The sequence below is a fragment of the Drosophila guanche genome, unplaced genomic scaffold, assembly GCF_900245975.1.
Source record: "Drosophila guanche unplaced genomic scaffold, DGUA_6, whole genome shotgun sequence".
Taxonomy (NCBI): Eukaryota; Metazoa; Arthropoda; class Insecta; order Diptera; family Drosophilidae; genus Drosophila; species Drosophila guanche.
In genome coordinates, this window is record NW_022995743.1 from 15,740,814 (window position 1) to 15,812,211 (window position 71,398).

The 71,398-nt window shown below is 46.9% G+C and overlaps 2 protein-coding genes and 3 long non-coding RNA genes across 7 annotated transcripts in view; 3 read left to right on the forward strand and 2 right to left on the reverse strand.

Moving 5' to 3' along the window:
* Positions 1 to 1,036: 1,036 nt before the first annotated feature.
* Positions 1,037 to 2,881, reverse strand: LOC117583272. Of its 2 annotated transcripts, XR_004573787.1 has the most exons (3): positions 1,682 to 2,881; positions 1,353 to 1,567; positions 1,037 to 1,283 (listed from the first exon to the last, which is right to left on the reverse strand). It is a non-coding gene; the product is annotated as an uncharacterized LOC117583272 (long non-coding RNA). The 2 variants fall into 2 exon arrangements; XR_004573786.1 differs by having other exon boundaries at positions 1,353 to 2,881.
* A 19,291-nt stretch (positions 2,882 to 22,172) lies between these two features.
* LOC117587203 lies at positions 22,173 to 43,209 on the forward strand. The gene is made up of 3 exons (XR_004574046.1): positions 22,173 to 22,185; positions 31,307 to 31,311; positions 42,841 to 43,209. It is a non-coding gene; the product is annotated as an uncharacterized LOC117587203 (long non-coding RNA).
* Positions 43,210 to 43,647: 438 nt separating this feature from the next.
* On the reverse strand, positions 43,648 to 44,277 carry LOC117587196. The gene is made up of 3 exons (XR_004574043.1): positions 44,137 to 44,277; positions 43,852 to 44,076; positions 43,648 to 43,777 (listed from the first exon to the last, which is right to left on the reverse strand). It is a non-coding gene; the product is annotated as an uncharacterized LOC117587196 (long non-coding RNA).
* A 5,861-nt stretch (positions 44,278 to 50,138) lies between these two features.
* On the forward strand, positions 50,139 to 50,790 carry LOC117587192. The gene is made up of 4 exons (XM_034277730.1): positions 50,139 to 50,258; positions 50,325 to 50,416; positions 50,472 to 50,625; positions 50,682 to 50,790. Exons 1-4 carry the CDS (start codon positions 50,174 to 50,176, stop codon positions 50,786 to 50,788), a joined length of 438 nt encoding a protein of 145 aa, XP_034133621.1. The 5' UTR covers positions 50,139 to 50,173; the 3' UTR covers positions 50,789 to 50,790.
* Positions 50,791 to 69,202: 18,412 nt separating this feature from the next.
* The window catches only part of LOC117587183 (organic cation transporter protein), a 4,573-nt gene continuing 2,377 nt past the window's right edge, over positions 69,203 to 71,398 (forward strand). Inside the window, exon 1 of one of the 2 annotated variants that reach the window (XM_034277715.1) lies at positions 69,203 to 69,247. The gene's annotated coding sequence lies outside the window, so the exon portion shown is untranslated. Of the gene's footprint in view, positions 69,248 to 70,798; positions 70,900 to 71,398 lie in introns of those variants that run through there. The other variant, XM_034277706.1, reaches the window with a different exon arrangement.

Here is a 71,398-nt window from a genome sequence, read left to right on the forward strand (position 1 = left end):
GTCGTGCCTGTCGTGGAGCGGCGTCAGTTTTAGTTTTTCATCATCCACGGAGAGAGAGAGAGAGAGACAGAGAGAGGGGCAAAGAGGCAGAGGGATAGTGGGACAAGGGGACTAGGAGACTGAGCGGTAGAGGGAAAGGGAGACTGAGGGACTGAGTCAATGGAGAACAGAGAGACGGCCATGGAATGAATGAAGCCACTTGAAGCTATAACAGTGCAATGCTATGATGGGAAAAAAACAACGAGAACGACGACGACGAGGATGACGATGACGCTGACGACGACGTCTAACGGAGCCCGACGGCATCCCAGCTAACTGGAGGTCATTTTGCAGTCACACTGCTATGAAGATGTATAGCTACACGGCCTCTGATATGATGATGAACTAGCGGCATGGGGGCACAGCAACAGAAACAGCAGCAGCAACAGAGAGGAACGAGCCGCACAGAGTGGCTGCCATTGCCACTGCCTCTACCATTCCCTTTCGTGCTTAGCCTTTTGAAGTAATTTGCAGTTTGCTATTTCTGTTTTATAATTGCTTATTAATGTCATTGTGCCGCCAGTCGAAGGCAGAGATAGATAGAGAGAGAGCCGCCCAGCTAGAGTTGAGTGCAGAGGGCCTGCGCAATAATTTCACTTGAAATGTTTTTAACAAATTTATGCTAATGTGATTTTGCAATTAAAGAGTCAAAGCAGAAATGATTGAACGGGCTGGGCTAATGCACAAGTGCCAGGCGATTTATACGATGTACTCGCACTGCCAATGATCAGCATCCGCATTATGATCGGCCGAGCAGACGCTCCTAAATCATCTCTCCATATGGCACTGTTCGAGTGCTCTGCCGCCGACAAATGATGATGAAGATGTCGGGCTGCCCTGTGGCTGTTCTAATGCCCACATTCGTGCACATTCCCACTCCATTCCCATCAACATTTGGCATCAAAACGAGCTGCCTGATGACTAAGTATATGCGGGAAACTCTTACAGTGGTCCTGGTTGGGAAATAATTATATCAAAGTAACTATTCAGCGACAAGTAAAATTACTGATTCATTTATTATTTTTCTGTTTCCAAGATCTCATCTTATTTAACTAGAAATTCCAAACTATCCTTCATACAATAACAGAAGTGCGTTGTAACCCACCCACTGTAGGGCAGCGCACCTGCATTTTCCGTCCTTCTATTTGATGTCTCTGCCTGCGCTTTTGATCTTGGCATAAGTACACATCTGTCTGTAGATTTTCCTCGATTTTTAGACAGTCTGCAAGATGGATTTTCCAGCCCTGATGCAAATACGTTAAACCAGAATAAAAATTAACGCGCTGCTGTTTGCATATGCTACCGAACTTTACCTTATTTATGGGTCTGTGTGCCATGAACACAAATTACTTTAAATATTTAAATGCATATTTCAGCAGTCAGCAGTCAGGAGTCAGGAGTCGTGGGTTCAGCAGGCCGACAGGCATACGCCCCATGTGGCACATCAAGTGCCAGCCATCACATGCAATGTGAGAAATCATGCATAAAAATGTATTATGTTCGAGCGCATGTTGCAACATCGTGTTGCCTGCAGCCATCATAATAATATCAGCAGAGCAGCGGCAGCAGAGCAGCGCCAACAAAGAGATGCACAAAAATAATGCATAAAAAATGAGAGACAGGAATTTTTTCTTTCAATTACCAGACACATTGGATGCCCTTTCCTGATTTATCGGTGAGCAAAAAAGAGGAATATAAAATCAAAGTTGACATGCCAAAAAGGGAGGGGTTATGACGCAAGTAGATCGATTATTCCAGGACCTATTCCGACCATCTGCAGGGTACACATATACCCCAAGTCCCTTCTGTGCATCGCCAACGAGTGTGTCCCATTGTAACCTGCCCCACCAGAGGTGCTCTGAAAGTGTAACAACGTGCAATTGTTTGCTGCCACATCGGAAAGTGCAGCAATGCAGCAAAAGCAACAGCAACAGCAACAGCAACAGCAACAGTAACAGCAGCAGCGATGCTGCATGCAGGGGGCGCAGCTGGCACAGCGGCGGCAACATCATTTGAACTGTCATTAAACTTTGACTATCATCCTTTTATTATTTGTAGCTACCGGGCCACGGCGCTCACAAGTATCCATTGAGGGGTAGCAGGTGGGGAGAACGCGCACTCCTACGAGTCAGCCAAGGGGCGCTTCCTGCTGGATACCAGGCCGTCGAGTCGCTGTTTGGTTGCCACTGCTGCTGCCAATTGTTGCTGCATACAATACAATTTCTTGTTGTTTTGTTGCTGCCTCTCGTTTGCCTGCATTGCGCTGGTGCTGCTTTGTTTTTGTGTGGTGCCCCAACACGTGAGCGCACCGCAGCGCACGTTGTTGGCTGCCACGGCCTTTGCGGGGCGAGCTTGACACTCAGAGCAGCAAAAACTGATGAACATGTTTACAGCATGTGTGCTATAAATTTCTATGTGTTCGGCCCCGCCCCCCGCCCACCACTTTGCTGCTGGACGCTTTGTCTCCAGCTTACCGCTGGCCACTTGCTCCAGTTGCCGTTGCCCTGCCACCTCGGTCGGGATATGATGTCCACAGGAGACAACAGAATTGCCAGGAGTTTCACTAAAATGTTGGACATCTTTTCTATCGCGATCCTCATTGCTCCTCCTCCGCCATTTCCATCCTTCACACTTTTGCTTCTAAACTCGATCTTCGCCAGATTTTGACCAAAAGGCCTTTGGACCGAAGGGCGTGTCTAGGGTGCTGCTGTTGAGGCTGCCTCGTCTTGCTTCGGTTCCTTGGAGCCAGCAGTCACAAGCAGAGGCAGGACAACGGCCAGGAGGAATCCAAGATAGAGCTTCATTGTGTTTTGTGTGATCGCTGGAAAACGAATATAAAGTTCCCGTTCATTGCTCCACTTTTATACAGAGAATTTTCCGCATGAAACAAATTGCAATTGCATGCCATTCAAAACATCTTAAAAAGCATTTCTAAACGAGGACAAGGTCAAATGTTGCAATTGATAAACCGTGCCAGTAAAAAACAAAGGAAATTTTCAAAGAATTTATTCTAAAGTGGATATGGTTTAAATGATTTTAATTTTAATTGTGTTTAAAATTTCCAATACTTTACTTACAAATTGCAAATTACTCTCTAAATCTCGCTTGTTCGCCCGATTTTAGAATACGGCTCATGTGTATGGTGCCCTCAGTACAACATACATCAGGACCGTACTGAATCAGTACAGAATAACTTTTTATTATTTGCCCTACGGCGCCTCAACTGGGATGCAACTGTGAGACTGCCATCCTACCATAGTAGACTTCTTTTAATATATCTTCCTTCCTTAGTTAGTCGTAGAAAAATGCTTGGGGGATGTAGACAGCCCTGACTTGTTGAGCCGCGTAAACTTTACGATTCCCATTAGACCCACTAGAAACTATATTCCTTTGTTCCTTCCACTGTGCGTATCGAATTATGCCTTGCACGAACTCTTTAGGGTCTAATTCCCTCTATCACATTATATCCTCGACTAACTCCCTACCTCTCCCGTAGCTAGTTTCATTTTAGCTTTGTATTGTTTCTGACTTTGATAGGTTTGCTTGCTTAGCTATACTTTCTTTAGTTTAGTTGTGTTTAGTTCTAATTTTCCTCGAATATTAGCCTAACATCTATCTTTCCTGCACGCTCGCGACCGGTTCGGTTAATCGCGCCGCGCGTCATGCGGCAGCGCCCCTCGGTCGGTTGGGCGGGAGGAGGGTTCTGCAGGCTTTGGCTTGGCGTCGCATGGGCCACTTGATGGTGCAGTCGTTGCATATCAACGTCCAAAAGAATTCATAGTCCTACTTATGATATTTAAAGCGTCCCCAATTTGGTTTTGTTTCTATTTATATTTGTCTTTATTTATATTGGTTTAATTTATTTAATAGTAAGTTAAATTTCTTTCCTACTGGCATTGAATTTGCTTGCTCTATCGGATGCTCTATGGCTTCCCATGACAATATGTGTCCATAACTTTTTTTTATACCCGGTACTCGAAGAGTAAAGGTTGTACAACTCGAAGGTTGTATCTAAGGCACAGAAGGAAGCATTTCCGAACCCATAATCCCCATAATAATATGTTCTTGGTTAGCATCAATAGCCGAGTCGATAGAGCAATGTCTGTCTGCCGGTCTGTCCGCCTGTCCGCCTGTCCGTCCGTCTTGTCTTATTTACAAAGGGAATTTTCAAATATTTCTTTCTTCCATTGATATGATTTGACATGCATGGTTGTAATGTAGCGTTAATTGATTTTAAATAGTTTAATACTATACTTTATTCAATACAAAAATACAGTTTGTTTGTGTGTGGAAAGGCTGCTGTTACCAAAGGCAAACATTCTTTAAATTCTTTATTTCTTTATTTATTTATCAATTTCTGTTTTTAAACTACTTTAACGCCTAAGATATTCCATGCCATAGACATGACAAGTAAGGGAACGGGAACAGTCAATTAGCGATCCAATAAAATAATTCTGAAAGATCTGATTTGTTGTTTTTTACATTGCTGCAAGAATCAACAGCCCATCGGGGGGGTCCAGTCGGTGACTGAATCCACAAGCAGTGACAGGGCAACGGCCATCAGGAGTCCAAGATAGAGCTTTATTAGGTGCTGTGAAATCACTGAAATACGAATGTAAAACTGCTATTATACGTTTTACCTGCAGATTTAACTAATCGTATAATTTTTCACATTACATTTAATTCAGCAACTAAGACAACTAAGACAAGGTCAGACATTCTATTACCTATTACCTTACACCTATTTATTTTGCTGCTGTTTCATATATTTTCGTTCTTAAATGATAAGAAATGGTTCAAGTTTGATTTCGATTTATCGAAGCCACTTTTATGTTCTTTAATCTCTTTTCTGTTTAATAGCTTCAGGCTGATTAGCCGCTCGATTTCCTCGATTCAATTTGCATTGACTACTTCTCTCTCTCTTTTTATCAACATCCATTTCCTTCCTCTTCTCTTCTCCCAATGCAAAATATCTGCGTTTTTTCCGCTCAATTCGGATATTGTGACGTTGCCGGGAGAGCTGTTAATTTGCCACGCCCCGGTGAAGGTGCCGCAAAGCGCGTTTTAATTACGGGACGGAAAAAGTGCAAAAAAAAAGAGGGAAAATCAATCGAATTATGGAAAACGGAAATTAAAGAAATTATCTACTTGTTTTGCTGTAAAGCTGAGCAACATTCTGGCGCATTTTGCATCTCGTTTTTCTACTCATTGTTGCAAGGAGCAGGGGGGTCAGGGCCAGACCTCTATCGCATATGTTTGGCAATATTTAAGCTGGCTACGTGCGCCGCATGGGAAGGAGAGCGCTTTCCAATTAAACCCCGCAATTGAGCCACTTGCACTTTAAGAATTGCATTAAAAGAGTATTCCGCTTCGATTTTCATTGTTATTTTTTCGTGTGTTCGGTTCGGATGTGTTCCGTTCGCTTCGCCTTGGCCGAACTTCCGTGTCTCGGGCAAAGTACGTGCCTTGGTTACGGTCTACGGTCCATGGAGCAAGGCACACGGTCCCAGTGCTGAGCTGTGCAACTGGGAATCCACGAGTACGTTATGCATTTCACGTGCAACAAGTTGAAATCATAACAAGCTCCAAATGCAGCGAACAAAGCAAACAAAAAACACTCAAGACAAAATACTTGTATAACAGAAATGCAATGAAAATATTGAAAGAGAAAAACATTCTTACAAAATGTCTCTGGGGTAATGGCAAGAGCATTTTACTCAGTTGCCGATTCAACATGTATGTGTGTGTGTGTGTGTTTGTCTATGTTGACATGGTAGAAAAACATTTCCTGCTTCGATTTCATTTCCGACTTGAAGTTCTTTACGTTGCAGTTGCAGTGCAAGTTGTTCAAATTTAAATTCAAATTCATCTCGAAGCAGCAGCAACAGCTGCTCGTAGATGATAGTGGAGCAGACACTCGCATGTTTTAGTGCGTTTGTATGCACAGACAACAGAGACGAAGTCTAAAACGTTTTTTGATTCTCTGCCGCTGCGCGCTGCCGAGAAAGCTCTTTCTCTGCCGCTGCGGCGGTTCAGAAAGAACAGGCCGAAGCCACACAAAGCTTTTGCGCTGTGCGTTTGCCGACTGCGCCGCCCGAGATCGTTTCATATGCACAGCGCCATGTGACGCTGACGGCCTCTGAGCAGAGGTAAGGCAACGATCGATATTCATGCATTTATTGAGAAAGAAAATATATGTATTGTGCAGGCGTTCATTGAAAGCGCCATGCATTAACGCTCTATGGATGAATAAAGCCAACATTTAAAGGTGTACGAAACTGGTGGTGAAGTCCTGTGTTACGTGAGGCAGTTCTGTTACTGATGTCTGGCCCTCAACACGCTGCAAGAGGCACTTCACTTTGCAGGAAATATTTAAATTTTTGCCTCGTGCGTTTCCTTAGACTTTAAGACTCAACTGCGAATCACGACTCGGCAAACAAACTACTGGGTTTATACATATTTATGCCGGCAGCCCAGCAACCGTCGCTGCAGCAGACAGGCAACAAAAGAGGTGGCAGCAGCAGGAGAGGAGCTCCAAGCTGGAGCTACGGGCATGGAGCGCTGGCTGGAGTGCCCAGATCCCGTTCCCACAAACACAACACACAAGTACAAACAGCAATAGCAACAGAAACAGAAACAGAAACTAAACGAAACGTGTGCAACAAACTAAGCCATTTTTGTCGCCGCCCGGCTAAATACCAAACTTGGCTTATACTCGTAGCAGGCAAGGCAAGCAGGCATGAGGCAGACCAGCAGAAGAGCCACAGAGAAGCAGAGCAGCAGAGCAGAGCCAGGCCAAGAGACAATTGCAAAAACAACTGCTAAAAGCGAAAATACGAGTATCCTGCGCAGCACCAGCAGCCCCAGCACCAGCCGCGGAGTAACAAAAAAATCAAATAAATCATGATTCATGACCAAAAGCCACAGAAATGCCAAAAATAAAAGCAAAGATTGCATAAAACTTTGTCAAAACAAAAACAAAAGCAAACAAAACGAAGGCAAAACAAAACCGAAATACTACAAAAAATACGAAAAATTACAGAGGCGACGACACAAAATGTTCGTGATTCGGCGGCGGCGACTCCGGAGAAAAACCTGCGACTCGAAAAATCAAAAAGGCAAAAAGGCAAAAGGCAGGAGGACTCGGAAAATAATGCGGAATATTTTTGAAACACACAAAAAAATGTTTGCAGCCAACCAAATAAACAGGGGGAGCGGAGTCCGGTCCGGGCATTGGTAGCAAGTAATGTTGCCCCTTTTTTGCTGTTGCTGTTGCTGTTGCCGCAGTCATGTTGGCCATGTTAACAAAATGTGCCGTGTGCTAAGCATTTTTATCACGCAGACTTCTGTTCCAGCCGCCGCCGCCAAAACGACCATTCCAGGACAGCCATCGGCTCCAGCTCCAGTTAACATTTGTGCAGCTTTTTTGAGAGTTCCTCATAAACATCATGCCACTGAAGCTGGAGCTAAAGTTTAAGCTGCCTCCTGACCGAGCTCTAAACGATCGTTTTGTCATAATGCGACATTTAAGGAATTTTTATATGAATTCACTTAACGACTTGGCATTGGGACGCGACGATCCTGGCGCGTTGTTGTCGCTGTCGTTGATGGTCGAAGTTTCCCCTTTGTCTTTGCTCTCTCTCGCGCTCTCTGTGGCACATTAAGGTGTGGAATTGTAATTATCCCAAGTTGTCTCTCACCACAGTGGACGCAATTAGGCTGAAATAACATTGATTTTGTTTATGGTTATACACAAAAGTTGCCCAACCAGAAGTAATGGCTTTCGGCTGCTAAGATCAAAGGAATCAAAGGTTGTACCTTTTTATCATAGTTGCTGCTTTATTAATCAAAAATATTACCTGGAATTTATAACTATGACTATCATAATCTCACAACTATACGCGTAGTTGCCTTCGTTTAATCGCTCTATCGACCCACTGTGCCCGTCGGTGGGATGTCAGCACATTCCCATTCCCGTTCTCATTCCGAATGCAATGCTCCGAACCGAGCAGCGGCACAGCCACCGCAATAACAGGAGAAACAACATCAACTTACAACTTTGTCAGAGGACCCATCATCATGACGATGATGATGATGATGCCTACGGCTCTCAGTCCCTGTCCCCAGCTCGGCACTCAGCTCTCCTCCGGGACAAGTTGTTCCCGCTGGCAATTTCTCGTTGTGGCTGCGGCCCTGGCTCCGGCTACGGCTACGGCTACCTTGGGCCACACAATTAACTTGCTCGCTGACTTTTAAAAAGGCATTGGCTGACATTTTTACGCGTGTACATGATTTTATTCGCCGCGCTGTCCGCGTAGGTAATTATGGCACGTTAAAGTGTTAATGGGCCACGTTAAGACCTGTGGCTGGACAGGGCCATGGGCAGCATGGCCATTCTGTGCTCCTGCTGTGAACTTTGAGCTAAGCCCACGGACTAAATCTGCACCTCGATGAAGCCATTTAGGGGCACAAAATACGAGCTCTAGTCGTGACGCTCAATCGGGCCCATATCTTAGTGGCTTTAGTGGGATGACCAATTAGCTGACCGTTGTCAACAGGCTGGTCTGGGTCCCAGGACTGGGACTGGATTGGCCTGCTGATGAAACTGGTTTCCCATCTAGCTAATCCGACTCTAACTGTTCGCAGTGCCCCTGGCATTGGCACTGAGACTGCGACTGGGACTGGCTTTACCACTGTGGCAGTGGCGCTCTAAGACGAGCTGTCACCTGCTGCTGCATCAATAGACGTTATTGATTCCACCAGCAGGCAATTTTGTGCCTCCCAATCGCCATAAGTTATTATGTCTCGCTGGCTGCCACGGCGCAGGTTCTGGTTCTGGTTCTGGCTCTTCCCATCCACGTTGGACATGTATAGATTGCCTTTCGTTTCGTCTATTGCCTAATGCCCGAGCCATGTGTGCTTGGTCCTCCCATGATCCAACCCATCCAAGGCGTTCTGCGAAATTGCATGACAAATAAGTTTTGTGTGTCGCAGACAGTTGACATTTTTTATGCTGCTGAGTTATATGATGACGCTGTCTGGCCGGAGATACCCATCCCGGTCCGGCTGCAGACCCCATCCCCATGGGCTGTGCGAAATATTGATTTTTTATAAATGTTGCCCATATGCAAAGTTGGCAGTTTGTTAAAGCGACCAAAGCCAAGTGGTGCTCGTTTCCTTTACAATCGTGAGACTGTGCTTCCTTGCGTCAATCATTGATAAATCATTCCTAGGATGTGTCTGCCTTAGATACTTTGGAATATTTGTGGCAATTATTCATTGGCCCATATGATAGTTATAATTCCTGCAGATACTATCAAAATGTTTTCATTGGGCAAGCTTCATTTGACTTCCAGCTAAATTACTAGACAGCCGTAAATCAATTAAAAGCTCCATGCGAATTTCTGCCTGCCTTCCACCCCGACTGATTGACACTCTAGGCATTTTAATTGAAATTAATTAGGCGGGTTAGCGAAATGGAACCCAAAGAACGCGACTCTGGAGTGAAGTTAACGACAGCAATAAGCCTCAACTACTTCACGCCAATTGTTGAGAGTCAGTCAGTCAGTCTGTCAGCCTGTCGGGGAATGCCTCGTTGCAAATATGAGTCGTTGTTGTGCCCGGCTGAGGCGGGATTTTGTCAGCGGCAACAGTCGTTGTGTGTCAATCAACTGGGACCGAACATGTGAATCTTTTCCACATGAGCATTAAAGGCGCTCGGCTGGAACGGCAGCAAGGAACGGCGTCGGGCTGTTGCTGCGACTGCGACGGCGACTATGGCTGGGGCACTGCATTTGCCATTTATGACAGTTGAAATGTCAAAAGAACAAGAATCGGATGGAAGACAGCGGCATTTGCAAGTGCAATGCGGAGCGCTGCTCCTTCTGGAGCCATGCCATCCCCATGGTGTTGTCATGTGCGCAGCTGTTTTCAATCTGCCACGGACACGCTTGCCCCACCGAAAGGGGTACGCACACACGTTCGCTCTCGTAAATCATGTTTACGGCCAACTTGAGAGCATCATGATTTGACAATTGAGTTGGTTGTGTGCGTCAAATGTTTGTTTCCTTAATGTATCCACTTCCTGTGGGAGTTACGCGTCGTGGCATTGATTTGTAAGCCAACAGAATTATTTTAGGGTATCCACGCTTCGGCCTTCCCCCTGCTGTGTGTGTGTTCACTTGGCACTTGCTCGTGCACATAAATACAGATATTCGGTGGAAGCTTTTTAGCATTTTAATTGTGTGCAGTGTGGAGAGATTTGTTGAAATGCTTGTTAAAGGGGAATTTTTATGTCAAAGGGAAATAGTCGCAGTTGCCGTCGCCGTCGCCGTCGCCATCGCTATCGCAGCTGCCCCTTGCCCAATTTCGAATGTGTTACTTGAGCTATGGGCCGAGGCGTAAAAATCTGCGTAATTAAATTTTATTTTTGGGTGGCGGCACCCGGCAGCTGTTCCCTGGCCAAGTGTTGAGGGATGGCCAGGCACAGGGTACGGTCCGCTGGCTAATTAGCTCCGCTCGAGTCTTACGGCTCAGACATCAAAGCCAGGGCACGCGACCCAACCCAGAGCAGCCCAGCCTGTCACACACCTTTGCATCTCTCTCTCTCCCGTCTCACCGCCATCGATCTGAACACGGGCCCAGTATAAATTCATTGACGGCAGTCAAATTAGCAACGCGAACGGCAAATGTATCTCTGCGGCTGCATAGCTCGTGGAAAAAATACAAGAGTCATATTTATGATCTCCTTATCCATCCACTTATTTAGGCTTGTTCTCTGTTTTTCTGCTGCTCTTTCCTGCTGCTGTCTCCGGCCCACTCGAGTGCCACTTGTTTCTGTTTCCCTTTCTGCTGCTCATTCATTTCGATTCGCCCAGACTTTGGCGGCACTGCGCTTTCATCTCTCAGCGCTCCCACCCTCCAGTTTCGCATATGTATATGAGGTATATGGTGCCATATGGTGGCAGCCCCATCATTCTCATCCTCACTCCCATCCTGCACACCATCATCGTCTTGCACTCAATAATAACAAGCAGAGCCAGTCATGATGTGCGATATTAAAATTAAGTGTTACATTTGTCAGCGATGATGCGCGTCAAAGAGCAAACGAGATCTGATATAGAGCCGATGAGCATACAGTGGAGGAGAGTGGAGTGGGGCCGGCACAAGGGGTGAATGAATAATCAAAGCGAAACACTTGTCATCAAAATGGTGTTGCGGAAGGTCGCTGCAATTGATGAACAGATTGAAAGATGGATGGAATGTCAGCTTGGACATGTAAGTAATACTTAAAGAATCATTTTAAGCTTGAGCATTGAGCTGTTTCAATTGCAGCTGAGTGTTTAAAAAAAAACAGTTAGGTTAGATTTTGTAAACGAAGGCGAGAGACAATTGAAAGCTGTGACGCAGGGTCGACGAAGCGAGCGAGCGAAAGAGAGCTTTGGAGCAGGTAGAAAATAAGCACGCTGTTTGCGAAGAGGGCGGCATAGATAGACGAAAGAACGGCGCATAAGCATATGCCGGGGCCCTGCTTATGTACAGTGCACTATGGATAAAAAGCACAAATTGTTGCATTAATGTAATTGTGTGGGTATTAAATATTTAAATGCGACTTTAATTTCTGTTTCTTGAATATCAGGATAGAATAAAAATAGTTTTAAAAGACTTTTACGGAGTACCCTTATTTTTGTGCGCACTTTCACAGTCTGCTGATTCAGAGGAGATGTTTACCCATAGTGCAGAGGTGCAAAAAAGAATGTGCAGTAAATAATAAAATATAATAAATATAAATCTATATAATCCACAGAAGTTTAAAGGCTTCCAAATACCCAAATATTATGGAGAAAACAAATTCATTCTTTGACTACGTCTCCATTTCGGATGAAAAACAATTAGAAAATCTAATTTGTTGTTCATGTGATGGTGATTGTGATTGTGTGTGTAGTTTTAATTCTCTAAAAAGCCTCACGACCGCTTTGTCGTTCACTTTTTATCTGGCTATAAACAATCTCCAACTGCAATGGCACTTTAAAAGGGGTCAGGCCGGGTCGCGGGTCTTCGGACCGAAGGCAACTTGAGGGGGAGGGTCAGGGTACTTCAAAGTTAACTTCTTCGTTGACATGTGCGACCGAGCAGCAGTTGTCTCCCTGGCTGTCTCTCTGACAGTTTTTGTTTTGTTGAGTGAAAGTGTAACTGTAATGCCATCCTACTGTAATTATATACAGTCTGGCGTCCGAGTTTATCTAACGCCGCCACCCCCCCAAGCCCCCGCTCCACACAGCGCCCAGAAACGCTGCGAGTGTCGCTCAAATGTTTTGGCCATTTTGCTGTCTATCTGCCGGGATGTCTGACTGTTCTGTTCTGTTCTGTTCTGTTCTGCAGTTTGCTGTTCTGGCTCGTCGACTTGTCTGTCTGGTTGTCATAAAATATAAAACTTTGCCCCAAAAATATATCTCCACTCGCACACACACACACACATATAGTTAGATGCTGTGTGTGCGGGGGTGTGGTGTGTGTTTGTCTGGATAATCCGAGGCTGCTGTCTGGCGCTGGATGTCGACATCGTGTCCTCGTTGTGGGTTTGCCTCTTGCCCAAAAAGTTCTGCAGTTTTTGTTGCTCAGCCTGAGTCTCCAGCTCTCACTCCCCATTCCTTTTGGCAACAGTCTCCGTTAGTTGCGTGGGTGTTACTGGCAGCGCCATTGGCCCAATTACACTAAGCGAGTGTTTCGCTGAGCCCCGGCAGGAGCGTTCCCACCCGCCAGCAGGGCGCAACGCTGTCCCACCGGCTGTTTGCCAAGATAAACGACGAAGGATTCGACTAGGATTCAGCGCAAGGCACCCGCTACATCCCAGCTTTGGCTGTGGCTCTGGCTGTGTAATTTTTGGGCGTTATAATGGAGCTTAATGCACAAAACTCGTTATCAGCAGGAGCGATGAAAAGTTTCCCCGAAAAGCAAACAAACGAAACTTCAGCTTTGAGCGTTTGATTAAATGCATGTAATTTGGCATGAAGAGCCCAGACACAGCACCAGATCCAGATACAGACTCCTATCCAGAATCAAAGATGGAAGTGGAGGTGGAGGTGGAGCAACGCTTTGTGAGTCGAGCCATCAATCGTCATTGTTTGTCGGCAGTGTCAAATTATGCGGAATGAAGCGAACTCGAGTCCGAAGCTCAAATCAAATCAACTCGTGGCAAACACTTCAATAGACAATGAACCCTTTCAGGGACCGACGGAGGTGAGCTGTCCGGTGTCAGCTGTCTGGGAATGGGTTTCCATGGGCTGGGAACTTTTTAGCATCGACTTGTGAAGTCCCCCCGTCCTCCCATGCCATTTATGACACCTCTCCGAGAGATGCTCCTTTTGCTTTGTATTATGTGAGAAATGCAATTTTATTGCTTGTAAAACATGTTAAATTCTGACGAGAACGAGTACGAGAACTGAAAAGAACAAAACAGAAAACAGAGAACAGAGAACTGAACTGAACTGGGTAGAACATGTTGCGGGAGATCCAAAAATTTAATGCCGCTGGATTTGGTAAGAGTTTATATGGCATGGGGCGTGGTCCCTATCTCTGGGCCTACTGGCCATGGACACATTTTTACGAGTCTGTCTTCCAGTGTCTCTGATCTTTGCTGCCTCTGACTCAGGCCCGAGAGCAACAGCGACGAGCATAAAGGGCATAAAAATCGTCAGCATTTTGAATTTCCCATAAATGTGATGGGGATGGGGATGGGATGGTGATGGTGATGGGATGGCCACTCGTTATGTTTTGTTGCCGTTTGCGTTACATCTCCTCATACATGTATAGTACTGTGTGTATGTTGTATATTTTATGGAAATTGTTAATGCTCCAGGGGTGTTTACGAGGCCAGCTTTGAGTCACATTATCGCCGACATCTTCGGACCTTCTGCCCATCTTCTATTTTTCGCCACATTTGCTTAGTCAGATGGAATTTTTTTATGAGGTGCTGGCCAAAACAGAAACAAATAAGCGAGTTCTCATATGCGATTATTTCAAGTGCCACCACATACTTGATCCACTTTCCCAGCTCTTCTGCCGATGGGACGTCTCTCATCTGATAAGCTCCTCTCTCCTCATCATATTTTTAGCTCATGAGGCGGCGGGGGTCTGAAGTTCTCCTTTGGCATGTGGTAAGCCGCTTTACCTTTAATCCTCCATGCCACATTCAAGCACAAAGTCAAAGTCAACGATCTGACCCACTCGCCATGGCACTTTCACTTTTCATTGGCTCTGTGGCTGCGGCTGGGATACACTCTTCGGACTCCACTCACTTTCTTTGCCATAAATTCGCAATGAACATAAGTTATAGTTTTTTAAGCCCGCTTCCTGTTGTCCAACTGGAACATCAGGATGGAGTGCGGCATTTAAATTAACTCGCTTCGGGTTTTGGCTTTGTCTTTTGCTTTTTTCCCGCCTGCATATTGCACACTCTTTATGCACATTCTGCATTCTACATTCAGCAGTTGGCCGTTTCACTGCTGTTCAAGGACAATTTAATTATTCAGCCCTATTTTCGCAGACTTTCTGCACACAGCTTGCACTTCCGCTTCCGGCAGCCGGCAGCCCGTCCTCGCCGCGCCCCGCCATTGTAGTCCTTGTCTTTGGCAGCGCACAGAGAACTGCACTAGAAAAGTTTTTCCATTTCCCTGCCGCCCGGGCGCCCGCCCCACTACTTCATAACAAGCTGGGGGGAAAGCTTGCCGCAAACTTCGCTGGCGCTCTAATGGAACTTTAAGCTAGATTAATTTTTTAATTAGTTCTTTTGTTTTTGCGCACTGGAGTGCCGCCGCCATCCACTCCACTCTCCTCTGTGCCAAAAAACAAAAAAAAAACATCTTCATCGGCGTCTCGCTGACTCTCCTTGGTTCTCGCCTCATTTGTAGTCCTGCGTATCCATGGCTCGGCAAATGGCAGTCATTGCATGCAAACTAATTTTTACAGCGCTTTCAGGATACGTATTTATTTGTACGAGTGTCTGAACGTGTTCCCACCAGCTCTGCTGTGGCACATACAGGGCACAGCTGCTGGCATTGGAGCATCCTTTTCTGGTACCGGCGCGGCTATAAAGCGCGAAATTTTATTGGGAAAAAATACGTAATTAAATTTCCGTTTCAATGTGTCAAAGTGTGAACAGCACAATAATTTGGCTCTCTTCTTTATTAACTGCTGCTTCTGCTGGTGTCTGTTGGCTGCGAGGGCGTGGCAGCAGCTGCACCACGAAATCCCTTAATAAAGTTAAGCAACACCGATGTGTGTGTGTGTGTTGGCTATATCCTGCCACCGGAGGTGTCAATTTAAAGCCAATTTAATTTGTGAGACAGCCGCAGGGGCCACAGCCTACGGAGACGGACCCCCGCCAGCCATTTTTAAAGTTGCTCGCAGCAAAGGAGAATCGGAGGAGTGTCACAAGTGCGGGGCAAGGAAATCGCAATTTTTAACTGTGTCTTTGTTGCTGTTGCTGCTGGTGTTGCGACTCATGTTGCAGGTTCTGCACCGAATATGCCGCTTTCAATTAAAAGCCATTGGCCAACCGACATCGACCATCGACCATGGACATGTAGCCTCGGAGTAGAGCAAGGACCCGCAGATGTGCCTGCATTGTTGCCGGCGATGGTGTTGCAGCATCGCAAAACGAATTCCAGCCGAATGTGACAACAGCCGTAGAGTCAGTGCGACCTAATTTGCAGTTGCAGAGGGGGGAGGGAGGACAACAGCAGATTGCCAACTGCAACAGAATTGTAGCTGAAGTCAGTGTCGAATCGAATTGGTGGCAATTATGAACGGCAGGCGGCTGCCTCAGGAAGTGTGTGAGTGTGTGGGATGTTTCAAAGAGGAATACGAATTCCGTTTAAAGCTGCCATTATCCCATTCGCAATAAATCTCTCTTTGCCACTGACTTTAGAGTCTGCTCCCGTTAAGAACTGCAGACAGGAGGAGCCTTAACCCCGGACGACTTACTCGCCTGTCATGTAAAACACAAAGTCTTGCAGCTACTGCAGTGGCGACAAGAGTCAGCTTTTACACATTTGTATTACCTTTACCTGCAGACACTGATCCTGATTCCAGGCGCTCGTCCTGACCCTCCCTGAATGAACTTTTCGTTTTTTTTTTTTGGGGGAAACAAAGTAAAAGACAAACTGCCGTGTATTACATTTTTGTCAAAGACAAAATGCCTCGACACGGCACGAAAATGGAGCGCAGAGGAAATTGGCTTTCTGCTTTTCTACGTATCCATGGAATGGTTCGCTGGGCGCCAAAGTAACCTGCTCGGCAGCTGTGCAAAGAGGGGACAGAGGCAGAGGTAGAGCTTTGGTCCTAAGCCCAGCCGTAGTGCAGCCAGCAGACACTGATTCAAGATGGGAGATGGAAGGCATGGCCGGGATTGGTGCCTTGGTGCCTAGTGACACAGTTTTCCTGCCAGAGAACAACGCAGTCGCTTGGGTTATATTAAAATTTCTGGCCGGACAGTTTTATTTTCATTCAAGAACTCCTCCGCCCCAGCCTCCGAGCCCCTCAAAGTGCAACATTTTATCTTCCTTTTTTATGTTTTCGCCCCGTGGGAATGCAAAATCCAAGTCTTAAGCGGGTTCGAGAGTCTGTGTGGGGTAACAGAATTTGTGCGCAGTCAGTTGGCATAAATTTTGTTAGCCTACTTCCGGGCCAAATTGCTACAGGCAATGGCACAGACAGCCAGCGAAAAGGGAACTCTAGCCAGCAAAAATAAATGTCATTAAATGCAGATAATTATAGAATTTCACTTTCATGATCGGAGTGCCGGATAATCCGCAATTTTAAAAGGAAAAAACCTTCAACTATCAAAGAAAATGCAACTTAAAATATCACAAAAATCTCTGCATTTCGGGACACAAAGTTTTCCTTCAACGAATCTTAAATATTGTCCAGCAGTGTATAGCATAGTCGCCCAGCACATTTGCTCCATTCAAAACTGAAAACAAAAGTACGAGTAGTTTTAATTAAAATATTACGACTACTTTATGGCAAGTAGCACCTAGAAACATTCTTAGCTGTGGACGCCCGCCTGCCCCACCGAGCGACTGCCCAGTGGCTTGCCACTAAAAAATAAATTTAATTATGCAAAAAGTGCGCTGCACTCGACTCTAGAGAGCGGACATCCCCCCCACAACATCTCTCCACCGTGCAGGAGGCCAACGGAAATTATTTCAATTGTATGCACTTCAGTCAGGGGCGTGGCAGGGCGGTGTGGGGCGGTGTGCGGCGGGGCGGTGCCGGTGAGCTGTGCTGAGAATAGGGAACAAAGAGGTTGGCAAAAAATAAGAAGCCGAATGGAACGAATGAAAACATTTCGAGAAGAAGTCGTGGGGCAGTCAAAGCAGCAGAACCGAGTGGCTGCACTTGGGACCTGGTCCGTAGGAGCCACCAGGGACAGCCGAACAGGAGGACACGCGGACAGACATGGCAGGCCATTTGAATGAGGTGCTGACTGACGAACTGACGAACTGACGGACCGACAGACTGACGTTTGGCCAGGCCAAAGCCAAGTCTTGGCCAGGTTAAAGCCAAACGAAACGACACAGGCAATGGCATTGGCGAGGGGCAGACCCAAAAGTTCGGCTGCGATTCTCGACTTGAAGTGGTCGACGAAATGATGGGCCAGGCCATTGGTAGCGGTTAGGCGGGGTTACCCCGCTACCCCTGCAACCAGCCTGCCTCGAGTGCCTCTTTTCGGAAATTCAAATTTCCGATTCTTGATGATTTTATTTAAATTTGCGTATTCGAGTGTTTGCCGGAGTAGAGGAGCCTCTTCAAGTGCCGACTCCCGGGACTCTTGACTCTCGACTTCTGACTGTTTGCTGCTTTTGTTTTTTGGCGAAAATTGTTCAAATTGGCAGGAATTTCTGCCTGCCTGACTGCCCGCCTGCCAGCCCTTTGGGCCAATTAACATAGTGGAGCTTAACCATGATTTATGTTGCAGTCTGTCGAGTCGTTCTTTTGCTCTCTCTCTCTCTCTCTCTCTCTCTGCGGAACAGTCAACCCTCATTATCATATCAGTCTTAAGAGCAGGCGGCAGCTGCTGGGATCTGTGGATCGGTGGGAGGTGGGAGGTGTAAACACGCCAAACATGCCCCGAAAAACTTGCTGAAGGTCACTCTCTCTCTCCCTCTCTCGGCAACTGCAGTTGGTAGATAAGCGAAGCCCCTGGCCCGGGACATGCCTGGACACGTGTGGTGGCTGCTGGAACGGCCGCGTGCTCTCCCCCCATTATGCAGTCGCAGCTGCCCAAAATGGGCGTGGAATACAAATCTACATACATTTCGGTTGTAATTTATTATCGCCAGGGAAGCTCAGATCTTCGATTGTCTGGGGTCCAGTCTCTGCCCTCCCTGCCTGCCCGTTTAGTGGTAATAATTTGTAGCTGTGTTTTGGTCTAGCCTTATTGTTAATCTTTTTGTTTAATCCCTGTTTCGATTCCCAAAGTCAAATAGTTACCCTCGTTGTGTGGTCTCACATTACACACTGAAGAAGCCCTAATCTGTGGACATTAGTGGGCAGAAGTGCGCGATGATATCGCGTGATCCGAGCCTAGTGGTTCCCCTGTGCGTGTGCGTGTGCGTGTGCGTGGGAAGTGGTTGGCAAATGGTTTTCCCTAGCGACAGCCACGCCTCCAAGTGAAGTCCCATCCACACAATATCTAGCCCAAATCTCGGCCATATCATGGCCATCCACATTAAAAGACAACATGGGGAAATCCGCAATTGCAGCTGCAACCAAAGCAGGCAGCAGCACATACTGCTATGCGGCACAGGCAATTGCCATGCAAATTGTGTTCCTTGGACACATTTCGAGTTAGTTATGCCACGATATGCCCAATCAGAGCCACGGCCCACTAACTAGCCCACTCATTTGACCGCCAGATAGTCGAAGTGGCAGTTGCATTGCCACATTGCCACATTGCGCCTGTGGCACCGCTCTCTGGTACGGTACGGCAATGGCCCACACGTTTAATTGCGGAGAATCCGCGGGCGGAGGGGAATTGCGAGTATCTGTGTGCGCGACATAATATAGCAGTTCAAATTATACCACTTATAGCCGATACCCTTCCGACTCCCGCACCCACTCCAGCTCCCTCCCTCCGGTGCGCCAGTTTGTCCGTTTCACAGTTAACAAGAAAGAGCCAAAGCGAAACCGAAATCCAAATGGACAGGCCGCCAAATGAGCGACAAGCTAACACGAGTGCAGCCCAGAAACCAGAGCCCAGTGCCCGGCAGAACCACAGACAGAACCAGGCCGCATTCGCCTTGGTCGTTGCCGATGCCGCGCCGCTGCTCTTTTCGGCACTTTTCGTTGTCAGCCTAGTTAGCAGAGGCACATTGGTAGGTAGGCACGGAAGGGGGAGAACGACAGAGATCCAGATCCCCAAGATAAGTTCAGTCGGGCACAGCTGCGCCGAAAATTGTTTAGCATTTTGCACATGCGTCGCGTCGCTTTGCGATCTCATGAGACCGAACGAAGAGAAGGAAGGTAGAGAGAAGAAAGAAGAGAGAGAGAGGTCAAGAGACACTGTCAAGACAGGGCAAAGAGACAGTGGGGCAAAGCTGATCGTAAAGATCGGAATTGATTGAAAACGTTTCTTGCTTCTCTGCCGCTGCGCGCAGCCGACACTTTTTCTCTGCCGCAGCTTCGGTTCTCTTCACATGCCGAAGTCACACGAAGCTTTGGCTCTGTGTGTTACGCCGACAGCGCTGCTCGCGATCTTTTTCTGTGCAGCTGCCGGCCTCTGTCTCTGCGCTGAGCTTTAAATCAGAATATGGGAATGTTCTAGCTTGAATGACATTAATTTTCAGTCATATTTAACCACTGTGCCTGTACCTTCTGCAACAATTTAAATTTTGTTGTGCTTCTCTCAAGATCTCGAGGAAATTTTCAGCACCTCTCGAATGAGTGGAACGAACGGGGAGCCACAACGAGGGAACTCAAAGTGTTGTTGTGGAATGTGCTGCAGAATTAGCTGAAATAGTTGTAGGTACAAATTTTAGACGGTCCCGGTCGGGTCTGGAGATTCGCTCTGTGCTATGTGCGTGATGCCAAGCACCGTTAGAAGGCCAACAACATTGGCGCTTGTAAGTGTCAATGGGTCTAGACGGGTTTTTTTTTTTGGGCCCGCTCCGCTCTGGCGCTGTTGTTGGATTGTTGGGCACCCATAAAACAAGCTACAGTTACTGAGCAAAAACAAAATACGCAAATTATTGCATTTGCACATAGTTTATTTGACTATAATTACAATTAATTAGGGTAATTATGTTGTTGCAGGAGCCCAGGCCAATGCCAACTCAATTATTCGACCGCACACATCGCGCGTAGAGAGCAAAAACGGTCTCTCTCCCTCTCTAACAGTTTTTGCCACATGAAAAGTTTGCTGTTGGAAAGTCCCGACTTCCGGCGGCCTCCTTGTCCCATCCTGGCCACCGCTACATCCTTTCTTGCTGTCTCATTCCCACCGAAGACACAAAAACAGCGAGGAAAATAACATTTGCGCTGGGCGGAAAAAACTTTGTCCACGTTGTGGCAACTGTGTGGCAACTTGCCCTGTGCGAGGGCGGAGGAGTGCGTTGCAGCTGTCTAACAGCGGGCGTGGCCATGGCCCCAGCGAACACATGAGTTTTCCTGGTTCAACATTTCAAGGCAAAGGGCCAGGCCAGCAGTTGCAACAAAAAAAGTTTTGCGCTCTCTCTATGACAGAGTGGGTGTGTGTGTGTAGCAGCCGCAATCAAAAAGGATATTTAATTGCACCTAATTAGCTTATTTATGTTGCACGCTGTGTTGTGCGCTGCCTCAAAGGATATTCCATATTCCACTTACTCGCCGCATGACACAGCTACAGGGCTGCGGAATTACCTGATTTCCCAGTTGGTTCCAGCCTTCAGAGAACTATTTTCGAGAGTTATACATTTGTTTCGTAACTTAAATGATTGACAAATACGCTGGGGAAATAATTGAAGAGTTTTCTCTCATTCTTCTGCTAGTCTACTTCCTTTTTGGGCAAGGTCTTCCCCATCGAGAGAGAGAGAGACAAAAGGCGCAGGCCGTAATCTATGCATGAAGTGGCTTGAGAATGCATTGAATATTTTACAAATTGCTTGCCAATAGCTATTGATTTACCGCCCGCTGACAGTGGCACGTTACCCGGTGGCTGGGACTGGGACAAGGACGATGCTGCTGCTGCTGCTGTTCGATAGGACTCTGACCCAGTTCCAAGGCTGGCTTGTCTCTAAAGTCAAACAAAAAGTCACGCCCATGCTTGGGCAGACCAACGACAATGTCTGAAGCAACAAGGCCTAAACGTACATAATAATGATAGACAGAAAGTGGTCTTGGCTGTAGGTGCGGATGTGGGCGTGGGTGTGGGTGTGGGTGTGGGCTTAGCCAGGGAGTGGCAATGGTTTTGCATAAATCGATAAAACCACACTCCAACGAGCAGGTTTAGTGAATGCTTTAAAGGAACCACCCAGCATGTCCGACAGTCGCCTTTAGTTGCTCTCACTAATGCGTTTCATTTTTCTTCTGCCACAATTTGCCAGCTCCTCAGATCCAGCACCAGTTCCTGCCCGAGCTCCAGCTCCACACTCACCTCCTCCAATGTCGCCCTGGCACGTCGCCTGCGCACATTTTTTTCCGGACATTAAATTTTATTTCGCGTTTCTGCATTTGCATAGAAAATTCATTAATTTTCCACCAAGCACTGGAGAGGAGCACGCGGCAAAGGCGAGGGAATTGCTAGACAAATTTCTGCGGCTGTCGAACAATAAATATCAAATTCATTGAGAGCCCCAGAGAGTGGGTACACAAGCCATAGTTAATATGTGTATCTGTGTAGAAAGTGAGTGTTACAATTTGATTCGATTCAAGCCGCCAGCGGAGAGGATGAGGAGAATTTGCTTATCATTGCTTTTCTTTTGCTCTGGCTGGCATTTCGTCTTGTCATTGCCCCGTGGGCCTAGGCACAGACATCAGCGATATATATAGACACTTGGGGCTGTCAGTTGGCGCATTGTAATCGGCGTCTGACCCGCATTAATTATACCTCCACTGACATGTGATATTCACACATGCCGCACACTCCACACTCTCCACTCTGCCACAGTTCGGACCAGTCCACAGTCCACAGTCCATTCTCGTACACTGCAGGGCACTTAAGCCCCTTGGCTGCCGATGACTGTGACGATGATGATGATGGCGAGTCGCAACTCCAGCTTGAGCCTCCATCTTCGGCTCGTTAATCGATACACATATAGGCATGTGTATCTGAGCACTTTCTTGCTGGCAACTCCTTACGTCATTCGTCTTTCGTCTTTCTTTCTGCCTTGCTGCTAGATGAAATTGAGCCGTGTCCGCCCGGTGTCTTCAGTTTCAGTTTCAGCTTCGACTTTTCATATTTATTTGTCTTTAACTCGATTCAATTGTGAAAACTGAAAGCGTTTCTTCGCACCTTCACCAGCCAGATGCACTCTCTTGGGTTAAGTATTTCTGGTCCGCGTCTTTAATGTGGGTTAAGTTCCAAAAAAAAACACAACCAAACACTCCAAACACTCCAAACATTGCTACAAAACTAGATATCCAATCCATTGCCCTGTGGCATGCAACTCATCTCCCAGCGGTTTGTTCTCCTAATGGATGGGCTCTTTTCACTCTACTTTCTATTGTCTGTGGCGGAGAGCGCAGTTGACACAGATTTTCACTTTTCTATTTTGTTTATTTCTTACTGCTGTGCTAACTGTAGCAGAAGCTTGCATTCCATTGGAAGAGTGCTTAAAGATGCCACAGAAAATATTTTACAGAATTTTTAAATGGTGTAAAATATTTAAACTGAAATTTAATGAATCAGTTTCGGTTGCTTTTCGGCTTTATCCCATTGTAATTATTGTTTTTCGATCCCATTTGTATTCTCTATCTCGTTGTCTGATTTTCGGGAAGCTGCTTATTAGTTTTCAATCGAGTGGCAGCAAACCTTCAGTCACTTGAAGTATTTCAGGGAAATCAAAGTCCCATTAAATGATTTACCGATTCCATTTCCCTGGGGCTCCTAGCTGCGAGCTCCTACCTCCGGGGAGCTCCCTGCTCCTAGTTCCTGCCGCTAATCTCAGCTCAAATGCAATGCAAAACTGATAAATGCTGAAGCCGAGCGAGGAGAGAGTTTTCACGAGGGAAAGAACAAAAAGGGAAATAGATAAAAAGTGTGCTTCTTCCTGCTGTTGGCTCCGGCTGCTGATGCAATTGGAGCACTCGTTGGGTGCTCGGACGAACCTTCCGAGTTGAGCATTGAATGTTTTCCAGCATTTGCCAAGCAATTTTCCAGCATTTTCCGCTGACTACTAAAGTCATTATATTTGCAAGCGAATGCCGGCACAAAGAGCTGCTATCCCAGCCATCCCAACCATCTATCCATCTATTCATCCATCTATCTACCCATCTACATATATTTTCGTTGTACATAGTTCGACTACCTTTCGATTCCAGGTTCTGGAGGAGTCGCTCCTTCTTGTGGCATGGCCGGGGCACTACGTTTTGTCGTTCAGTAGGTAAGTAATCTCATTATAATAATGGGAACAATTGATTTCTGTCTGCCAGCAGCACGGAACGGCACAGGGCTTCTGCGCATCGGTGGCGACAGCCAAGGACTTGACTGACGTCGACCAACTCAGTCAATAAGTGTACACTGAAGCATGCTCTAGAAGGGGGCATCGCACCCACCCAATCCTGTGTGCTCAATCATTGCAACCACAACGATATTGAGTGGAGCACCGTCTTCGACATGCCTTTGATGGTTCTTTGGTGTTGCCACTGATGAAATTATAATCATGAGGGAATATACATACATATAATTCCTTTCACCTGAATACACGCCCCAGACAGAGAGACAAACAAAGCCAACAATGTGGCTAGTTGCTTCCTTGCGGGTCCTTCAACTTTCGCCCTCAAAAGGATGATAATTTGCCACTGTTTGTGTAGAGATTTTTGCTGTGGGCATTTCCGTATCATTTCTACGCTCAAAAATGCCCAAATCGACCGCATAATGTTCCACAATTAAATTACAATAAATCATGCTTGAAGTCAGCTCGGCAAACTCGGCAGCGTAATTAATCATTTCTCTTTCTCAATGCTCGGTCTTTGCATTCCACAACACTTCACGAGTCTTTCCTTTTTCTTTTACAGAGCTTTGCGGTAGTTCGATGCTAATTAATACCTCATTTACCCACAGAGCATTCATTCAGCCAGAACTCTGACATATACTCTCGAGGCTTCGAGGCCAAAGTGATTTGATTTTCATTATTTCAACGAAATATTATTCACCTTCCATGGGAAGGCTGAACTGTGAGCTAATCAGCGATGGCTACGACTCGTCTCTGTTGCAGCCGTAACAAAATGAATATTATAAATAAATAAAATAAAAAGAATACGCAGACTGCTCGATGGCTACACAATATTGTGGCATAGTTGACAGATACAAATACAGAAATCAAAGCTGGCAAACATTATACATTTTAGAGTAGAGCAACGCAACTACAACACAATGGGGGTCTGAGTATTGTTTATCTTTCGTCTGCTTTGAAATGTCTCATAAGTTGTGTCTCGAGTAACCCACCTCTCCATCCCCTACATGCCAAGTGCCCTCCCCAAACTCGATTCCGCCTGCTCTGGCTGCATTGTTTCTTTGAGTTGATTTTGTTTGGTTTATTTGTTTATTCCTCGCAATTTGTACAATGCGAAAAAGGAGGAAAATAAAAAGCTGCTGCCTCATTAAAATTGTATATTTCAATCAAAGTTGGGCTGCTTGAAGTGGCTTACAGGCCGCGGGTGGTAGTTGGTGGGGTGGCCCTTAAAGGGGTAGCAAATTGGGCAAACAAACGGTTCGGCTGCCCGCCAGCTACCCATCTACTGCGGCAATTATGTGCAGCTCTCTGGCCTCGCGTTGCGGCGTCTGGCCATCATCAAACCCTGGGCAAAAGTTGGGCGACGTAATCTGAGCCATCATAACTACACACAACTTTGGTAATTATGCAGACAACTTGAAGGCAAAAGCTGTAACTGAGACAGCAGCAGCACCAGCGACCCACAGACAAGGCGAATGTCACACGTGCCCCGCGCTGCACCCACCACACTCCCCTTGTGCCACTGCCCAAAGCCGTACCGAAGCCAAGTGCCTGCCTTCCCAGGGTTAGAACAGCGGAGCGGGCGTAAGTAGTTTATAATTAAGAAATAACTGAATTAGCGCTGATAATGTCTATTATATAATGGCAAGACACACACACACACACACACACACTCACAAGCTGGCGGTAACTCGAAGCTCCCTGGATCCCCATCCGCACTTGAGCTCCCATTCGCCCTCACGTTCCCATCCGCCCTCGAATGGGTTCTTCTCTGGGTTCTCCTTGCTCTTTAATGAACAGCATTTACAGCTTTTCAAGCACAATTTCACAATTAATCCCTTTGCATTTTTGTTAATTATAATAAATACCAGAACGCATAGCAGTCCACAGAGCCCCCAGGGTATGCCTCAGGCTTGCATCTCTCCTTTCCTCTCTCTCTCTCTCTTTCTCTTGTCATCTGACTAATTCGGGTTTATTGTGTTGCCTGTATGCCAGACGACACTTTGAAGAGTTGCTCATTAGAGCATCTTCAAATGGGTAGGGATTATGCTGCGAAGAATGGAGATGTAGGGGATAGAAATTGTAGGGAATGTGCCGCATGCAGATTCCCATCTTTTGCCACAACAAAAAGCCTGTTGAAGCCTATTCAAAAAGATGAATTGATTATGAAGAGTGCGCTAAAGTCTGCAGAAAGCTTGATTGTTTGTTGAGTGCGCATACGCAGCGTAGTCCCAGAACAAACAATAAATAAAAGTCTGATTGGAGACTTGGAACTACCCTCGATCAGTGGCATATTCTATGCGTGCAACATTGTAGATAAAAGCTACACTGAGGGGTAAAATATAAGCGAGTATCTCCACTGTTAAAATATTTCCCAATTGGTTTAAAAATTAATACTCGGTCACGTGCCGTTGATTAATGAAAAATAAGCAAGAGGAAATACGCGAGTGCGGCCAGCGGAACGTAACGGAACGGGATGAAAAATGAAAAGCAAATAAATGGAAATCAAAAGTGTGTGACACTCTCGTACTTGCAGGCGAAATCAAGGCCCCAAACAACACTTTAAGAAAGCGCTTATGACACGCATACGCCGTGTGGTGCGAATTGAAAAGAAACTTGCGCATACAAATTGACAAATATTTGGAAAGGATTGCCATGGGAAAGTGGTTGGGCAGAGGAGTGGGTGTGCGACAATGACATTAAATGAGCGGGTGTATGGAGTGCGCGTAGCAAAAGTCAAACAAGAGATAAAAGCAAGGATTAGTACGTTAAAACGCAGACGACGACAAGTGGGAGGAGAAGGAGGAGGAGCAGGAGCAACAGCAGGAAGGAGGATGTCGTGTAGGGCTGGAGCCGAGTCCTGACTGGGTCTGGTTGGGCGTTTGGGGCCACGTTAAGTAGACAGATGAACGTAAAACACGCGCGTGGCTGCGGTAATGTCTACGGCACTGCAGACGATGCTGAACCCTAGACCCAAGCTCCGCCCACTCTACAGTGTCGTGTGCGTGCGTCTTATCGTTAGAGCTGGCTCAAGCCTTCGCCTCCTTCTTCGCTCTATTCCCCCTGTGAGCGAGTACGGATATTTAGCAACAAAAAAGAACTTCTCGAGAAAGCATGTTGAAAGTAAATTGAAGCAGGAATTTCTGCAAGTGAACTACAGGCAGGGAGGGAGCAGGAGGAAGCAAGGAACTTTGGCAACTGCTTACAAGTTGAAGGAACTCTCTGAAGACTAAACTATTCCAGCAGTGGCAGTGCCTCTCAGCAGTCAGCTTTAAGCTGCTGTGCGAGCGGTGCTCGATAAATTTGCGAGGATTACGTGTGGGAAACCCTAAACCCTGCGGGCAACTTCTGTAACGACCCTCGTTACCTGCTCACTTATTCATTTGACTGGCTAAATTTGTCTTTGGCCATTTGATGGCTTAATGAATGTCCGCCCCGCAAAACGCCAACCCCAAGCTGCTCACAATCAGCGCTCGAACCCACGAATCCCCGACTGAATGAATGACTGAATGACTGACTGTCTGCTCATCCGCTCTGATGCTGCTGCTGCTGCTGCTTGTGCTGATAAATTAACTTCATAATCGGCGCAGTTATAAGCGCTGATGTTCGGCATTACTCTTGCATATTTTTGGTGGGGGAATATCCTGGCAGGCAGCATCCCCGCCAACAAAAGCGCCGGGGGGTCAACAACAAAAACAAATACAACGCACACCCCACCCCCAGGCAGAGCCAGGCAGGTGATGGAGAAGGTACGTACCGTACCGTTAATGCCAACGTAGCAGGAATAACTTTTCACCTTTCTGATTGTGGAGCAGGCGGGGCCGTCTGCCGGGATGTTGGCCAACTTTTGGGTTGCGAAAAATTACACACAACATTTAATTGAATGTGTTTAATTTCGCTTTTCATTTTTCGGCAACGGGCAACTGGCAACTGCCATTGTGCGGAAACGCTTTTGTTTTCCATCCGCCCCCACCTGCGTATAATGAGGCGCGTAATAGAGTTTGGGGCAAGACATTAAAACGGAATGTCCATTGGAGCCGAGTGGAGCAAAGAGTCAAGAGCCAACAGATAGATGGGCTTCAATGATTACAAGACGGGAGAATACAACAGGGAAATGCTTGAAATTGTTAGCTAATCAGTGAATGAATAGTGCCCTGAGCCTTAGCAATTTGATTTGCCAAATGTCAAGTGTTGCCTCATTCCAGCTCTGAATCATTCCGAATCGAATACCCCAGAAACTTGTTGCCCCGAAGGGTGTGCTTCCTCCAAATGAAGCGCGCGAAATCGGAGACTGTTCAAACGGCAGAGGACAAACGACAAACGACAAACCCCAAGAATCTAGTTATGCCAAATGGCAGCGATTAAAATCTTGAATGTCAGCCGGAAAATTGTCAAACGAAAGCGAAGACGAAGATGAGGATGCTGCGGAGGATGTTGGCACAGAGACAAAGATAGCAAACAAATAAAAACGCATCGGATGGGAGGGGAGTTGACTGGCAAACTGAAATATGAAACACACACGGGACAGCAGGGAAACCGCGGCGGCGAAGTAGCCCAAAATCAAAGCAGTTTCGCTGCAACCTGCAATTATGTCCCAACGGCAAATGGTGGAGGGGATGCACTGAAATTCGAGGCAATATCAAAGAGGCCCTCCCTGCGACTCGTGCGTTTCAGGGGCTGACTCAGAGCTCACACCCAACAGGGACGATATATGCAAACGAGAGGAGCCCAATGTAATGTCCTACAAGAATAATCGCACGAATAACTCGACAAGCGACACCAAAATAGAAGGGAAGAAGGGTGGTAACTCGGGGCGAAAAAAAAACAAACATTTATAAAGAAAAACACACAAAAAAAAAAGGAGACAAAAGAGAGAATCCTTTGGCAGCCTGCGTTTACATCCTGAACAACTTTACGGTTTCAATTATCAAAGCCCGTCGCACTCTGTTGTCTGTTCGAGATCCTGGAAGCAGGACCCCGACCCATGTAGCGGTGACAAAGCGAAAAGGCTGCTCCTGCTGCTCCTGCTGCTGCGCCTTTGTTTGTTGTTGGGTGTACCGAAATAAAGGCGATTAGCATTTCCAATCCTTAGATTACCTGAAGTAGTTTATATATAGAGCCCCTATCCCTAGCCTCTCCTCCGCCCTGGACCCTTCTTCGATAACAAGATTGCCTTGGGCTTCGTTTTGTTTGCTTGTTTGTCCCGTGAGTGTGTGAGTGTGTGAGTGTGTCTGTGCGAGACGATTTAGCCGGTCGCCTCAAGGCTGTCGGCACTTCTTGGTCCTGTTCCCATGCTTCCCATTCTGCGCTTGCAACCCTCCCGAAATACACACCCGATGATGATGATTCCATCTAATGCCTGACTGCATTCGCATCCCTCTAAGGTAATTTATGCCTCACTATACTGCCCCTGCCCAGCTTCTTGAACCGCAAAATTCCAAAAGAAACCATTCTCAGCGCACCTCAATGACTCTCAATGGGACTTTCGGCGGTTATTAAGTGATTTATTCAAAAGGCAACAACTAATCATTGAATTTCGTTTAATTTACTGTACAGAATATTACTTTTGATAATAGAGAATGAAGTCTCTTCCACTGTTTCCGCATTTAATGGGAATATATTCCACATCCTCTACTCTTTCATGCTCCTTCCTTGAGCCACAGTCAATGACTTTGCAGGGACCGACAGAGCGCAGAAGGATGGACTTTATTCACGTGAAAAAATTAACGCAGACACAAATTATATCTTATATCCACACAGAGAGAGGGAGACAGACGCACACATGATCCGATCGTCCCACACGCTCAGCCTGGCCTCCGCCGATCCAGTCCGATCCGATCCGATCCGATCCGAACTGCATCCGAGACAAAGTGTAGGACGGCGGCTGGTTGCAGGTGGCGGGGTAAATAAAATGCCACGTCAATTTCATGCAAAAGGTGCGCAGTCGTAAATTTAACTGGACGCGTAAATCCTGCTCACAAATGTTTCAAGTTCGCGCCGACGAAGCCGTTGTCCGGTGTCCGGTGTCTGGTGTCCACAGTCGGCAGTCCAACGTCCAAGCCAATCCAGTTCAGCAACAGTCCAGTCAAGTGGCCGTCGTCATCCCATTGCTGTCCAATTGTATTTATTTAGGGCTCGTCGCAGCCCAGCTCAACTCAACTGCGACCTGGTCTGGCCGGGTCTGAGTCTGGGTCTGCTCAGGCTTAGGTCTGGCCTGGCCTGGCCTGGCAGCGCTTAAATTTAAATTCATACACGATCGTTGGCCCCAAAAAGACTAATGAGCACAATTATGCATTATTGCAGCTCGTTGCATCGAAAATGAACTTTAACAAGCCTCGGCAAACACTTGATGCGCGCCGGCCATGGTCCTACATGGACAGGGACAGCCACAGGCACAGGCACAGGCACAGGCACAGGGAAGAAGTGTATCGCATCGAGTCGAGGCGGCAGCAACACCAACACTGTCTGCCAGCTTGAGTTGGGTAAGTTAGAGGGGGGAAAAACTAGTTTCTGTCTGCCTTCCTTTATTTTTTCGGCAAAGCCTGGGATCGGCTTAGGTTGTTAGCACTGCATCGAGAGGGGGCCGCTTGTACGCGAAGCTCTGACGACAGACAAGCTGCGGCTGGGTCTACGATAAGGTCAGCAGACAGGGAGGAGGACAATTGTGCATGACACTTGCCTGGGTAATAATCCGCTTTGAACGAAAGAATGATGCTTACGTTTTTGCGATTGGCTTACCACAGGATCTGTGCTGGGAAAGGCATTGCATATGATTTCAAAGACAACTAATGCGTTCCAGGGCTCTATCGAAGCTGCTGATTAACGTTCATCTAGCCTCAAATTGGCTGCACCAAAGCGGCTTAGTTGCAGCCAACTGGCACTTGCCAAAACTGTAGCAGTCTCGGCTGACAAATAAGGCTGTAAAGCGGTAAGGAAATTCGCTTTTTTCCAGCTTCTCTGGCGGCTCTTGCTCCTCCTGCGTGCGCATAAAATTCAAATCAATGACAAGACGACGACGAAGACAGCGACATCGTTGGGATGGAATTGAGCGGATGAGGACACAACTTTGCCGGGCAACATTTGCGTTTCATTGCCAAAACGCCAATTTGGCAGCTCAAGAGGAGGACCACGGCCAGAGCCAGTTCCTGGATGGGGAATGCTGTGGTGCTTTTATGGCATATACATAGATATTGTCTCAAGATGTCTGCGGCGGATAATCTTGTTATCGCGTCTCGTTGCATTTAATTGAGGCGGCAAAGCGCAACAGCAAACAGCAGATACCGAGCCCCAGACCAGACCAGACCAGACCAGAGCCCAAAGACGAAGCGCAGTCCGAATCGCTTCCCAACCAACCAACAAAAATTAATTGGTATATCAAAGCATTTGAAATTTTAATGTGTTTTGCGTGGTCAGCGACTCAAGTTTTATTTCGCTCCTTTTCCTTTTTTTTTATTATTATAATTCTTCCTTTCGGTCTCTTCCTTTTGCCCAATCGTAAGGGGCGTGGCTCTCATTTCCATTCAATTGCACTTGAGCTTCGTTTCGTTTCGTTTTTCTTTTCATTTCATTTCCCGTTTCAAGGGGAATCGGGTTCGGGGGGGAGAGTCACGCAGCTGCCGTTGACATTTGCCATATCCGAATTGGAACCAAATTCTAAGCATATCAAAATGTTATTCAATACTTTTTCTCCGCATTCTTTGAATGCTTTGTAGGCTCCTTCCTCCTTCTTCCATCCGCCATATTCTAATTTACTTTCGAGACCCGAAAGGCCGATAGAGCAGACTACAGAGAGACGGAGAGAGAGAGAGCGCGGGAAACGAGAGTTGGAGAAAAAAATTGTCGCATAAAATTACAAAAGACAAAAGGTTCGCCCCGGTCCCAGTCCCAGTCCCGGTCCCAGTCCCGGTCCCAGTCGGTTCTTACGTTTTAATAGAAATCTACGCCCGTATTTTCGTTTGACAAAAATTTCATGGCATTTAGGGCCCAGTTCCTTGGCTCCTCTTATTCTTTCACATCTCATCCTGTGGTGGTACATGCTTTTTGCATTTGCCTCTACTTTCGTGCCTTTTCGATTGCCCCAGCCGGAGCTCTTCTTTTGTCTAGGCTCATTGTTGGCCACCGCTGAGATTCCATTTAACATGGCCCTGTCCTGTCCTGTCCTGTCGGCAGTCCCATATGCAGATTGAATTACACCGCAGGCCGCCATCGTAATCGTCGCTCTCTAATTGTCAGGTTCAAATGGGCCAGTTAGGATAATTTGCAGTTGTACTCGGGATAATGCCCAGAGGCAGGACGCAGGATCCATATCCACGCACTCGACGCTAGGGGTAGAACCACATTCTCCTCCAGCGGGGCGGAGCTTAGTGGGGAATTGGGGGTTGATTTGGTCTCTACTTGAGGGAATCCATTACGAACAGCAGCCATCTCTTCTGAGTTATATTTTAATTTAAATTATAGACCAAAAGTGTGTGGCATGGCAGCACAAACGGGAATGGAGCATAGAACAGAACTTTGAATAGAACAAAAGATCAAAGCACATTCCAAGAGAGACTACCCGTCCAACAGGGTTGAAGCTTCCATCAATTCCCATCCAGCACTCACATAAAACCGCCTCTCCCGTCTCCCTGCCAGGGGCCTTCTAAACGATCTTTTATTTCCTATGTTTGCCATGTCGTTAGGCCATTGGCAGCGCATTCTGTCCGCCAAAATCTCGTTTCAAGAGCTCCGCCAAAGAGGCCTCCAAAAATGATAATATTAAAAGAATCTGCAAATGACGCGCAAATGCTTCAACACTCTCGGCAGCTCGGCTGCAGCGTCAGTGGCAATCTGCAGCAATCCCAAAAAAGAATGAAAAAAAAGTAATAATAATAAAAAAGAAAATTATTGCACTTCACATTCACAGTCATCGGACAGTGCCATCTTTCGCTCGGGGCTCTGCTCGGTCCAGCAAGCTGCAATGACGATCCGAGAACCGAGAACCGAGAACCGAGAGCTGAGGAAGGAGGAACTGAGGAACTGAGGCGTTGGAGCCGCGGACGAGGATCGACAACTGGATGGTCCGCTCGTTCTAACTAGAAGGTGATATAAGTGGTTCGATTGCCGCCGCCGCCATCGAACAGTGGTTAAAACATCAATGGAACAGCTCGAAGAACGACGAAAAAACGAGAAAAACCTCTTCACATTTATAATAATTCGTTTTCGTGTGCAATTTGATGCCAAGATATTTCTGTGGAGTTCCTGCACCACTGTGCCGCATGCCCGCAGATCGGTAAGTTGGAACCCCTCGAACCCCGGATCGACGGCGGCGCGTTAGCGCTAATAAGCAATTGCCAAATTACATTCGCGTGAGTAATCTCGCGCCCCGATGCTTTTGGTCCGGCCCGGCCCGAACCGAACTCGGACCCGGACCGGCTGCAACTCGGTGGGCGGAGCTTAGTGGGCACCGCAAGCGCAGATACTTAAGTGATGCCCATTGCCCGCCGCTGTCCACGGTCCGTAGCACGTCCATGGCCATCCCGCAGGGGCATGCCACTCACTCACTCACTCACTCGTTCGCTCGCCCGCTCGCTCACTCACTCAGTTAGTCAGTCAGTCAGCCGGTCACTCATTCATGCCGTCATTTATGGCCCCGACATCCAATGGAGGAGGCAGCCCAGAGCTCTCCTCCAACTCCAACTCCAACTCGAAGCCAAGCTGCAATGCTCGCCTAAGCCTGTAATTTAATTTTTTTTACCCGTCTTTCTGCTGCTGCTGCTGCTGCTGCTGCTGCTGGTGATTCTGCTGCTCTTGTTGTGGCAGCTCTGGTTCCTGGTTCTGGCCGCTGTTGCATCTGCTGCAGCTTTTGCCCAAAGAAGTCAGTTAGTTAGTGCGGCTATCGCCAGTTCTTCGAGGCGGCCTCCCTCATCTGCCAACAGCCAACGCTCGGAATTTGTTCCCTTTAACACATTTTGGCATGCAATTTGCTGAAATTAACTTCAATTGCAATTTTGTGTGTCTGTGCTGTTCTGTTCTGTTCTGTTCTGTTCCGTTTGTGTCATTTCCATTCGGGCTATCGCTGCTGCCGCATCTTTTTGGGCCAACTGACATGTGCATATGGACATGGATATGGCCATTAGAGTCGCAATCCGGCAAGGGGAGGGGACAAGCAATGGCCACCGGGTGGCATAACTGTTAATTGCGAATGAAAAGCGTAATGTGATCGGTAAAACAGGCAGGAATATGGTAAGAAATATTAGTCTTAGTTTGGTGAATCTCGAACTCTGAATTTGATAGCAAACCTTTCCAATATTGCTAGCCCCAAAGGGCCCAGATCCAATCAGAGTTCAATGCCATGAACTGCCTTCTGCGCCTGTGGCCAGTCTGGTTCTGGCTTAATACGAAGCAACACCATTAAGAGCATGCAAATTAAAAGTACTCAACAACATATCAACTGCAGAGCTACCAGGCTGCCATCCTCGGACTCCAAGTCGGACTAGTCTGCATCTGTTCTGTCGAAACAAAGACTAAATGCCTAAAAACCTAAACAGGGCAGAGAGACACAGACAGAGTGCGGAGTGCCTGCTGAAGCTATCAGAGCTGGCGATGGTAATTGCTGGTTTCGCTGCCAGCATTTTGCACCAGAGCGACGCGATGTGGCTGCATTTCAAGGAGCTGCCTCATCTTTATCCACTATTCCTGCCCTGCCCTGCCCTGCCCTGCCATGGATAGTTTCCAGGCCAGAGAGCGCGTTGAACGATCGCTTGTCCCGACGCGCATGCGCAACAGCCATGGAGAATAATGGCAATGGCCATCAGTCAGACCGGCCAACGGCCACACCGACACGGAGTCGAGAGCACAGAAAGAACATGGCTGGATGGCTGGATAGCTGACTGACTGACTGACTGCTCGACTTAATGATGGGCGACTGAGTATATCCAGGGAAATCACTCAAAGGCGTTGAGTGGATGCCCATTTGGCCACAGTGGAGCTAGAGCTCCATGGTGGATGGTTCAATTAGATCATCTACACAGATTATACTTGCTGGTTTATTGAAGATTGAATGGGAATTTCGAGATTTTTGATTGAATTATTATGGAATTTATATTTGGCCAGAGTGCCTTGCCCTGCCCTTCACTCTGATGGCAACTTCTGCATGGATTGAGCTGATGCATATCATTGAGTCTGTTGTGGCTGTATGTGGACTCCCTCTGGCTGTGGCTACATGCTGCTGCCGCCTGTTTGTCTTTGTCATTAGGGCCACCGCACAATTTCCCAAATGACAAACATGCCAAAATGGTTTGCGGCCCTAGACAATGGACACACAGAGGCAGCAAAAGGAGCAAAACAGTGGCATCAGCAGCAGCAGTAGCAGCAGCACAGGCGGCAGCCCATTAATCACAATGCTCCAAAACGGCTTGACAGCCGTCTACGTGGAATTGTCCCTCCTCTGTGCTGCTCGTTGCCCTTCGAGTTCTTCGTGTGTGTCTACGTGTATCCTTGGCATAATTCTTATTCAATCGGTAAGGACAATGGCATGTTGTAGTTTCAATTTGCGGTGGGCATGAGATTTGTGCCAAGACAATTGCCAAGACAGGAAGCCAAGACGGAAGAACGAAGAAAGAGTCTGACTCCGGCTCCGGCTCTGGTCATCAATTTAAAAAATGAGAAATTTCCTTTTTCTTCTTTGGCAGCAACTCCGGAAAATAGAAAATTGAATTAACCTTTTGGGAGTTGCCAGAGCTCCTCTTCTTGTTGCTCTTCGGCTCCTTCTGTTTTGTTTCTTACAGTTTGGGTTTCTCGTTTTCTGGCAAACAAATGTTGCTGGCCACAGCTCAGAGTCAGAGGCAGAGACAGAGTCCGAGTCCGAGTCGCGATAGCATCTACTGCCGAAATATGTTAATTTTCAATTTAGTAGTTGGCCAGCTCTGGAAAAAATGTATTTTTATATTTGTTGTGTGTGTATTTCAAGTCTCTACCTCCACCGTTTGTAATTCGTCGTTTATTTTCGGGAGTGCTAGAGCACTCGAGCGAAACGGGAACTTAGAAAGGGAGAGAGACGGAGGCACGTCGAACAAATTATCACGTCCACTAATCTGCTGCATATCATTTTCGGAGGCGTAGTTAGACCTAGGAGCCCATGCCCAACCCCCTAGATGAGCTGAAGAGGAAGTGTTTCCATGTTAGATCGCTGATCGCCGACTTCATAAACAATTTGTTGGCCCCCGTTCCCTGGGCCAAGACGCAGAAATAATTAAGACATTATAAATGATTTGGGCCGTGGGTGTTGATGGCCCGACTTTGTCTGCTCTGGTCTGGTCTGGTCTGGTCTGAGGCACTTCCACTCCACTAATGAGCATAACAAAATATTCTATTCTGATATGGATCTGCGATCCTCCCTTTCATCATATTCGTTGATGGTTTGAGTTATGTTCTACGGCCTGTTGGCCGCACTCTGCTTTGCATACTACTCGTACGTAGGGCCGGCCCAGCCACCGCTGGGAAATAGTCTTTATAGGGGCAGTCAGATTTCACACGACAATTACCGGAGATTTAGTAAAGGGTACACAGAAAAGTCAACGCAACTTGTATGGAAATTCGAACTTTCCTTGTGGACATCCACATTGCAGATGGGATGTGAAATTGATTTCCATTTGCAGAGCAGGGAGAAACGAAACACATTCGATTCGCTGGGATTTCAATTAAAAGAAAAAGTTTGTAAATCAAAACTTTGAAATGTCGAAAACGTTGGCGGTTTGAAGGGCAGCCAGAGTGCCAGGGCAGTCAGTCTGTTTCCTGAATGGTGGATCAGTCAGAGAAGCGCCTGCTCGAGATGAGAATCAGGGCCGGAATCGGATTCAGAATCAGCGCTGCAAAAACGATTTTTAAATCAATTTCTCAATCAATGTCATGGCAAATACAAAACACACAGAAGACGAGGCCACTCGGAGTCGCAGTCGACAGCCTGAACCCGGGGTCTGGCACTGCACTGGCATTGGCACTGGCACTGGGACTGGGACCAGGACCGACTTGCCGATTTCGATTGCAGTTCTGGTTGAGATTCCTGGAAATCGGCTTAAGCTGGAAATCGTGTGTTTTGTATACTCGAAGTCGTCTCTGCCCCGAAAAGTAAAAGGTTCAAATTGTGTCCAAAATGTCAAAAGCAGACTCAATATGATCGCTGCCGCCTCTCGCCTCTCACCTCTGGCGGCAGCATCGCATCGCATCGCGTCCGTGTCCGCAACAGAAGCCCTGGAAATTTGATCGCATGCAGATAGCGCTGGGGCTGCCTGGCTGGGCATGGGCATGGGCTCTGGGACTGGGTCTAAACTTAGGCCCTGAGACTGTGGCTGGCTACGGATCTGGTTCTTGGTTTGGGCATGCAACTGTTTTGTCGTTTTTGGCGTGCGATAACCCAAGTCAATGACTGCAACTCGGGTCTGGCCTGTCCCCCGTTCACCGTCCCCTGTGCATCGCTCTACCGGCATGAAAAGTGAACTTGACGGCAATTGGTGTTTGTTTGTGTGTGTGTGTCTTGAATGCAGTGCCTGCTCACGGGAGCCATTGCCCAACCAGCGTCGGCTGAAGTTGGAGTACCATCCTCATCAGCATCATCATCGCTGCATACAATCGTCGATAATCTCACGCTTGGCATCGGCAATATCGACGCCGCAGACAGCGCATCCAACCCACCCCATCCCAGCCCTTCCAGCATCCTTACCTGCCCATCCAATCCAGTCCCGACCCGAGCTGGGAGTTCGATTCGGTTTACTCTGCTTTAGATTTGTTTGTATCTTACAGGCACAATAGTATCCAACAGATACAAAAGCAAAAAGTATTCTAAGGACAACAAAATATCTGGAACAACAAAAAGTGTCTTATGAGTCTGTGTCTCAAAGATACAAAAGTATCTTAAGGATGCATACATACAAAAGTTTATTTTTCTAGCGAATCGCAAAGATTTAAAAGTGTCTTACAGATACAAATGTATCTTAAAGATACAAAAGTATCTTTTGCTTGTGAATCGCAAAGATTTCAATGTATCTCAAAGATACAACTGCATCTCACAGATTCAAATGTATCTCACAGATACAAATGTATCTCACAGATACAAATGTATATCAAAGATACAAAAGTATCTTTTTCTTGTGAATCGCAAAGATTTTAATATATCTCAAAGATACAAGTGCATCTCACAGATACAAATGTATCTCACAGATACAAATGTATCTCACAGATGCAAATACATCTCACAGATACAAATGTATCTCAAAGATACAAATGCATCCCACAGATACAAATGTATCTCAAAGATACAAAAGTATCTTTTGCTTGTGAATCGCAAAGATAAAAATGTATCTCAAAGATACAAATGCATCTCACAGATACAAATGTATCTCAAAGATACAAAAGTATCTTTTGCTTGTGAATCGCAAAGATTTTAATGTATCTCAAAGATACAAATGCATCTCACAGATACAAATGTATCTCACAGATACAAATGTATCTCAAAGATGCAAATTCATCTCACAGATACAAATGTATCTCAAAGATACAAAAGTATCTTTTGCTTGTGAATCGCAAAGATTTTAATGTATCTCAAAGATACAAATGCATCTCACAGATACAAATGTATCTCACAGATACATATGTATCTCAAAGATACAAAAGTATCTTTTGCTTGTGAATCGCAAAGATTTTAATGTATCTCACAGATACAAATGTATCTCACAGATACAAATGTATCTCACAGATACATATGTATCTCAAAGATACAAAAGTATCTTTTGCTTGTGAATCGCAGAGATACAAAAGTATCTTTTGCTTTTTATTTACAAACATTCAAAAGCATCTCAAAGATACAAAAGTATCTTTTGCTTGTGAATTGCAGAGATATCATATCAGATATTATCTCATAGATACAAAAGTATCTTTGGCTATGTTATATCAAAAATACTCAATTATTTATTATTATTTATTTAATCTCATTGATACGAATGCACTTTACAGATATAAAAGTATCTCACAGATACTAATGAGCCTTGGCATTCAATTGAATTTCGTTAAATGACATGAAATGTAAAATAGTTTTAATTTTCTTCTCGGTTGCTGTCGGAAATCACCTGGGATCTAGTTTAGGCCCTGGGAACTTTGTGCCTGTGGCTGTCCCTCTGCTTTGTAGACTGATGCCTTTTGAATGATGACCTTAGAAATCACGTTTCGCGACGGCTAGTGCCTTGCTCTGGGACTTGCTGTGATCATCAAGATGCTGGGCCTCCGATAGTCCCGTTCTGTCAGGACGGCAACGCTGCTGCTGCTGCTGATGATGACAGGGAAGTGCCTCAAGCGACGGCTCAGAGGGAAATGGGCTTTAAGGTGTTGCTGCCCAGATTTCTCCACAGTACAGTCAAAGCCAAAAGTCGCGATAGTCAATACGAAATTTGTAGTTAATAATCGTAGTTTTGCCTTTGATTGACCCTGCTGTCATGTGCAGCTTGTGGCTTCCGTTTCTCGACAATGTTTGCATTACGAATCCCATTTCGTGTCTGTCGCAGACCCTACTCCTTGCAACCCTCCCCCCATACAACAGACTTACCGTTGTTTACTTAGGTTCCCATAGGTCCCCTCTGTGCACACATTAGCCCACCCAAAACCCATCACGATTTCCAATCCAGACTCTCTGCGCCGCTCCTCCCCCCCAGATCGTTTCGCACTGCACAAATCATGTCGATTTGTTCGTGGAGTGAGTTGGCAAACTGTCAGTTAATTTCAATTTTGAACATGATACGCCCCAAAAAGGATAACTCGTGTGACAAAAAAAAAAACAATTAAGTCCCAGGGTGACACGGAACGTGGCACATACCCGCTGCACGGACGACTGTGTGCGAGGTGGGAGAGTTAAACGGGGAACTGTAATGGTGAGCGGTGAACGAAGCTGAATCAAACCTAATGTAATTCTCGAAAACAATTCCCATACCATACCTCGTGCTCGTACCTGCAGCACATGCAGAGTGAAAGCGTGAAAATGAAATGAAAAATCACAGTCCAAAATGCTCGCTTAGTGAGCATGCGGCAGTGGCATGAGCTATGAGGTATGAGGTATGAGGCCAGCGGCAACACAGACAGGAGCGCCGAGGCATGCACAATTGGGCGTTGTAATTGAATTAGTCACACCCACAGATTGCACACATGAATGACTTGCCGGAGACAAAGGGACACACCCGAAACGCCTCTAGGGGGGAGAAGAAGGCGGCTAAAATACGAACAGAATTGCGATTTATTTATTAAACTAGGTTACCAGGCAACAGCTCAGGACATTCATATGGAGACTCCCCTCCTGTTCTCGCAATCGTTGAGGGATCAAGGGACGCATTCAAGGCTGTTTGTGCAATGAGTTGCACTTAAGCATTTCTCACACACAGTGCACTGTGCTGCATATTTATCCCATACGCTAAAGAGGATCGAGCGTGTGAAAAGGATTCTGCTATTGAAATCAGTTCAAATGGAGATTAAACGGGTTTATACTCGCTGGGGCCAGGCTGCACTTCCAAGGCTTCTTTCCACTTTCTAAGTTCAAAGAGCGGCAAGCACTGAGAGGAAATATTTTCATAAATAACATTTCAAAGGAAATATTTACTGTCCATTCAATAAACATACTTAAGCTTCGACTTGTGTGTTTTTCTCTCAGTGCATTGTAACGACGATTCCTCTGTCTTGGTCTCCCGAGAGCTGTGCGCGAGTATGGTGTGTGGGTGAGTGGGTAATGTGTCTCGAGTGGCGATACCTAAGCTCCTCCGCTAAGCCGCCGCTCAAGTATTTGCCATACACACACACACACACACGCTGGGGAAGTGCGAGGCCAATTTGCATTATAGTCGTCACGAGTGGGTGACCTTGCCCGGGCAGCACACACACACACACAGAGAGGTTACAGCAGCGGCAGCCCGTTTCTCTACTACACTTTCTCGAGCACTTTTTTCAGTGCCGCCTGAAAGTATGCTTTGAAATCCGCACCTGCTCGTAATTAAACCTGTAGCCAAAGCAAAGGGTTGGGCTCGGGCACTACATTAAGGTTATTTATCGTCGAGTGTCGAGTGCTGCCTAGACCTAGTTGCTGTTGCTGCTATTTAAAATGATAAAATGCATGTTGACCTCAACAGAGCAGCAGCAGCGGCAACAGCAGCATCCGTAGAGTGAATGTACGAGAGTGCGAAAAGCACTCAGCGGGCTCAAAGCTGTAATAAAATCTAAAAATGTGTTGCCACAAAAATGTTATTTCCTAAACAAACACACAGCGAGGGGGGGTGGGGGGGGTGGAAGGGGATGCATAAGTAGGGAGACTGTGGCGCCGCACCATCCCATCAGCAGGTAACTGCTGAGAGGCAGATTGTGTGGCGTTCCACTTCTGGGTGGAATCCGGACTGACAGAGATAAGGTTGTCCTGGCCTCATGCTCATGGTGGCTCTCATCTCTAGCGGAAGTTACTCATGCGGTTTTTACTGGTAATTAAATTAAATTTATTTAAGTCGAGTTAGCTTACGCTTCCAGGAGGCGGCAGCTAGATGTCGCCATGCTGGCAGGGTGGATGGGCTGGCGAATGGGTGGATGCTGTGCTGCAACGCCTTGTCCTGGCTTGGGTTACGTTGGCTTTTGGCAACAATGTTGCGGTGTGGCAACCACAGCAGCCATTCTGGTGGTTCCGGCTGCTCTCAGGTGTCCATCCATTCGCTTCAGCCCTGCCATCCGAAGCATCTTCTATTGCATTTAAAGTGACAGTTTTCCTGTTTTAAATTGTGTAATCGGACCTCATAAAAGCTTTTGTCATTTAAACGATGGAGATGTCCAGAAGCTGGCAAATATTTCCAGCATTCTCGTATCATCCAGCTCGAAGGAGCAGAACATTCTGCGGCTCCTACTGGATTGTTTATTTGCAACCGCAAAACCGTTCCTGTCTGGCTGGCATTTCCCTGGACTTCTTTTAAGAGCATTTAAGAATCGCTTTAGCTGGCTGCTTCGGGCGAGTTCCATTGCAAAAGAATTTGTGTAGGATAATCGATTGGTTCCATCCAGAATCCATTCCATTTGACGAATCTTTGTCAATAGATTCTTCTCACATGTGCATTGATCTTCTGAAGAGATTAATTTATGTCTTGCAATCGCGGTGTATTTGACTCTGGCGCTGACTGGTCTTGAGGAAAAGTTTAATGTTATATTTGAAAAATGAAAGAATGAACGAAAATACATACCCATAGAGGCTGGGCTGGCACAATTACGAACAAATCTTGGCCAAAAACCAATAACCAAATTGGTGCCAGCCGCTAAGCTGGTAAGGTCAAGAGTCAATCAGCTGGCCCAAAGGAAGGGCATGAAAATGGTGAAAAGGGAAAAGAATACTCGAAGCAAAATAGGAAATCGGGCTTCGCGGTTGTTATGTTCACATTAAACGATTTTATTGCACAATTGGCGCACTGTTTGCCATTTCTGGGCACAGTTGTTGGGCTGCCAACTTTATTTATAGGTCAGGGCAACAAAATTCACAGCCAACAATGGAAGTTGTGAGCCTTACGAGTACGAGTGCTCGCAGTATGCCACAATATATTATTTGATTTTTTTCACAATTTTCCAACTGCCAGCAAACGGGCCTGCTGCTGCACGGGCTGTTTTGTGTTTGTTCAATTGCTGCAAATGCTTGGAAAGTATTTACAAACGTTTTCAATTCTGTTGCGGCGCCAGAGACACGAATATTCACAAAAAAAATCAACTAAAACTAGACACGAATAGAGTGCAGTGACTACCGTATACACTGCATGTGCCAAGAGGGATCGAATATGGGATCGATATCACCGGAAGATACCTAGAGTGGAAGATTTCCTAGCACCTGCAGCCTGCTCTTGATGGTCCTTGGTGAGTCCTTGCATAAAGGAAACCTTCCACATACCATCCCGCAACCCACATGGCCACGTTTGTGCAACTCTTCGCCTGCCATGCAGTTTAGTGGCAGAGGAACAGCAGCAATGCGGAGAGTGTTGGCACTGCCACAAGCATTTCAATTTCCATTTCTATGCCGTGGCTGCTGCTGCTGCTGCTGCTGCTGGCAACCAGCGACTGGAATCGTGCCGTTAATCGCTTTAAATATGCGACAGGTTGTTGCCAGGTCGGTATCCAGCCCCAGACTCCACTCTGCTCGTGCTCGGGCTCGGTCTCTGGTGGCTGCTGCTGCCTGGCAGCCTTTTGAGCGAAGGATTTCATAATCCGCTGCATTTGTCCCACCGATTATGCAATTTGGCCGGCTTTTGCGCCGCGCTCTGTTCAATTCAGGAAGTCATTTGCCCAACGTATTAAGGCCATTGTACAAATAAATGTTTATTTAAATTAGGCACTCGACAAATAAACCCAGTAAGAAAATACGAAAATGGCCAAAAAAACAACAAAATAAACGGTAGCATTTTGGTATTTGATTTTCACTTTCTATTTGCTGTCTGGCCTAACACCGAGGGCGCTCCACCGCAGAGGGCGAGGCCGAAGCTTGTGTGGCTGTGTCTCTGTCTGTCTATTTTCGCATTTGATTTGTTGTCGTCCATTGTTATTTTATGCAAATTTTGTCCATTGCCATTTGGCCAACTCGAGCTTTTGTGACTTATTTCAAATTATAAATAGAAAAAAAAAACAGTTGAATTGCGCTAAAGATTTTGTGTGTGTTTTCTGTTGCATTTATCTTTGGAATTCTTTCATAAACCTACATGGAAAATAAACGAGCAATCCGATCAGAACTGAAAGAGAACGCTTGGAAGTGTTGAGCCTTAAAGTGTTTCAACTTAACTTACTTAGGAAAAGTAAAAGAGAAATGATTCTCAACACTGTTTCTATTAGAGAGTCTGCTTCCCAAGTCTCCGCCAGGATCCACAGGCAGCCACCAAGTACATTCAATACGATCGAGGTGAGAATGAGTACACGCAGCTCCTGATGGAGAAACGAGAGCTAGTGGGGAGTTGAGAGTGTCCCTTGAACTTGCCTGACTGGCGCCCGAAAAGAGCAAAGTGGCGGCTAGCAGAATCGGCAGCCAGGCCGAGAGTCCAACGATTATAAACGTTGCTTAAATCCATCATAGGCTGCAAGACAGAAAACAGAAAAAGGTGTTACTGGATTGTCGCTTTAGCGTTGGATGATACTTGATTGTGTATACCGAGACAGTAGACCTTCACCGCAATGTCCAGCAGTCCATAGAAATAAACACATGTGGCGATCGCATAGCATTTACTCTGGCGACTCACCGACAAGCACATTCCGGAGTAGGGATTCCAGACACTGACAAGGATTTATTACATTCACATAAATTTGAATAAAATTACAAACTAAATCATCGTCTGGTAATATTTGAGGGGAATATAAACAAAAAATCCAAACATGGCTGCAAGAGAAGAAAGTTTTTCAATCAAAATTCATAGGAGATTGCCAGCCGACGACTTACCTATTAAAATGATGGCTATCAAAGTGCCTTCGACAGCATCTTTGGTCTCCGACTGTTGCTCTGCAGATATGAATGATGTAACGACCAAAACTGTTCCAACAACTGGAGCCACAATAAGCCATGTTAGCACCATGAAAGGCTTCTTCTACATATAAGACTGGAATTTAATATTTTTTAGTTAAATAAGCAGATATTTAGGTACTTGCATAATGGGCTCCATGCAATAGAACTACGGCGGCGGCACAAATCACACCCCAGGATGCCATTGAGGTGATTACATTCCACTTTGGACCATCCCTCGCTATGGGGTAAGACAAACGAAAAGGCTTTACAACATGCATTTCAATTTGAAAGATTATTTCTAGTTACAGATGAGCATATACCCAAAAAATTCAGTAAGCATTGAACAAACGATCGCAAGCACAGCGACCATCAAGGAGGAACGTCTTGACGGTCCGCACATTTCGATTTTGACTAAATAGACAGATGGATACGTAAGGATAACTATGTGGATGTAGGAAATGTGTATTAAAATATGTATTAAATATAAATAAACAAGCGATTATAAACATATGGAGTTTCACGGCACACTTCGATTGTACTCCATGTGAACTTCTCTACTCAAAATTAAAAATTAATAATTATTCAATAGGACAATTTAAGTGCTCTGTGCACGAGATATAATTCCATTATCTGTATTACAATGCCACAAAAACACGTGGAGGATTGGCGCAGATGTTCACAAGTACAAATTAAATGACAAATATTTTTAATTGAATCAACAGATTGTGGAAAACATTGAGCGGTTCCCCCACTGTGTTGCATTCGTGTGAATGGGAACAAAAATGCCAACGTTTTAATTAAATTTGCCAGCAATTCGGGAAAAACTTTCCCAAAAGGTGGGGCTAAGGGGATTCGATACAGAAGTTTTTTGTTGAATGCAGAAGGTGCAGAGAGGTACTGGAAAGGGTGGCCTCGAGCTTCCATGGGGCTCTATGTGGACTGTTGGGCAGAGCCGGTGGCAGTGGCAGCAGCAGGGGAGAGAGAAGGCTATTAATTAACTAGAAATGCCATTTTCCACAATTATACGTTTCCCGACTATATAGAAATGTAAAACTAATTACATTGCAATTTGCCAGCGTAATGGCAAGAGCACAGGGACAGGGACAGGCACCAAGGCACCAAGGCACCCAGCCCAGGGCTGTGGTCCTAGCAGCTCCGACTCCTGTCTATATGTCAGCAGGGGTGGTGGTGGGGCAGGTGAGGCTCGTGGAAAATGGCATGCAAAGCAATTTATGTATATGGAGGGGGAGGAGCTGAGGCGGATGCCGCACTAACAAGTTTCCGCGCTACTTCCTTGGAAATACAAAATCAATGCATAAAGCAAAGGGACACATCCTGGCCCTGTCCCAGCAAAACTCCTCCTCCACCCAGTCAAACTTCTTAGCTGCAACTCGCTCAGGTGCACCCCATATATATGTACATATGTAGGCGTTGGGCATGGCATAATATAATATGTGGCATGCAAATGCAGCCTTAAAGGCACATGCTAAAGCGCTATTTTGCACTAACTTCCCCCAGTCCCCTGCCTCTGTAAGTTTCACCCAAAATGTCAGAGTCCGAGTCAGCGCCAGGGAGGGCTGGAGCTCGGGCTCGGGCTCGGCTCTGTTACATTTGGCCGTTTAATGGGGCGCTATAATTTGTATTTGTGTGCATATGCCGCTCTGGTTAGCGGTTATTTGAGCCGGGTTCCATTTCGCTTCAGTGCATTGGGCCACCATAGGAGGGTCGCGGGTCCTCCCGCGAGAGATTTGATTGATGTGGGATTTGTGGCACTTGCCACAGCACATACCTACAGTAGGCCTTTAAGTGGGTTAACAGTTGCAACACAATGCAATATTCATGGGCAGCTCGTTTCTTGCACAATTGTTTCCCTTTAAATGGGACATTGGAGCTCAACAAGTAAATGGTTCCATGAAAATGTTTAGCAAATATTTAATAATCAAGATGGAAACTCTATCGAATAATGGGGACGGGTTCAAGCCGAGTTAACCTCTCCCCTTAATGTCCGACTTTAAAACCGATGCTTAAGACGTCGAAACGATGTTCATTTGAGCATCATACAATGAGTCCGCTGTACGCTCTCCGCTGTCCATTGGCTGGGGGCAAGAGCTCCCAGTTGGCGCAGTTCGCGAAGAAGTTATGACTACAATTTGCGCTAAACCAAACCGAACCAAACCAAAACCAAACAATTTGTGGTCGCCTCTAATGCACTCACATATAACCCATCCCGTGTCCGTGTCCGTGTCCGCTCCCGAGCACCAGCTCCTGGCCAATAATTACGCAGAGAAGAGTGCAGTGGAGTGAAGTGGAGTGCGGGTTGGAGCCAGGGCCGGGGTAAATTATGTGTGCAAGTTGTGCGTAAAGTTTGGGCCATGCTTAAACTTTAGCGCCGTACTCCATACACCAGCTAGGGAAGGGAAAGACAGAGAGAGCGAGAGACAAACATAGAGAGAGAGAGAGAAAGAGAGAGAGAGAGCTGATGGTATGGCTGCTGACAAAGTGGCTGCACTTCCACTTCCACTTCCACTTCCCTCCAATGTCATAAAGTTTATCAGAGGAAGCCGCTCCTGCAGCTCCAGCAGCGACGCTGCTCCTTTGGCCATTTTTGGACTCCATGTGCGCTCCATTGTGCGGCGAATCGAAGCGGCTTGCAGGTATCGAGCTCCCCAGCTCCTTCCTATAGTTTATGGCACATTATTGGCATAAACATGGCGACGTGCGCAGCCAGAGTCCAAGTAAAGAGTCTGGTATGGTATGCAAGGTGCAAGCTGGAAATTGTGTGATTTATTCCATGTGTCAGGCCAAGCGTTCAATTAGCGACTTAAATTGTGACTCCAAGGGCCTAGACAACAAAGCCAGGATGGATGCGGCTATCTATCTGTAGGATATGGATGGGTATGTGAATAGCGAGAGAGCGAGAGATTTCCACTCTGAAACTCTGACCCAATTCGGGTTGGGTTGCCCTTTCCTCGCAGTTTTGACAATCGCAGGAATTATATAAAATATGGCCAGGGATCCTCTTAATGATGCCAATACAAACATATTTCAACTGTGTGTGCGTGTGTGTGTCCCCTTCACGAACTTGCGTAGGGAATGCCGAAACATTTAGCACAATTTGTGCCTCATTGGTCCCCATAACAATGCCTCATCTTCAGCGAAGCAGAGAGTCAGCCAAGCAGAGCCCCAGATCGATTTGGTCCTCGGTCTCGGCCACTTATTCTTTGCCAGCCAGCCAGCCAGCCAGCCAGCCATCCAGTACCATAATTGATGATACCGAATGCCACTAAATTATCAATTGACCATAAATTTGCTCATTACGTTTGGTTCTTCTGCACTTTCCTGGGCCTCTGTCCTCGCAGTCTCCCTGTCGCCCAGACTCGCTGCCTTTCCATCTGTCTCCGTGTGTACGGCGGAGGTGGAGGTGCAGTATTTTCATTCAACTTTTCATCTTCAGGTCTCTTGTTGTGTCTAACTTTTTGCGCGTCTGCCAAAACGTTTAACGTTTAACGTTTAACCTGAAACGACTCGGACTCGAACGCGAACGCGAACGCGGACTTGGACGTCTCATCATCATTTGCCATTGTTGGATTGGATTGGCCTGGACCTGGCTCCGTTTGGCGTTTTAAATAACTTTTTTATAAGCGCTCTCGGGATCGAGAGCCATCTCTGTGGCAAGTTATTGGCATTTTGGGTTTTGTGTTTTGTGTTTTGTGTTTTTGTTGTTGTTGTGTTTGCTGCACGTTTTCCTCGCGCTGCCTTGGCCGGGGTTGGAGCACTTTTAAGCGGCTGTCCAATGTGGATGCGGTTATGGTCGGGCCAACAAATTGTTGTTTACAGCTGTCGGGTGTTGGTATTTCATGGCCCTCGCTCTGTCTCTCTCTATCTCTCTCTCCCTCGCTATGTGCACCGCTATAATTACACTTTATGCTCTGAGAGCGCCTCGAATGTGGGCCGGTCTGCGCGTCGAGTGCCTGGGAGTTAAGACCCGATTAGAGTGCGATAGATTTAGAGCTGACTGTCTCCCATAATTCCCAGCTAATTTAACCCCAAGCAAAGCGAGTGCCTTAAATCATCAAATGCCCATGATGAGGACGTCACACAGCCCATGATCCGAAATGGTCCTCCTCCTGCTGCTGCTGCTTGGAGGGACACGGACACGGACTTGGTGACCCAACAAGTGTTTCTTCTCTGGCCACATATGCATGTGTGCAGACACGACTTTTGCCTGAATGATTAACATATCACGTTGCCATAACATTTCACAAGCGACTCAGCTGCACACTCGATGCTCTCCCCGCTCCGATCCTCCCCCCCTGGCCAGTGACGGCGGCGTCTGACGGACGACTCGACTGGCAGCAGCAAATCAGCGCGAGACCTTTCCGCCTTTGGCGTTGGGGGGCGCTTGTAATATTTAACACCAACTGAATTTTAATGCGATTCCAAAATGTCCGTCCGGGGTCCGCAGAGTCCGCAGAGTCCGCAGAGAGTCCAGACCACAGCTGACAATGCTGGGGCGCCTAATGGGCAACTAATATGCGCAAAATCACTTGGCAGGCAAGTCTCGAACTCCACTCGGATTACGCTCCATTCAGAGCTCCAGCTTGCTGTTGGGTTGGCTAAGGTCTGTCCCTGTCTTTGTGCAGATCGTGCATCATGGGAAGGCATTGCAACACCTTGTACATGTGTGGAGCAGCTGGGGATTGCTGTGGCTGTAGCTGTAGCAGCAGGAGGAGTTTCTCTTTTGAGCAGGGCTCACGATCACGTCACGAGCATCTATGGAGGAGAAGGAGCAGGAGGAGCGAAGCGAGTAATATGCATGTAACAGAAGGTGTCAATAACTTTCAAATGCCTGGGCTGTTGCCTGGGCTATTGCCTGGGCTATTGCCTGGCTGCCTGGCTGCCAGGATATATGCATTATATGAACTATTATAATATGCGACGGGGCGGTGCGGGCGTTTCGTCTCTGTGGAAATTTATGCATTTTTCAAGTTTTAATAATGTAGCTCGTTAGCCACGGTTTGTTAAACTTTGTTTTCATTTTCACTTCACTTCACATCAAGGCATTGGCTGGACGTGAAGCTGTAGCGGCCGTCGGAGTGGGAGCTCCACATTCCACCCCGCCCCTGCAAACACAATCAAAATTCCCCTTCCCCACCCTTTCACGTGTTGCTGTCTTCAGTGCAGCCCCAACTCTGTTTCTGACTGCAGTTTTTGTTTTCAATATTCGAGTCGTGAATTGGCCCCCAGGTCCTTTGCTGGTATTCGCTGCTGCTTCGAATGCCATGTCTGCCTGTGGCGCTTGGCTGTGTCAGCCAGCCAGTAAACCAGTCAACCCAACACCCGTTTGATAAACGTACAAAAGTGAAAACAAAATCCACCACCCCGACCAGACCAGACCCGACCCGTTCAAGGATGTTCAAGCGTTTGCATTCGAATTAGCATTGTGCGAGTATCAGTGGAATGCTTTAAAGTTGGCCACCGCATACGAATGAGAAAAGTGCGCAAACCGAGCAGTCAGTAGAGTAAGAGCAAGAGCCAGAAGTATTTAATCAAATTAAGCAACTCTCCGATTTGCAGCGATTGGTTTACCGCATTCCTTGTGCCAAACTCCACTTCCCACTCAATTTACGTATCTCGTTACCTGGGCTTTCCCTCCTTCCCTTCACATACTTGATTAAGTAATCCAATAAAATGCCATTCCGCACAGCACAAAGGGAAAACAGCTTCGACTCCAACTCAAAGCTTCAGGCACCCAACTTTAGTCATATGTCTGGGGCCATTAGACGAAATGGGAAAGTCGTGAGTTGGTGTTAAGTGCCGCCGAAAACAACTGAAATTCGTTTTCATTTGTTTTGCCAGCATTATGAATGGCACTCATTAGGGTTAATATTTCGCATGGATACAACTTCTCCCCCAGAAAGTGAGCAGAGTTCCTTAGAGTTAAACATCAGTTTAGCATTTGCCAAACTCCAGGATGAGTTGCAAATGTAGGAGACAAACCTTGTACATTATAGCTGCTGTCTTGGGCGACATTCTTCTCATTGCCTTCCTACGATATGGTGGGTATTGGTTCGGTTCTCTCTTTGCTTATATATATTTGATGTGTATTTCCATTTTGATTTCAGTTTGGCATCTCAGTCTTTGTGATTTCTTTCTGTTTATTGGGTTGATTCTGCTAAATGGAGCTGCCATATATGTGGAGTGCTGGATAGAACTGGTAAAGGTCTCTCAATATTCTTCGCAAATCCCATAAATGTTTGGCACTCATTTAGGAACATCCAACTCTTATTCTGACCGGCATTCTGGCTATACCCCTGGCTTGCATTCATCTAGTCCTCCACAGAATTGACGCCTTAACTGAACGTTGGGCTGCAATGAAGATATTACCAAAAGTTGGACACATTTTGGTCTTGGCTTTTCTTATGGGTAAGCGAAAATGCACTCAAAAATATTACCAAATCTTTTGTTTGTTTTCTTCACAGCTTTTCCTGCGCTTTGGCTCCTTCTGGCATTTTTCTACTTTCACAATCTGAACAACAACACCTCAGCGGGCATACACTGGAGATTTTGGCAATTAAATAATATTTAAATAAGTTGCTGCTGTTCGAAATTGATGAAGTAATTTGGCCTGGCAATTATGTGGTTGAAGCCAGTTGATAAAGTTGCACTTGCATTTCATCATTAAGAGATGATTAGCTGCAAATTTGTGGCCGAACTTTTAGTGAATGGAAAATGATTTGAAAGTTTTGCTGGCTCTGCTAATAAGACATATTGTCTGGCCGGACTGAAAGGTGAGCGCCCAGCCCAATCATACAATAAACAGTCTTGGGTCCTGTTTTCGAATACCTTAACCTGTCCGTGTCCCGTGTCCCGTGTCCCGTGTCGTTGTACTTATTCTGCCTCTTGTGTTGCCATCGTTTTTGTTGTCATAAGTTTGGCAAGTTGCTCGTTTCCTTTGGGGCAAGCGAACGAAGCATATTACAACTAATACACTCAGACGTTGTTTCCCCCAAAGTTTGCCTGCGCCTCGTCTCACAAAGAGCATAATTACCAACAACATGGTAAAAGGAAGAAAACCCCAGAACCAATGCCAGTGGAATGGCGCAGGAGCAGGGAAACTTTTCCACAAAATTATTTGTGGTTGCAAACAGATATAGACGGAGTAAGGCGCCACAGGCAGCGGCACCAAGACGAGGCACAAGTTTGACATAAAGAAAAGTTTGCACAAACCGACTTACAGAAAATTATAATTACACGCACAGTCAGCCAAATAGTCCATGTTTTTTTTTTTTTTTTGGGTCGGGGTGGGAGTGCGGCGGACTCTGGTTCGTCGTGTTCTGGTGTTCGTTTTCGGCTCGGGTTGGGGGTTTCTCGCTGGTAAAAATACTTTAATTGCCGTTAGTTTCCAAAGTTTCCAATTCATTCGCAATTTGTGTGAGTGTGTGTGTGTGTGTGTGTGTGTGTGTGTGTGTGTGTGTGTGTGTGTGGGTGTGGGAGAAGGGACAAAATGGCAGACAAACAAGCGCCGCAAATTAAAATATGGTAAAATATGCAAAGTAAAAAACCGAAACAGAAAACGCCAATTTCCCCCGAACCATGAAAATTGTAGAGTCTAATTAGAGCCAAGCCCCCACCTGGCAGCCCACGAGCTCGGGAATAGTTTGGCAAATCCAACAGTCAGGACACACAAAGATCAACTCGGACTCGGGCCTGCAGGCAACTCAAACCCCACTGCCAGGATTGAATTACGTGCAGCACTTATGAGTCCTTCGGCTGGTTCCTAGTTCCCAGTGCGGCTGGTTTTTATCCCCTTTTTTGGATAACTTTATAATTGGCTTGTGCAATTAAAACGTTGGCAAAACTCAAGGCACAACCACACAAAGTATATGTCAACATTATGGGGAAATTTAAGGAACATTTTTGACAGCTGGGGGACGTGTTTATCCTCTCCAAGAGGAATGCTTTCTGATTAAAGAAAGATGAAAGCTTATAACAGAAACTGTATCACTCCATGAGTTATTTTTGCAGTGGGAATGTTTTTTACAATTTTATTTTGAAATTTTACTCTTGACTGAATCGAGTCTCCTGGCTGCCCTTTGACTGTTGTCTGCCCATTCCTTTCCATTTTCCACTTTCTACTCTCCACGCCCATTCCCATTCCCAGTCCCAGTCCCAACTCCTATTCCCATTTTAATTTGTAGATACATGAACAGAGCCGGCGGTCCGTTCCAGGTTATCCCTTGACCCGGACGGACCCCTGGTCACTTTGTCTGCGAGTGTTTCATTTATTTAATGCATGCACAATTTCCTAGACACTTTAACGCCGACTCTTGATTTCCATTCCCCGAATCATTTGGACAGACAGGGGACAAAGCCAGCAGCCAGCCAGCAGCCAGCCAGTTGGGGGCTTTATAGAGCGAGGCAAAGGAAATAAATATAGACAGCGTCTAGGGCCCAGACGAAAATAAAAACAAACAGGCTAACAAAGGGATTTTTCGCGCTTTCCATTCGCCCCAGCCCTGCCCCTGAGTACTGGAACCTTAAGCCTTGAGGGTAGGCGCGGGCTTTTTAAGGGGAGATTGCAGTTTTCCGGCTGCTGGCTTTCATTAAAGTAACGCCTCAGAGAGTGCCAGAGGAGTGTCGGGCGGGCTCCATTTCTGGCCATTTTCCTTCGTTTGATGAAACAAAATATTCACTTACAGCCGCCACATTCGATATGAATATTTGGCATGCACAAATGGGGCAAAGACGCGACTCCGCCCCGGATTCATTCAGTTCCTCAGTCAGTCCGCGGCACAAGCACTCTCGGGCGGGCCCCAAGTCTGGGCAAACGAAATCAATGACAGAAATATGAAATGAAAATATAATTGGTAATTTATTGTGTCTACAGATCGTTGCAGCAGAGTAAAACAACAAATGTACGAGTGCTGGCATACATGCATTTCGATTCGTCTGGACTGGATATGCATGCAACACGAGTGTATCCCTGCCCCACCACGCTTGTGGGGCCAGTCGGACGGCCGTTGCGGGTGCGTCATTGGCATGCAACTGCGCCACTCCACAGCTCCACTCCATGCACCGAAATCCACTCGAGTGCGCACCAATAAAAATAATAAAAAATTGTGCCACAATAAAAAGCGCAGCGAGCACAAAGAGTACACAAGAAAGGAAAAAGAGGCAGAAAAAATAGCACAAACACACGGCCCGACCATATAAATCACACAAACTTTGCAGACTTGGGATCCCCCATAGTACGGACGGCTGTGGCTCCAACTCCAGCTCTGTGGTTGCACTTGCGGGCAGCTGTTGGGGGGGCCACACACACACTTGAACGAGCATTTTAATAATAATAAACGAGACACAATGGAGGCACAGAAAACATTTACATAATTAGACAGCAGAGAGCGTATCATAGTTCTGTATAATAAAAACAATAAAAATCCATATAAAATCCCATTCAAAAACCAAAAATCAGGAAACATTAATTATGCAAAGGGAAAACCAAAAGGGGAACCGCTTTGTGTGCCATTGTTTGGCATAGTTTTGGGTCTGCGATCTGGCCTGATCTGGTCTCCGATTTGATTTCTATAAATCAATGACCGCTACGCAAACTGTCAAAGCAATGGGGCAAGCATTCCCATTGCACTGGCATTGGCTTGCAGCAACGACTGTGGCGGCTGTGGCGGCTGTGTCGGCGGTTGCTTTTATTAGAAAATGCCGCAGCACATTTGACGATAAATCAAAGCGCAGATCGCCAATCCGATCAAAAGGTGCACAGCAGAGCGAACACAACACAACACAACACAACACACAGAGACCCAAGGAATTTCAACTATTCTACGACAGACATTGAGAATTGTCAAATTCGGGAAGGAGGAGGCGGAGGCTGAGGCGGAGGAGGAGATGGTGTTCCCTGTGCTGTGTACACACGGCTAACGAGCTGCCTGCTGTTCGTTCATTAACGCCATTAAACCCGTTTTGACATTTTAATTAAGAATGTGCCACATTGCGTATGCGAATACTGTGCTGCAGCACAGCCACTGCAACTGCGGCAACTGCGACAACATGCTGCCAAGGTCAAGATCATAGATCATAGGCGAATTCTTATCGCCGTCTACACCAAGCCAGTCGCAGGAACAGGCAGCGCCATGGCGAGAGAGACAGCTTATCGGGTAGGCATATCGGTCGACTCCATCTGGCCATTGGCCATTGGCCATTGGGCATTGGCCATGTCCTGCAGCCGCGCGACAAGGCGAAGCTCAGAAATTTGCATTTACCAGACTTGTCGCCCACTTAATTACGCAGCAACAACGCAGCGCAGCGCAGTCGCAGTCGCAGTCGCCGGCGTTGCAACAGCATGTTGCACACTAACAAGCATGCCACAGCGACCAGCGCAGAGCAGCGGCTGGATAACCAAGCCAACACAGTGGGGCACCCAACAACATCCACCTTCCTCCTCCATCAATTATCTGTGTCTTTGCACAAGTTCCGAGTTTGCTTTGGCCACTTTTGTGTGGTGCACTTTGCGTCTCGCTGACAACGTGCAACTAGAAATATTTCGCAACAAATTATTCAACACTTTGCATGCACACCAAAGACGAAGACAGAACAGTAGAAGAGGGAGGGAAGGGGCAGATGTGCCATCGAATATCCGCTGCAGACTCTCTCTCTGTCTCTCTGTCTATCTGGCTGACTCTGTCGCATCCCTTTTGGACTTCGTTGTCCTCTCCGACTGTCAGCATCTTGTCTTTGGGGCTCCTGTTTGTCATTTGCCCTTCGTGGCAGCGTCGGCGGCGGCGGCATGTTAAATGCTGTTGGAATTTTCCACACAGCGGCTGACAGCGGAGAACACTTGGTGGATCGGTGGATTGGGTGGAAGTTGTATCTGGGGAGCTGCTCGTAAATCATGCCAATTTAAATGAGCGCAACCTGCGTTTTGACACTTGTCATTGTCATAGGCTGAGCCAAGCGAGAGGCAGTGGCTGGGCAGATCCGTTGCAGACTGCATGACGTCGTCTTCATTTGTAGCTGTCTCTCTGTCTCCTGCGCCTCATCATTGTCACCGGAAATGTTGCACTTGTCGTCGGACTGGCGGCTGCATTAATCAGCGTACATTTATGGCTTGCTGATTGAGTAATGACCAGGCATCCCAGTACCAGTACCAGTACCAGTACCAGACCCAGCCAGGCCATCCACCTACCTACGATGCTCGAACATGTGCCCAGGCTGCGCCTCTGCCTCGGCTGCCATTAAAATGTTATCGCTTATTTATCGCTCAAAGCTCCCCTCTCGCCAGCACAAGGTGGGCATGGACCTTGGAGCTGGTTCGCTGCCTTTCCCATTTGGCTAATTCGCAGACGCAACAATGTTGACATTGCATAAAGCTAAGCATCACCCGAAAGACTGTCAGTCCCAAGCCCAATCCTATTTCCGATGCATTCATTCCAGTTCCAGCCACATATCCACTTAAAAGCTACCACATTTACCGCTCCACCCACACACAACACTCCACACTCGACAATCAACAGTCGACAGAGCCCCGTCCGATTGGTGGCCTATTGAATGCCAAGTTGACGCTCTCTGATCTTGTCTAGAGCGTAAATCTGTTGATGCGCTTTTGCGATTAAATGCCATTTGTGTGCCAATGTGTGTACCGTCCTCCACACCGATGTCATTGAAGTCGTCGTCGTACACTTGGCAAATTAAGCAGAGGGGGAGGAACTGCAGATCTGGCAGTTGCAGTCACCGTGACTGCCACAGCACCTGTTCATTAAACGACTGCGGGCTGGAGGGTATGGCGGGGGAAATTATAGTGCACCAAATGCAGTAAACAAATGTAAGCGACATCCTGTGTAGGCCCAGTCCACAAAGGATGCCGACTCCGACTAACAAAAGGAAGCCCAGAACTGAGACCCAGAGCCAGGGCCAGAGCCAGAGTCCCGTACCAGACGTAGCGCCGCTCTGTTGAAATGAACTAGAACCCAGAGACAAACAGGAAAAGCCAACGGAGCAGCAGCAGCAGGGGCAACCGTCACAGCAATGAAAAAACAAATAATAAACACAAGAATTTTTGATTTACCATGAAATTTAAATGACCCGCCACACAGACACACACAAACAGACAGACAGACAGACAGACAGACAGAAACAGATACAGGGAGGAAGAGAGAAGCAGAGTGGCGAGGAAAGAAGGAGAAGCAGAGAGATGGAAGGGAACCTGCAGCTCAAGTCTTCACTTTGCGTTTTACGAGCATTGTCAAGGCGCGCAAATATTGTCAAAAGACTTTCCGAGCAGAGCAGAGCAGAGCAGAGCCGAGCCCCGATGCCATTCCATTCCATTCCATTATGCGGCCCGACCCCTCCTCTGAAAGCATTTGCATCTCGTTGCAGGCAACGGAAGCGCCAGCAGAACGTAAAAGATGCCGACGAAGATTCCTCTGAGTTTACCCCTGAGTTCTCTGTTGCCTGCTCCCTCTTATCTGCCTTGTCCTGCTTTGTTTGCTCCGGCGCTTCAAGTGTCCCCTAGACGGACAGTGGAGAGTGGAAAGGAGCGGAGTCCCCTTGCGGACCACTTGCCTGGATTTATATTTCGGTTTGCTTAGGACGCAGATCCAGTGCCAGAGCGAGAGTCCAAGGGCCAAAGAGCCGCCGCACACTCGACCAGCTAAAGTGCCAGGCAATCAAAAACAAATTATGAGTGCTACAATTTGCCTAGGGAATGCGGATCATAATGGGATCGGACTCCAAGTGGGAAGAGAATGTGTATGGCTCGGGGGGGGGATAGCCCTTATCGGCTGCTTATCAATCTTTATGATGGCAACTAATGCACTTGGCGTGCGGCCGCCATGGCAGAGTGCTTTCAGTTGGCATTGAACTTTCGCCAAGAGAGACAGAGCCTAAGACAATGGGCCTGAACGACGACTCTACTGACCCACTTGGCGGAGGAGCCGCAACAGCAACAGCAACAGCAAGAACCGAAACATAATCATGACTACAAAATCCTATATCAATAATTGACTTGAAAGCAAACAATTTATGATGACCCAAGCCAAAGCGAGCCTCGAAAAGGGTGCGGTAATCAATGGAATTGGCCAATGGATGCTGGATGGACGGGGGCAGGATTCCGATTGAGATTGAGCCAAATGGATAAGGCCGACTCAGCGACTCGGCGAGACCAGAGCTGCAAAAAGCGATGACGTTGTCGATGAGCAAAGATGATGATGATGATGATGCTGATGCTGATGCTGATAATATAAGCGATGAACGATAGAGCACGTCGAGTGGGGGAAGGGACAGGGACAGGGACAGAGACTGCTGGCTGCTGGCTGCTCCCCCGCACAAACCCAAACTAATGTGAAAGTTTGAGGGGGCAGAATGACTGAGCAAAAGGATAGGAGGCTGCTGCTGCTGCTGCTGCAACGGATGACCTTTGGAGCACCCATTGAGAGCTCCCAAGTGAAAACATCTCGAGAGCAATAAATGGCAGACGAATGGCAGAAATAATCCCAAAAACTTCCCAAATGGGAAAAGCAAAGCAAATAAATATCTTATGGTTAAACAACAACATTATTGGCGGTGGACCGAAGCTGGTGGTGGTGCTGGTGCTGGCACTCGGCCATAGCTAAAACAAAAGCCAACTGGGTCAGCAAGTCAAGGACCAGTCGGTCCGGGGTCCACCCAGTCTGTGAGTCTGAGAGTTCCCCTGGGGGCAACTGGTTTCGATTTGGCTCAATCCAATTCGAATTCCGTTGTGCAGCGTTTCACCTAGAGACATCCATGGACAGGACGGGACGGTAGCAAATAAGTGCATGCATTTTTGAACTACAAATCAACGTAATGATGACTCGATATTCTGACGTTACGGTGCACTCACATTACCCACTCTTCCCTGCCCTGCTCCACAGTTGACTTTCTGACAAACTCCCCAACGAGATGTGCGTCTGCTCGGGTTCGAGCTGGAGCTGCTCTGTTGGTTTCCTTTTCAGCTGACTCACTTGTGTAACAGCAAAATTGGCATAAACATATATATTAGATACTCGTACAAGTGAAGGACACTGCAAGAAATTGAACCCATTGGCTTCTGGCATAGAAGTTTAACTGGGGCAACGTCATTGGTAATGGCTGGAAGGGGCACAAGCTGAGGGCAGAATTCTGAGAAATCTATAAGGAAACTCCCAGCCAATTTCATGTGTAATAGAGCCAGCAGAAAACCCCCTTCGAACTACAAGTAATCGATCGAATTTAGTGAGTTCATCAGTGAAATTTTAAGTCTCTTTCTCAGCAGCCAAAACTCATTATGGACGGTGTTTAGCCAAGTGGCAAACTGCCGAGAGGAGTCCACATTAATTAGTTGCATCTTCAAACAATTTAGTGCGAGAGTCTCCCCCAGCGGTGGGGGAGCAGCGTGGCTAATCATGTCCGCCCTAGAGAGTTGCATTGGGTTGTTCATTGTACCGTTTGCTCTGACATCATTAAGAGCACATTTCAACGTACACACACACACACACGGGACGAGGCATTGGCCAACTAATAACCGCCGACGATGAGCATGAGAATGAGAATGAGAATGCGAATGTGGAGAGCCTGGGGCATGGGGTCGACGACGCATAGCGCCACTTAAGCGAAGACGCTGTGCGTCAAGCAGCGACTGCGAGTCCGAGAGACAGAGAGAAGTCCAACAGTCCAGCAGCAGCAGCAGCAGGCTCCAGTCATCGCTTGAGGTTGAGGTTGAGCTTGAGCTTGTGGCGGCGGCGACTCCACTGCAGCTCTGGCTGCTTGTAAGCTGTCAAACTCGAAAATTTGCAATGACAGCAAACATTGCCAGGGCGCAGATAAGCAGCGGCATGAACGTAGCTGTGCCGCCGTGCCGCCGTGGCACAAACTAAAAACTCATTGTCAGGCGCTGTCTGCTGGACAGAGTCGGAGCCGGCACTGGCACTGGGGGTGCGTTGCTGCATAATAAACTGCAGCAGGGAGGAAGGGGAGAGGCCGGAGCAGGAACAATAGGGCGCCAGTGGACACCGTCGCTCTGTTGCTCTGCGACTGCTCTGAGGCTGGTTATGGTACTCCTGCTGCTGTGGCGGCAAGGAGACAGCAAAGAAACAATAAACACACCAAAATAATGTAATGAGTGGCAGCGAATGGAGGACAAGTGCAGCTTAGGTTTGCCCCAAGAGTGCACAGTGGATGTGATGCCACGAAACGCAGATGAAATCCGTTTCATTTTCCCTGTTTGACTAGCAAATTCCCTGTGCTCCACAGTGTCCACTGCAAAAGAGCATATTAAATTCATTTTTAAGCGAGTCCCGTGAGAAACTCGCCGAGTGGGCGCGTCTGCAGCTCTGCAGCAAGTGAGCGACTGGAGAGGGGCAAATCGGAGGCTGTCCTGTCCCTGGTCTTCCATAATTGATGCGCCAATGCATTACTAGACAGAACTGCAGAATGACATCAAAGGGTATGCTCCCCCTGCCGCTTCACCATCCACCATCTTCGCTTCTTATTAATTAGGAATTATTTTAATTAACGTAATAAATTTGTGGCCTGCCATGGGGCAACAAAAAAAAATTTGCGGTCACACAACTCTTTCTTCGCTTTATTTTTTGTTCATTTTTTTGCATTGGCCTTTGGGATTGGCTGCTGGCTGCTAGCTGCAGGTTGCTGGCTGCGGACTCCGCTGCGTTGCATGCCCGAAAATGTGCGAAAATTTATGTTGCTTGCGATTTTGGCGACGACTTGTTGGCAACTTGTTAGCCCATGTTCGATACGCGATTCCATGGGGCTTCCATTCTGCGTTGCGATGCGTGTCTGCCTTGGCAAGTGGGTCAGAGTCAGAGTCAGAGTCAAAGTCAAAGGCAGAGTGAGAGTCAGAGGTAGAGGCAGAGGCAGAGGCAGTGCAGAGCCTCGCATCGTTTGGCCCCTGCCGAATTTCAATTAAATGCACATAAATTAAAAATTAGTAATAACTCGGCAACGTGGACCCAAAACAAAACGATGCCAGGCACGCAAAGGAGCAGAGAGAGAGAGAGAGAGAGAGAGAGGAGCAGCTGTCGCCCACATAGTTTGGGGACCCAAACCCAATGTGACCCGTTCCCTCCGGCCAAGCAGTCCTTAAAAGAATCTGTGGCCCAATAAGCCATCCATCCAGGCAGAGGCAGCCGGTCTGTCGAGCTATTAATTAGCCAAACTTCAACACCTGCTGTGTGCCAGGCAAATTAGCTTGACAACTGGCGAATCGGAATCGGAATCGGAACCGGGTTTGGGGATTGAAGCTGTGCCCGGCCAATCCCCATGAACGCCCCGATGGGCCTGCGTTTTGGGCTTTGAATCGGAAAATAATTGTGCGTCGGCCATTAAATTACAATGCCCGGATGGTTGGCAGTAGGCCCCCAGAACAGGTGTCAGGCAGAGAACATTGGACCCACGTTCGGGCAATTAAGGCATTATAAATAAACAAAGAGCAAAATAGTTATTAACTAATAATTGGCACGCGGCAGTTGGCAGTTGCCATTTGGCAGCAAAAGTTTTCCGCAGTTCCGCAGTTCCGCAGTTCCGCATTTCCGCCTTTACGTCAATAGACTTCATGAAATATTTATGGCACTGCCACCTGACTTATGCGGGGGGGGGTCAAGGTTGTGTCACACAGGCAAAAGGCGAAATCAATGAACTTTGAACAGCTGCAACTAATTGGTCGCCCCTTGGGTGGGTGGAGTTTCCAACTGATTCCGGCGATAAGTCACACCAAAAAGGCGCTACTAAATGTAGTCAAATAATAAACAAAAGACAAATACACAATGCCCTGGGCTATTTATACACAAGTCAGATGACAGTTTGTGGTTGCCAGAAAGACACTTTAATGTTGGTTCAATTCATTCTAAATGGTCATGTATGTATGTCCCATGCCAGCCCTTAGATTTCCAACTCCGGCTCCCCGCCTCTCAAATCAAGCTGCCTTTCGACACACACCTGTGAGCATTCTCAGCCCTGTTCGTGGCTTAATGTTGTAACAGACAACCGCAGAATAACAACAATTACAATGGCGGAAACACCTTTACCCTTACGCACACACACACACACACACAGAGAGGCACACAGAGGCACATAAACAACTTCCACACCATTTACAGTTCATTGAATTTCCCTGATAAATACGCATAATTTGTATACATACAATATTACGAGTAAGAGTACGAAGGGAACCCATGTGAACCCTCGCCCTGGGTGCGTGATTTGCTGCATTCTGCTTCAATGAGTTGGCAGAGCGACGGCACTGACAGCGCAGGAGAACGCCCTGCCCTGACTGACACTGACACGGCAAAGGAGAACCACGGGCAGCGGAGGAAGAGTGGAGCTGTGGAGCTGTGGAGCGGCGAACCACTGAAGCAGAGTTGTCGGAAAGGAGAAAGGAGCCATAATTACTTTGAAATAAGCAAAAATTGAACATGCGCCTCCCAAACCAAAGAACACACGCACAGCCAAGAGCAAATCAAGAGAGACTCCAAGTCGAGTCCTGGGACTACCCTTTCAGTAGGCAAAGCTCTGACTCTCCCAACCTCGCCGCAGAATCCATTTGCCCGCTGGCAGGGTATACAAAAGGAAAGCAGCAGCAGCAGCAGCAGCAGCAACTTCTTCACATCGTTGCCAACATCAACAGAGAAGAAAACATCAAAAAGTTTTGTACATTAAATCAAGCATCCTTCGCCATTTGTTGCTATTAACGTCAGAGCACCCACTCGCTCTTCCTCACTCTCTCTCTCACTCTCTCCCTCGCTCTCTTCCCTTTAACGTTTCTCTCTTCAAGTCGCTCCTTCGCTTTATACGCTGCTGATTTTCCGTTAATTTCCGCAACGCGGCAATCGTTGACTTTTCAACGGCAGACTCCCAAACAGCACGGCAGGGGCCGGGCTCCTACGCTCCACAAAACACACTGGAGAGCCATTAGCAGTCGCCAAGGGGGTGGTGCGGCACGGCGTGGGTTATGTAATGGCTCACATGCTAATTCACACACAAACACACAAGCAGAGATCAGTGAGGATGTGGATAGGCGGATAGCCGCCTCTTCACGGCAGTGTTTTGTGTATCGAAGTCGTTGATTTTTCACATTTCATCCTTTTACACGCTTTCTCGTTTTACATTTCTTACACTTTTCACTTTGCCCACTCTCTGCCTCTGCCTCTGCCTCTGCCTGTGCCTCCCTTTCGCTCTCATTCTTTTAAATGCGCGTGAATGAGTAATTTCTGTTTACACTTTTGTAAATAAAGATTTATGTCGCTTTGGGTGCGCCCACCAGGCACGTGGCACCTTGCCGATAAAGAAGAGAACAGAAATGGGGAAAGCCCCGTGTGCAGTTTATTTACGCAAATTGATTAGTTCGATTATGTTCGAGTGTTACAGAGCTAGGGCCCCGATGAGACATTAAAAGTCCCAGCCATCGTCTGTCACTGGGTGTCGATAAGCTGGAATTAATGTGCGGCTTTTGGGGGGAGACTGAATGCGACCCGGAAACTGGGTCAACAAATAAAAAAGCCAATAGATATGTTTAGAATGGAGCAAAAAACCGATTGGGGAATGGTTTGGAATATAATAAATAAATAAGTAATACAATTTATAATAAACCATAGTTAAATAAAGATTAATTCGGAATTAAATTGGGAGACCACCAATTCCACCTCTTAAGTTGAGGTGCATGACCCAGAAATTACTCATGTTTATTCATGGTTCTGCATATATTTACACTCGATTACAACCAGAGTCAGTCTGATTCTGCTGCATAAAACGAATTCTAGCTACACTTTTGCATCAATTTGTATGCGATTGCAGACGGAGCCCTTCTCGAATCACTCGCATCATTAAAAGTTTTTTTTTTTTGCCAGCAAAAATCAAATGCAATACACAATTTTCTTTGCATGGATTTTGATGGAGTTGCTGCTGCTGCTGCTGCTCCTGCCACTTGGCAGGCGAGTGGAAAACTTTAGCATTTTCCAACAACAGCAAGAGGGAAAGGAAAGCTGGTGCAGAGAGAGAGAGAGCGAGAGAGAGAGAGCGAGAGAGCGAGAGCGAGACCTACAGCAAGTACAAAAGAAATAAACCGACTTAAAATAGGAAAAGTCAACATGAGAGCTGCGCCATTGCGTGTCCTGGGACAGGACGTTTGCCCAGGACTAACTTATTTTTATGCCAGAGTACAGAGCAGTCCGGGCCCATGGCCTGTACAGGGATAATGTGAGTTGCCAGCGGAGATGGAGCGGGGAGCGCGGGCATCTACAAGGCAAACACAAAGATGAGATTTGCTCTTCTCCGGGGGCACAAAAGCGTAACGGCGCTCAAAATGACTGACACGGCTAGCTGGTCACATGGTCAAGAGCGTGAAGCGAGCCATGGCCATAAAGCACACACAGACATACACACAAGCACTTCCCTCGTATCCCACGGACACACAGAGCAGGAGAGAGGGAGAGGCACAGGAGATGGTCGTGAAATGTGAAATGAAATTCCGTAGAACATTTTGTATCTTGCTTAGTTGTTTTAAACTTTATTGTTTACGCTTGTGATCAGCAGCGGGTCCCAGAACAGCATCCCATTCTGCGACTGCTGCTGCTGCTGCTGCTGATTTTGCTGCTCTCTGGCTATTGTGTGGCTCTAAAACATAAACGGAAGCGATTTATGGCGCAAACACAATGAACGAGCGCCAACATCTACAGCAACTAAAACGGCAAACAACATACAAGAAGATGACATACAGAAAATACAACAATCACACACAAAGGACACGGGACACGGGACACGGGACAGGGGACAGCGGACACTGGGACACAGAGGACACGGGCCACGGTCACAACAATTTGTGTAGTGTTGACCAGCAAGGAGAGTCCTGCGTCCTCGTGACAGCTCATAAAAAAAAATGAGAAGACTCAACTCAAACAAACGGAAAGGAGAACTCAAGATGGCTTTTACGACGAAACAAAGCCAAAACAAAAGCTAACAACCAACAACAACAAAACGGAAAAGAGACACGGGGAACAGGACGATGGAAATGTTTAATGCATTTGAAAGGTTTCCCAAAAACCAAGCACAAACTATGAAACAAAAATCTATTCATGAGATTGAAAGAGTTGAGGAATAAAATCCAAAGTTTATTCGCAGGGAAAAACACTTAAAAGCGGCTCATCCGATTATACGCTTTCCAGGGTTACCTTCAGCTATTTCTGGCTACCAAAGTTGGCTGGAAATCCGCCAGGCAGCCAGCACCAGACTGGAGTCTGGGCTCTGGGCTCTGGGCTCTGGGGTGTGCGGAGGTCGCAAGTTCCAATTTCAGCATTGTTCGCTGGCCGCAACTAAAGTGCTTGTCACTGGTCACGGCCCGGAAGTATCTTTATTTCAGCTTTGTTTGCACTTGCTTACACACACACATATATGTATGAGAATTCTTGCAAGTGTAGAGAGAGAGAGAGAGAGGAAAGGAAGTCCAAGTGTTATTATCCTGCTTAGCCATAATACGTTGTTAAAATGTCGAGTCTTTGTCTTTTTCTGGGGGCTCCTACTAAAAATCACAAGAAATTGAAAAATGCCGCCCATCAGTAGGGTAGGGGATTTGGGACACCAAAAAGAAAGGAAAACCTCGACAAGCCACGCTTCAAAAGAGAGCGAGAGAGGGAGAGGGAGAGGGAGAGAGTCAGCGAGATTCCTGTGGGAATCGTTGACAGGCGCGTGGCCATTTTTGTCTTTGCGCCTTGGAGGCGACTTTATTAAATTTTGAGCAGCGGAAATGCCTCGAGTATCTTCTACTCTCTCCCTGGCAAATGCCTTTGATTTTGATTTGGCATTTCCGTTTTGAATATTTCCCGTGTACACCGGAGCACACCTCTGGCCTGTCTTTTTCCTTTTCCTTTATTGCGTGGGAGCCACATAAACAATTAAGTTCATTAATTTTCAATTAATTCCATTAATTGAAGCAGAAATATGCGTTTCATTTGATTTGTTTTGATAGCCGACCATCTAGCGGGGAGAGAGCGGAATTTTTCTCAGATGAATTTCTTTTCGTTTCATTTTCTTTCTACGACCTTTCCCTTTTCCCTTTCCCCTGGCAATTTCCCTTGCCAACACTTGCAATTAATTACGTCAGCCAAACCACAATTAAATTTAATTTGCCTGGCTAGCTGGCCGGAGAAGAAAGAATGAGAAAAAGTAAAGCCAAAAGGGCAGGAAGAGAATCTTCTCTCTGACCAGAAGGAACGCATCCCGGAAGCAGGCAAAAGCGTTACCCAATCCCACTGCCAGTGCGAATTCCCCTCCCTTCCTCCAACCAGTGGGGGCTGGACTCCATGTCTGGCAATAAAAATTCTCGGCGTAATTAAAATCAAAGGATTTCGCATTTAACAATTTATGTGCGCTATAATTTTTGGGGCGGCAGTGGAGACAACGTTGCTGCTCGTAAATTGTGGCACGCCCTCAGCCCCTCAGCCCCTCAGCGACGTCGGAGCCAGCCCCGCCGCCGAAAAGCGCTTTATGGTCGTTCATTTGTTGGCCATGGGAACGCGCGGGTGGAGGCAGCTTGGGGATACTGTGTGCAAATGATTTGTTTCCTTGGCGCCTGTTTGAAAACAAAGGCTGCTGACTGACCAGACAACGGCAACGACAACGGGACGCGATGCGATGCGACGCGACTGCACGTGACTGCATGCCACACATGCCACTTGCCACTTGCCACACACATGCCCCACCCCATGCAGGACATGTAAAGCGCATTTCATCGCTAATTTAAGTTAATGGTCATTGTTGTAAATTACATTAATTTTAATGCGATTTCGCACACACGCATGCCCCGGAAGTGCTCCCAATCCGCCAACCAGCTCCCCTCCCCTCTCCTCACCCCCTGTAAGCGGACTGCCCTACGCCGTGAACTTGCCGGCACGGAAAGCCTTTTAAGTGTGTGATTGTTTGGCCATTGCGCTTTTATGCAATTACCGCACTAACAAATTACATCAAGTGTCACAAATGAATGCATTTATGATGTGCATTTTAACAGCAGTCGAGGAGAGTCGCCATCCAGCGACAGGCAACAGGGCGCACAGTTAGTGGCGGGGAATGCCAGCAAAAATTGCAGAGCCAAGTGGCTCTGTTAAGTATGCTAAAGTGCTCTCGGCACACATGTGTGTGTGTCTCCGTGTGTGTGCAATTAAAATGCATTTTGCACCGCGAAAAAGGATTAAATCCTTACATAAAATGCATGCAAAATGCGACACCATTGCCACCTAATGCACTCAACTCAGCCTTGTTGATCAACATCCACTCTAGCATATTTAACCATCACTTTCAGCCTTTGCTTTGCTTATAATTTCCGAAGTAAATCCTCCTTTGGTTGCTGGGTAGGAGACGCACGGGAAATGCATATTTGATGTGCCACCGAGGCAACATCTTCTACGTTTTGCCATCGTTGGTGCCTTGGCATTTGTGGCATTTTTTGTGACACAAAAGCAAACACAAGTGCGGCAGAGCACTGAGGCCGCCAGTCACGTAAACACAAACGAAGCACAGTTCTGGGAACACTCACGAAATGTGTTCAACTTCATTTGAATAAAGTGTAGCAGCAGCAGCAGCAGCAGCAGCAGCGGCTCAAAATGTCAGGTGCAAAATGGTCAGCCGCAACAACAGCCGCCGCCGCGGCGTATACGCAATGCAGGGTTGGGGCTGGAAAAACAAAACAGTAAAGGTAAACAATGCGTCCAATGGCATGCCCCACACTTGGCCTGCCGAGGGGAAGGCAGAGGCGGAGGCGGAGCCCCGAACTGAGCGACTGATTGAACAGCAAACATGTCGCTGCCTGCAATATCGGCCTCGGTCTGGGCCTCAGACCCCCCGCCCATCAGCTACCTACTGCACATGTAAAACACATGTTGCCCCTTTATTTCTTTCGCCCCGTATGTCGGTTAGTAGCCAGCCCCCACCTCATGTCCAGGTTGTAGCCAATTTTAAGCAAATATTATTGTTTGCATTTATGTTTGTGTCTGATATGGAACGGGCGATAATACACTGGAATGCGTAAGCGTGTGCAGCACTGTGCCACAAGGGAAACCTTATCCATAATTACCGATTATTAGAAACATTCAATTTAAACGTTAATCGAAAAGGGGCGAGAGATCTCTGGTGAAAATGTGTAAAACTGTCAATTTTAAATGTATATTTATTAGAGTGAAAATTGGACTTCGAATTGCGACAAACTCGTTGCATGTGGCACAGTGTAAAGTCTAGTTACAGGTGTACATAGACTCGCAGTTATGGTGGTGCGTGTGTTGCCGATGTTGTTCTGGGTTCTGGTTCTTATTATTGCAACTATTGCTGCTGCTGCTGCTGCTGCTGTGTTACTTGGGGCGTGGCATGTAGCACACAGCCTGTAAACACAACCACAAATTAAAATGTGTTTGCTTATGCAATATGCAGTGCAAACTGTAACCGAACGAACGGTAAACTACCTCTTGCCAGAGAGAGAGAGAGAGAGAGAGAGAGAGCGAGCGAGTGCCGCTGCTGCCGTGTGCCCTCGCAGTGGCATAAATTAAAAGTTTTGCAACATTTTCTTTTTTTTGAGCAGCACGGAGCCAAAGTTTGCCGAGCCGAAAGCTAATTATGCATAAAGCCGTGAACCACACAGCACGGGCTGTATTTACCTTATGGTCTGCTGCTGCTGCTGCTGCTGCTGCTGCTGATCCTGAGAACGGCATCCTGGCAGCGGGATATTATGACAGCTGCCCTGCCACGGCAACACAGGTTGGCTGACTGACGGACTGACAACCTGCGGTGGGTGCAAAGCGGAAATTAAACGCCTCGAACGCGGACGAGCCTCGAAGGCCAACAAATTGGTTTTCGACAGCCTAAAACTAGCAGCCAGAAAGCACCGCCTGTTACATCGATTAACAAGATATTTTCCAACCAGAAAGACATATCAACAGCGAGCTGTGAGTGGTGCTTCGATCAACAAATAAATGCGATAAAGTGGAGCTAACAACAAGGGCCCGGAGAGTGATCATGCAACAATTGACTGAAGGAAGAACCTTATAGGCGTAGCTTAAAAACAGGCTCCTCATCGTTCGCCATCAATCTGCAAGAGTGTTGGCTCATCACATTTCGCACTAGTAGCGAGTGACCAAAGGAGTAGCCCCAGGGTCCCGTGTTCCCTCTGTTACTCGCTGATTTATGTGACACACATTAGGAGGATCGGATCTCCTGTTTGTCCCTGCGCAAATTAAAAGCGTTCAGGGCTAACTACAACATATGAGCGGATTTTATTACATTTTGAAATTAACAATTTCAGTTGCCCGAGGCTCAAAAATGGCGCACAAATTGCGCTGGAAAAACGGGGCGCGCATAAATTAATCGAGGCCAGGTCTAGGCAGAGAGCTCTGACTCGTACGCGTACTCTGACTAGCGAAATTAAAACATTAATCTGCCGAGCACAATAATTAATGCTGGCTTTAAATTTATTAATTTATTTATAAAGCCAAAAAGGGCAACGCCAGACAAAAACGAGGTGCGAGTTCGAGTTCGAGTCTGAGAGATGGCAATGGAAACAGAAGTAAAAACTAAAGAGAAAAATCTCCAAAGATGCACTGGGATGAGGCAGCGTCTTCCAGCTGTACTCCGCTGATCTGTGGGCACTTTTTAAAAAAATGTCAGTACGCCCTCTAGGGACAGATTAGCGATTAATCTATGGGGCATGGTCGGTCACATGCAACTCCCTCGGACACCGCCACAGCTCGTGGGACGAGGCAACCGATTAAAAAATCTCCACATAAAGGACTGAGCACTTAATCAAAGAGGATTTAGAGAGAAGGCAACCAAGAGACAGGGCCAGAACCAGGGGCCAAAAGCGTTGACGCGGCGCTTTGTTTCTAGCCGCATACCCTGGAAACAAACCCGACAGACAGGTAGTTCCGCAGGTAGTTGAAGATGTTTTGTACCTGTCTTGGGGGTAGTAGATCGTCGGACTATTCGATTTTGTTTCAGTTGAAAGCAAACCGTTTGACGGGTGTGACGTATCAGTGCTCAAAGGATATTCAGAGTAAGTAATTATATACCCAGGGTAAGTTCTAGTCGTGTACCGCCAGCTAGACATGTTCTTACTTGGACTTTAACTACATATTACAAGCATTTTTATTTCGCTAAGCGTTGCTCATAGTTTTTGGTGCGCTTTTTCATTTCCACTCCTGGCTGCTCCCCCTCTTCTTCGGTCTGTGCCACATAACCGACCTTAAATAGTGGCAAAGACATTTCACAGACGCTGCCGCTCTTGGCCGCTCTGCCGCTCTGCCGCTCTGCCGCTCTTGGCCTTTGCTGCATTTGTCAATTTACTACGAGTTGAAAGGGGCGTGGCCGCGCATAAAAGTGAAATATGTGAGCGCTGAGTTGGCAATTTTCGTATGAATTGGCCAAGCTGCGAGCTGCTGTGGCTGCTGTTCGCTTTATGAATTTCTTTATGGCCAAACCTATAAAATATTGTGATTGTGCAGCAGGGAGGAGCATGTGGAGAGGCAAACCCAAGAGCGGTTGAAATTAAATGCTCGTTGCTTGATTTGTTTTGGCCCTCCCCACTGCCAAAGTGGATATTCAATGCCACAGACACAGCTACAAAACTGGCTTCCACTTGCACTCGAGCCACAACATCCACTCTGCTGGACGGTGGCCCGCAATTACAGCAGAAAAACCCCGCAAAAGCTGTCCCAAAACATTTTTTGGCATTGCAGCACATTTTTGGGCATTTTGAACTGTAATCCTTTTGTGTGTTAATTGGAGCATGCTAGAACCGTAAATACCCCACTCGACCTAGCCCAACGTTCGGGAGTGGCACTGAAATCGGCTTAGGCCTGCCACTTGTCAGAGTGAATATTAAAATGTGCATTTTAAATGCACCAATTTGGAGGGATTTACTTGTCATGGCTCTGGTGCTATTTGGCTCTATTTCACAGCAAAAATCTCTTCGCTGGTTTCCGCCAAAAGCCATGGGGACTTATCGAAGGTTGTGATTCCATAGAGAGATGGGAAGAGCTGCACATCAGTGGCTAGTAACCATGGCAGTAGAGTTCAAACTGATTAGAGCTAGTCTTTAGTTTGGGACATTCCCAAGAAGACTATTCATAGTTCCTGGTTCAAATTATTCACATCTCCGCCTTGCTTTGTTTTTGTTTTGTCCCGCATCGAGACGAATGTTTATCCACGCATCAGCCAAACGCGTGTTCCCATGATGAACGACTGCTGGTCAGTCGTGTGCTTAGGTGTTAGGTGTGGGACTGATTCTAGTGGCTGTGCCGTGCTCGAACGTCGATACTTGTTTGTGTGCCGCCATTGTTTACCCAAATGATCGTGACAGTAGCTGCGAGAATAGCCAAAAATAAATACTCAACAGAGATGTATCTATCCGATAAGATAATAGCCCTCAGCAGTGTAGCTTTACACAGCTTCATCTACGCGCATCTATGTGTGAATCGGGGAATCTGTTGTGGCTACTCGCAACTTAGCGATTATCACTTTTTGCCTGCCTTATCAGGCAAGACTAAAGTACATTTGACGAGTAGTAGCTTTAGTAGCTGCTGCTCCACTCATTGATTGTGAGGCTCTGAGGCTGTCCAGACGTAGCTCCGTGCCAGAACAAATCTTTGGCGGCCAGCCCCCAAGCAACAAACGAAGGGGAACAGCAGACAGACTCCACAGATCGAAGTGAGTATTTATATTGCTTGCAGCTGGATCTTTTTATTCGATTTTTTTGTGTACATTTTTTGGCTGCATTCGATCATGTTGCGATCACATTATAATGCAGAGAGCGTTCATTGATTGGCCATCCAATTTGCATATATAATTTATTTGCAATTGTTGTGACATTTTGCCAGACAGTCAGCCAGCTGATGATTGCGCAAAGAGAGACTTCCCTCTCTCTGGTGGCCAGACAGGTTGCCGTTGCCGTGGGAACTTGTTGTGTCGATCTCGCGACAAATCTCAGTCTTTAAACTCTCTTCTTTCTCTCTCTCTCTCTCTTTCTGTGTGCCTGTCTCTCTGTGCAACTTTCACTGGCTGTGACTCAGTGTTTCCTTAATTAAGCCATCGAAATGGTTAACTGGGACTCTGGGCTGCGATGCCGCTATCTGCCAGCAGACAATGGCTTAATCTGCCAGCTAGATCCGAGTATCTGCCCTGGTCCCGGGGCGCACCTTCCACCAAT

Coding starts and splice junctions, on each gene's coding strand:
- LOC117587192 (XM_034277730.1), top strand. CDS start 50,174: ATGAGTTGCAAATGTAGGAGACAAACCTTGTACATTATAGCTGCTGTC. Junction 50,259..50,324: donor CATTGCCTTCCTACGATATG/GTGGGTATTGGT, acceptor TTTTGATTTCAG/TTTGGCATCTCAGTCTTTGT. Junction 50,626..50,681: donor GGTCTTGGCTTTTCTTATGG/GTAAGCGAAAAT, acceptor TTTTCTTCACAG/CTTTTCCTGCGCTTTGGCTC.